Here is a 70,603-nt window from a genome sequence, read left to right on the forward strand (position 1 = left end):
TGATGCCTATTATTTCTTGGAAAGAGATGATGTTCTCAACACCTTTACATGTCCAGAGCAGGAAGTGAATATTGTCCAAAAACCTAATGGCCAGAAAATTACCAATTTATGTCTCTTTCCTTATAATTTGATTAGGCATGAACTTTTTACGTTCAACAAAATTTGAACTCGGTTATACCACTTTTACCTCAATGTTATTGGAGCTAGAACTCATGGACGATGGGATCGGGGTCTCGAGTCAATAACCATTCCGAATACGACATGTGTCCATTTCTGTTTTTCCTCGCTATAAATCATTATAAATGCCAGAATGTGAACGTGATAACTCCCATTGTTGAACATACAACTCATTTCCCATGTCGATCCACAAACCCTTTACCACATCGAAAAATGAATAAATAAAACTCTATACACTGTTTTTGCTGCATTGCGTACATTTCTCAACCACGAGACTCAATACATACATGTTGAATAAAATGGGGTTCTGGATTCTTTGAATTGCCTGAGGGACAGCCATTTAATACATGAAGGAATTTAGGGTTCCAACTACCACTTTGCCGTTTGCACGTGGTGTTTTATTTTCTCTGTGTGACTTGGTCGTCCCTGTGACTTGTGAAAGGTCATTGATTTCGGCCAAGAAAACAAAGACTAAAAACACAAGGGCAAAGAAAATAATAACAACTTAATAAATACTAAACCTATTGAGGGGTTTTGAGGACTTTCAAGTCAACAAGGTGGTCCGAAGCCCGTGTTGGGCTTTCTTTGGACATCTGGGGCTTTCTTTGGACACAAACTGTCAGATCAAACAGGGGTTAGAGCTTGACACTTCACAATCACAACTCCATTTTAACGTGTCTGGCTTTCGTTGGACCTCAAGGTTTTCTTAAATTTGGCTATGCGATCAATAATGTAATACGTGTTTTTACATTATTGGACGATGATAGAAATACAATACTGTCTTTGTTACAAGAAAGGTATTTTCGCATCTTCAGGGCATCAACTGGTCTCTATATAAAGACGCTTAAATACAAACAAAACCAAAACCTAGACTTCTATCTAGGGATGTCAGGCCAATTATTTATGACTGTAAGTTTTTTTAATTACATCCGAATTCGAATCTTCCTCTCTTTAGATCAAATAAATTAAAACTAATTTAGACTATCGTTTGTGTAAAAAAAATTAAATATACCCAATCACATTTATAATTTTAATAAGCTAAACATGTTCATTACTATTTTTTCTTTCGTTTTCTATATAATATAAAGGACTAAACCAACAGAGAGGAGGTGGCTTCTTTTTCTCTTCTTCATTCACAAAGTCACTTTTGACTCTTTTCAACTTTTTTCAATACTTTATCCTTCATTCCAAATGCTTTTTACTCGCTCACTCACTCACTCTTGGAATTTGAATGTAATATATTTCTTCTTTCTACGAAGAAAAAATTCAACAGAGTCCAAAACCTGTGTCCTTTTTTCCAAGTTATAATATATCAAAATATATATAAAAAGAAGCACAGGTTAGACACGAAAACCATATATGAGTAAATAAACCGAAGAGTTCCTCTCTTTTTTACCAAAGATGTCGTGCCCCGTCTTACCAATTCCAAGTATGACAAAGCAGAAACGGAAAATTTCATTCATAACTATAATTATTGCTTGACAATAATGCAATGCTGCCATGGATGATAAACAAAAATTGTCACCAACCAACCACCATGTATACTTGGTACCTTCAAGATCATCATATCATGATCTAGATATTTATCATTTTTGTCATCATCAACGGATATAATATGAGATTAGGGTATAATGTTCATGATGCAGCATCCCATTATCTCATCAACCCCATGCTCCTCTTTTTCCTCACTTTTTTTTTCACTCTGCAAACCAAAGTAACCATAATTATAGGATTTTATGTGGGTCTCCCTCCATAATAGACAAAACTATTCTTTCAATAAAGCTAGGTTATGCATGCATGGCTTGTTGCCCTTCTTTAACCAACAAGAGCATTGGGAATCTATAAAAAGCCGAGTCCTACAATGAAGAACGATATAGACAGTTACTCACGCGCGCATTATATCAACGGTCTAAACTTGGAACTTTTTCATAAAATGTTTAATGGCTCTTGTTTGCATAGCTCGATCACCTCATCCAACAATGTGTATCTTCTTTGACTTATAATTAGGTGATGCATAGTTGATAGAGACATTTGCTAGCTTAGAGTTAGTTTTTATCTTATCCTTTTCTTTTTCTATTATTAAATCGAGAGAAAAAAGAGGTGAGCGAGGAAGAAAGGAGAAGAGATAGAACGATTTTCAAAATAGAAATTAGAAATCAATTCCAATGATCATAATTTTTTCATCTAATTCTTGATTCCAATATAGTAAAGGGTGAATGAGTAACCATTAGGATGTGAGCCAATACTATATTGTATTATATTATAATATTCCTCCTCAACCCTCATGTAGGATCGGTCTTCAAATATATAAATTGTGCCTAATAATACTATAATATGCAGAAAGAGAGAAAGAAATGTTAGTAGGTCTTTAAAGGGCCCTTAGTGCAGGGATCTTGTGGAGGTGCATCACTACAAGTGATCACTAGTACTGCGTTATAGGGTTTTGTAATAAATAATTTATAGTTTTTTAACATTAGAAAGAACAGTACCATTAAACTATAAGTTAGTCGACGAGATTATCATAACCTTAACTTTTGATTCTAATTAAGTTTCTTAATTTATCAATATTCTTAAATATATGAGTCTAACAATTAGAACCTTTCTAAGGAAAAAGTAGCCAAAATTATGTGCTGAAATATAAAATTCTTACACAAGTGATCATATTTTCTCATTGTTTGAAACTTCAAGTACAGTGGTACACTAGTGACACCTAATTAATTTTGTTGGATTGCTTAGGCAAAGCACATGCATGGGCCTAACACATTAAACAGGAACCCCCCTTGTTCATCATTGCAGGTTGTGTAGTGATTACGAATTTATGGTTGAAAATTCGACAGGAATATCGAAAAGGAAAAGGATTTTTTTATGTCCCAGTTTTGTTTTATTTTTAAATAATTGAATGATTCTTCACCTTTTGCTTGATTATTGGTTGCAAACCCGATTAGACGACTTTACACTGTAAAACATTACTGCTATAATGATTACACAACCCAACAATGATTACGGTGTGGAAATCTTTTTCTTTGATCTACCCATGTGTCTGTGTGCTGCTTATATCCATCCACCGTCCTTCTTCATCTATTTTCTTATGTAAGTTTATTATTTAATAAAGGGTTAGGATTTACCACATTGTGATATCATTTGTCAATGTTACTAGCTTATAAGTAAAGGGATATTGCTTGACTCATTCCTTGTAAGGAGATATTCCTTCTTTCTGTGAATCACAGTTTGATACATATGCACACAAAAAAACTTATGTACACATGTAACATTGCTATTGGTAGGAATGTAGAAGCTCCTAAGTAAAGAAGAGTTAGTCAAATTTATAATGTCAAAATTTTTCCGTCTTTTAACTTAGCGTTATGATATTGAGAAGAGAAATATCACGAGACTAAAAGTTAGAGTTAGCAATTAATAGTTTATTACGAAGGTAAATGTTTATATAAATCTTAAAGAACTACTCCTCATATATAAATCTTAGGAATTGCGTTTCCTATTTTAATTTTGTGTTGTTTTGCCAGAGGAAAATTAGGTGGTTTTCATGCATCATGCATTCAAATAGAAAGTGAAAGGCATGGACAATGAAAAAAGGAAAGTGGGATGGTGACATCTTTAGTTTCTGTTTTCTTCTTTTTCCTTCCCTTTAATTCAAACTAGACAAATACTCTTCAATAACGTTAGATGTGCTCTTTCCTGTATCATATGTGTCGGAAAACACCAAGGAAATCATTCATTGCCATTCCAAGAGCTCTCATAAGATATATTTTTTTTGTAACTGAAAAAACAGATATATTTTCTATGAACGAACTCAAAGTGGTATGTAATTGGACATGATTAAGGTGAGGAGAGATAAAAAAAAATTAGTTTCATAATTGTTCCCAACCAAACACAAAACGTTGCTCGTAATTTAATCTCTTGTATATATATGTTTCATACTATTCGATTCCATTTCCTGTGATAGAGACACCACACATATGCCCCAACAATCAAATAATCCAACCAAGATCATCAAGTTGATCATCAACCATATGAGCAAAACTCAAACATCTACATCCCACAGCAAAGAAATTTGAACAGAAAAAAAAAAACATATCTACGGCTACAGATCGAGTCATGATCTGCACCCTCCACCACGTGTCAAAGACCCAAAAGCCCCTCTGGAAATCTCATGCAACCCGGGGTTGAACCCCAAGCAACCCAAGAGGCCATGCTTGTACGGCAAGAAGGTCTTCCTCCTCATCTCCTCCGTAACCGCCCGGTTGGCGGTGTAATGCAACTCGTGCGGCGAAACCGGCCCTCTCCTCCTCGAGCTCACCGACCCCACACTGTCGGTGGACCGAAAACTCGAGTTCTTCACATCCTCCGCAATACTACTGCTACTTTTCTTGGGGGACAGCATCGTGTACTTTCTCAACGGGTCTTTTCCAGTTGTGGCTCGGCCTTCTGATGCGCTTCGAAACAACAATAGATCTTTCAATTTCCACTTTCTACTTACTTTCGATGAAGAGAACGAGATCGCTGACAAAAATGAAGAATATGCTGAAGATGTGGAGGCCTTGTTGGAGTTGATTGTTGATGAAGAAACTGTCTTGTCTTCTTCGATGTCGAACATGACGTCCGACACGCGCAGGGGAGACAAAGATCTGGTTCCCTTTTTACGCACGGAAGGAGATCTTTCTCTCCCCCGCCTTTCTTCTTGATTTCCATATTCATACTCGTTCTTTCGGGTCTCATTCATAGCGGCAGCGAAAGGATCATCATGAGCCTGATGGTCCTTTCGGTGATGCCTCGGGGATAGTACTCCTTGGACCAATTTCTTTCCTTGGGAAAGTCTCGACGCTCTTGGAGACGGTGACCTCGGGGAAAAACCGGAGGGACCTGGCTCATCAGCTCCATTGCTCCCAACTTGTAAGCGAGGAGGGGGTTTCAGAGGCCTGATCTTGCCGCCGTCGAAGAGCTCGTCTGCCGGCAAGGAAGCCTTCTCCAACTGTCCACTAAAATCAAACTCAAAATCCTCCTCAAGATGATGACTATGATCACCATTAATGGTAGCTCTGGACTTGGGAATTCCGGGCTTCTCTTCCCACTTGAAAGGGATCGAAGAGGCTGAAAGTCTTGGACCGTTTTCGCCGGAGAAGTCGTTGAAGTGGCTGTAGAAGGAAGAGGCCCGAGTGGGGCTGGTGGGTGCGCTGAAGAAATAGTTGCCAAATCGAGTGGGGCTTGAAGGAGCAGTCATGTAAGGGGAGGAGCAGGCGCTGCTGTCGAAGTTGAAGTCCACAGGGGGCACTGGGTGAGCCACTTGTATCTCCATGAGTTGTTGAGCTGAAGAGCTCAAGCTCTAGTTTTGGGGGGTTTGGGATTTAAGGTTAGAGAAACAGTGAGAGAGCATTGGGATATATAGGAAGTTTTAGAGAAAGAAAGAGGAGGGAGGATGAGAGGAAAGAGAGGGGAAGAAAGGAGGATAGTGGGTGAAGATTGACTAAATGACTAGAGTTGAGTCTAGAGAGAAGATTGGTCATAGACGCCAACTTTATATATAAATCAACGGGCTCCGTAAATCAACTCACTCTTCCATCTGTAGCATTTATTATTCTATTTTCTCTGGTCCATCACCATGTGTAGGTGGGTTTTGCCTGCCTTGGTTTGTTTTCCCTCTCTCTCTCTCTCTCTCTCTCTGTTGGATTTAACTAACTTTTGTTTCCGAATTAGAAAAATGAAAGAAAAATCGATGTCAATAAATAAAAGGAAATATGTTGTTTGGAATTGAGCATCAATTTACAATACTTGGGATATTGTGGATATTTTGTCATACAAATAAAATATCAATAATGTATTAGGTTTTGCAAATTGATATTTTATGCTAAACAAATACTTTTATCAATGAAATTGTTAATATGTAGTTCACATTAAGATGGTTTAGTTTAGACCATAATAAGTGGCAGATAGCGTAACAATCAGAAAGTGTTGAGATTTAAAAAAAAATTAGGATATTTTTTTCACAATATTTAATTTATATGGTACAGATAGATCACATGAAGTGAAGTATACGTATGATTTTCAAGAAATAAATTATGTAACTAATTCGATGGTTTGTATTGACAATTCTATTAAAATGACTGGAATATGCTCATTTTATATGCCTTAAGGTGTTGCTTGTATTCTTTTTTTATGATTTTAGTATGGTCATTGTAGATATGTTTTGTTGGCGTAATTTGTGACTTACACTAAGGATTCCCATATTAATTGTAATTGATTTCCTTTTATTCCTAATTTCCTAATGTGAATAGAATTAGGAGTTATTACTTTCCTTGGCCTACAATACTTTCTTGTATTATAAATATAGCGTACTATAAGGAGAAGAATATATAGAATATTCTCACAAACAATATTCTTTCATATTTTAGTATGTTTGTCTTCTCTTTACGTATTTTTTAAGTTAGAAAGAGGTCATCTCTAAAAAATAAATCTACGTCTATGTCTTAGCAGGCCAGAGGTTGAGAACGTTAAGTTGTCAGCATGCATTATCCTACAAAGAAATGAGATTATTAATTTGATGCAAGCATAAGGGCGGCCAATTACGTGGCCTCTTGTTTTTGGTTTATTTCGTTGAAGGTCTTTAAGAAGCTTTTAAGGGCATGTTGTTGCTTATAAAATTGACAGATGACGGTGATTTTTGAGAAGGTCAGCCACATACATTGCTCTCAGCTGAGATCATAATATTAACAGAGATGAGAGATGGCGTAGTAAAGTGTTGGATTTAGTGCCAAATATCTGCGGCAGTAATTTGCTTGTTTTGGCTGGAAAAAAAAAAAACTATGTAATTTTGGGGTAGTCAACTTGGTAACTTAGGCACCACAGTCATTGTCATCAGGGAAAACTCTTAAAGCTGACAAGTAAACAAGTCCTATAGCTAGTATATTTTTGATCATTTGCAAAATGTCGAAAGAACGCGTATTCACAACAAACCAACCATCTTGCCAGTTGGGTGAGCTCTTTCATCTCCACCTATGTGAGCAAAGGTTAGAAACCTCCAGACATCCCCTCTCTCAATCGCTCATCTTGTCAAATTCTATTATAAAATAGAAATCATATTTTCAAATTAAAGGGATATTAATAATGTTACTCTCTATTGAGCAAGTAAATTGTCAATACAGTTTTTTAAAGAATAAAATGTAATATTTCTATCAAATTTTGGTACCATTATGTTTTATTTCCAATTTATGATTTTTCACGTAGCCTTTTACGTTTGTAGATTTTGGGTAAAATAGAGGAGAGGTACTTTTTGCGAACAAGATTTCCCCACTAGTGGTAAAGATGTTGACTTTTGCGACCTCCTTCTCCAGTGCATGGATTATTCACTTAGATTTTCGACCATTTTGCTTCAAATCAACAAAACATGTCGGTGCCCACATTTATATGATGAAATGTGTTCGTTTTTATATTTTTATTTCTTTATACATTTTTTTATATAAAAAAACTCGAAACTCATATTAATAAGTGAATTTCTTTCGCACGCAGATTGCCCTACCCCTATGATCCCTATCCCAAAATAAAAATATATATAATATGAGTTTAATAGATTTAGCACAATAATTACTTGTGAAATATTTATCCAGTGAAATAATATTTTCACTTCCAACTAATTGCCAATTGGTAATCAGTGATGGGATGCGATGCTGTCACAATCACATTAACATGATAGGATTTTATCCGTTTTGACATGCGTATAGGTGGGATTATTTATTCACGCCAACCGTCCAAATAAAATATACAAACCTCAACGCCTTGTTAAGGGAAAAAAAACATTCTTTACTGTTAGATTATCTTGAAATAGTTGATAAACATGAATAATTTTTTAAACTCTAATTATACGTATAATAAGACAAAGGGTTAATCATTTTATTAGTCTTTAAACTTAAACCCGATCTGCATTTGAGTCCCACAATTTCCGAAATCATTCCCATGATACTTCAACTTCAATTTCGTTAGGACAAATGGTTCTGCCGTCAATTTTGTTAACTTTTCTATTAAATGCATAAGCAAAATGGCATTTTTGTATTAAATTGATCAAAATATGAATAAAAAATTAAAACAATTAAAACAATTAAAATTAAACTCTCTCTCTCTCCCCCTCTATCCCGATTTCTACTCCCCCTATACTTTATTTATTTTTTGATTTGATTTTATTGTTATTTTAAAGATATGATTATTTATTTATTTATTTGGTTTTAATATAAAAATACTATTTTGCCCTTGTATTTAACAGAAAAAGTTAACAAAATTGACGGCATGACCATTTGTCCTAACGAAAGTGAAATTAAAGGACCACGGGAATGATTTGAAAATTAAGGGACTCAAATGCAAATCGGGTCTAAATTCAAGGACTAGTAAAACGATTAAGACAAATGAGGTGTATAGGTTATTGTCAGCCGTGAATATAAGTAGATTTTAGAATACATCAACGATCGCATGTGAGCCGCTATAGTATAACTCTATATAATAATCATACAATTTTCACTTGTTGCACACATGTTTTAACAACCTCATCATCTAGAACATAAGAAAACATCAAATAAGATGGCTACAATTACATCACTGCTTGTATTGTAAGCATAAAATCCACACTAGTTGCTTGCTTGCAGAAGTAGTTGAAGATTTTGCAATATCAATTATTATGTCATAGTCAATAGGCTCATCATCACGGACAAGGATTACAAGCACCCATTGGGAAGAGTGTTAAAAAAAACATTCTAACGTTCACAATGCCACTGCCTCTTCTTTATTTTGATATTTGAAAATCGCTCTCAATGACATGTGGGTTGTGCCCAAAGTCTTAAACACTCTTTTGTCCTATTAAGGATTAGCCCATCCAGTCCACTAGGGGCTAAAAGAAATATGACATTATCGTTAATTATCTCTTGTACTTGTTTGCATTTGCATGTTGAGATCGGGTTGTCTACATTTTGAACTAGTTTACAATATAATACCACATAAAAGTTTGTAATCTAACAAAAGTCATCCAATTCGTACATATATATATATATATATATACAGTTATTTTCTTATTCGGATATCTGCACGTGATGTTATTGTAAACAACCAAAAAAAAATTGTTTTTTGGAATTGAGCACCAATTTACATAACTTGGAATTGTGGATATTTTGTCAATGTGCCCAAGAGGTTCATGATTGGTTAAGGTCTGAACTAGCCAACCTATCTCAAGGATTTTCCAGGCCTATTCTATGGTATGCTTTTACACCTTTGTATTCTTCGTCCCGATTGAGTTTTAAGTTCTTGTAACCAAAATTGTTACATTACAGTAGTAGTACAGATATAATACTATTCATAGTTGTGTAAAACCATTTTTTGCTTGATGAGAAAAATCTGGTTGTGTAAAAAATACATGTATCTTTGTTTTGGGTAAAATAGATAATTGTGTTGTAAAATTAATTTACTTTTTTTTTTTTTGCTCTATTTAGTTTTGGGTCATTCATTTCCATGGTGTTGAAAATGGATCTCATGGTGATGGCCCAATTGCTCACCTTTGTGGGTGATAGTTTTGGCCCATATTATCCCAACATGAACGTTCTGCTCGGATCTTCGACCATGAACAATGAACAAAACTCAAGCGCAAAAGCATAATTTCGTGGGCTATTGATCGACTCGCCGCCGTTAACTCGCTTCACCGCGCCGTTCTCTACCCGCCGCCCAACTCGCTTCTCGTCACTCACTCCGCAACTTTTCTCGCCCAGGGCTTCTCGCAGCTTCTCTCCGACAAGTAAAGCCTTCTCAATTTCACTTTCATTTCCTCTTTCTTTAGAATTGCAATTTGTTTTTTTTTTCCTTGATGGGGTGTTCTGGTGCTCATTTTGTGACCAATGAGGTTTCTATTCGTTTTCGTTGAGGCACTGAAGAAAAATGTATATAATGCATATGAGGGATCTGGTGTTTTACTGTCTGCTACTTGCTCTAGTTCCTTATTCTTTCGAGCTAGAAGAAAGTTTGTGAGGAGTGGTTTTCTCGTATATGTGAGCCAATGATGAATGCTGGATTAGCTCTACAATGCCATGATGCTACAATTCAGTATTGTGCTCTGCGTTTACAGGAGCTCAGGAATCTTGTTGTGGCTTCAGCTTTGAATGAAAAGTATTGTATGTCAGGCAGAAGGTAAATTGGAAAAGGCTGCTGCGCACTTTATTCACTTGCTACAGACTGAGGAGTCGTTGAGTTCCTTGGGTTCTGATGGTTTACAGTGTCATTGCACACATCATTGAGTGTTATACTTCTGTTTGTGATTGGTAGAATCCTGGTTATCAGAGTTGCAAACCCTTCGTGCTAAGTATGCTGGGAAGAGTTATTGCGGTGTTCTCACAACAATGGGCAATGAAATTAATGCAATTCATTCCTTGGCATGGTATGATGAGGGTGAATTTCAGGCAGCATGGGCATGACTTGGTTTGACATCTAAAAGTAGCAGTGAGCTCACACTTGATCCGAAATTGGCCTTTCAAAGAAGTGAGCAGATGCTTTTACAGGCAATGCTTCTTCAGAATGAGGGAAAGGAAAATAAGATGCAACATGAATTACAGAAGGCCAGGTCAATGCTGGAGGAAACATTGTCTATTTCGCCGCTTGATATGTTAGAAGAAGCTGCAGCATGTGCTACCCAGTTGCACTGCATCATTGCATTTGAAGAATTTTACAAGATTAAAGGCAACCAAGATAAACCCAGGCAACTTCAGTCAATATTAAGTTCATATGTCCGACTTATGCATCCACAACATTGAGATGCTCTGGGGAAAGCCACCATGACTTTCTCAGCTCAAATTGCAGTATGAGGGCATCCTGCTAATGCATGCTGAAAACAAGTTTGAAGATGCTTTGACGAACCTTTGGTCTTTTGTGTGTCCTTGCAGGTTTTCTTCACCATCTGTAGTTTCTGATGCTGAAAGTAGTATTCTGAAGGCCAAGGCATGCTTGAAACTCTCAAATTGGCTTAACAGAACTATTCAGATTTGAGGCTAGATGACATTGTTCTTAATATGCGGTCAGACTTTGAGATGGCTGATTCCTCTTCTCCTAGAAGAGGTAGGCCCTCATTTGGTGATGAGAGCTTAATCTCTAAACCACCTTTGGGACCTATCATTGAGGAAATTGTGGGCACAGCTACAAAATTGTCTACTCATCAATGCTCAATTTTGGGAAAATCCTGGATTTCTTATTCCTCTTGGTGTTTTAGTATGGCCCGGGACTCTCTCTTAACCCCAAATGAAAATACCCTGCACTCATGCTCCTTTTTACCCATCCTTGTTCATGAAGTTCTGCCTGAGAGATTCAAGCTAACTGAAGATGAGATCATAAAAGTGGAATCTTTGATTTTACAGCTTGTCCAGAATAAGGATGACGAGGGTTGCAGAGCTGAACAGGGAGAGTCGAACTACTCTCTTGATTCTGCTGAACTGAGAAATGCAACCCTGTGATGGCTTTGGTGCAGCAAGTAGTGAATATTATTGAAGCTGTTTCTGGGGCACCTGGTGCAGAAGATTGCAGTGACAATTGCCTTTCTGCTACTCTAGCTTCTCAGTTGAAGATCTGCTTTCTTTGTGCAAATTTTGGCCTAAATGAAACTGACGTAATTTCTGTAGTTGATCATTTGGTTGTTGTTTGGTGGTCTTTGAGGAGGAGAAGAGTGTCACACTTTGGGCATGCAACTCATGGCTTTATAAAGTATATTTCATATTCATCTGCAAAAATTTGCAATCATGGCTTGGCTGACTCTGATTTTGAGCCTCTGAAGCAAAAAGCTGGCAGCTATACTCTGAGGGCTACATTGAATGTCCTACATATTCTTCTCATATACGGAGCGGAGTTGAAATATATACTTGAACCTGCTCTTTCAACAGTTCCTTTGTCACTAACCATGGCAGGTAAGGGGCTCTTCCTTGGTTTGTTTCCTACATGTTATTTTTATTATAATTATTTATTGTTTAGTGTGGATGACTTGATTGCATTCTGATTACAATGTTCACTTCTAGGAAGTAACTCCCAAATTGTTTGCTCGGTTAAGTTCTCATCCTGAGCAAGTGGTTCGGAAGCAGTTGGAGGGCTCACTAATGATGCTGGCCAAGCAATCTCCTTGGTCTATTGTCTACCCAGCACTAGTTGATGTGGATGCTCATGAAGAGAAGCCTTCAGAGGAGCTTCAGCACATACATGGTTGTTTGGTAAGGAAATTTCTTTCATTATTTTTATTATTAATTTTTTTTTCAGGATGTTGTGCATTTAGTGCAATACAATTAGACTCAAACAGAATTGATGGAAAGGACAAGTGGTGTAACGCGAGATCTACTTGGTGGGAGGATGTAGCTATTTTTGGAGATTAGGGATGAATCTGTAAAATTCAGGGACCTTTGCTACATTTTAGTCATATATTTATGACTGGGATCACATATGATGTAGTATGACAAGGATTGTTTTTAGTCTATGATGATGTTGAATTCTATGATTTTCTACTTGTTTCTTTTGTTGTACTTGGCTCTGTAAGTGCTTTCATGTCTTGAACAAATTATTTCCATACATCCGTTTTCAACATTGAACGATTTATAGTGTGAAGTTGCATTTTCTATGGACAACCATTTTATAACAGTAGCGTATTTTGCTTCTACATTTCGTCTGAATTATTTTGTTTTAAGTTCCAGAGATGATACCCAAGGCTGGGTTTGAGGTTCCTATTAGATATATTTAGCCTTTTCTTCTTTTACATTACGTTTGGTAATGGAAGATAATAGATTCGAGAGAAAAGAGGAGATATTTACTTTCCCTTATGTTTGATGTTTGAATAGGTAGAAGAGAATCAGAGAGAAATTTTAAATAGACATTTTTGAAAAACCAAGCAACACACAAATCTCATATTCTTTCCAAAGCTCTCTCTCTCTCTCTCAATGATCAGCCTAGTTGATTCAGTTGTCTGATGCTTTTTATTTTTATCCACTTTAGAATGTTTTTCTTGCACCTTGTTTATGTTGAAAGCTTCATTTGGAGTTTTCTTACATGTCTTCGGCATATTTCTGTTTTTGCTGTGACATTCCCCACATATAGATGGATGCTTTATACCAGCAGACCAACTTTATGCAGTTTCTCTAGGAACGCACTTTCACTAACCAAAATCATTTTTTCTTGTTTCTTCTCCCCTTCTGTTTTGGCTTAGGATCTAGAAAGTAGTTTCAGTTTTCTCTGTTTTCTTTAATGTCCATGATAATTGAGGGAATTTCAAGTAGGCAGACTCTTGGATTGTTGAGGCCCCAAAGTACCAGGTGAAGTACTTGGTGACCAAAACATGAATGGCAAATAGGCTGACACCTGTTTTGAAGGGTTGCTTTCTGTCCATCCATCTCTACAATGCAGGAAAGAAGCAGCAACACAAAGATGAGAGGAAACATTCATTTAATGCTGTCGTCCGATGCATAAAGTTGGCTCTAGCTCCACACCACTGCGGCCGAGGAAACTCGCATATTGATTCATACTGACAGATTAACCGTACATACAAACAAAATTAACTGTCTAATGACAAGTTAATGCTTTTCAAATTATCCTTTATCTTGAAAGTATCTAACATATACAGAATGAGTGAATAATAAGAAGGCACAAAGTGAGACCAACCCTTGTTTCTTCTTTTGGTGCAACCATGGCATGAGTTTTTACCACCAAAGGGCGAACCTTCGAAAGATGTTCCAAGCCTTAAAACCTTTTGGGACCTCGACCCTGATTATAAACTGATAATGTATTGAACAAGGGACTTTCCACAAATTCTTAACAATTTTTTTTTTTTTGCGTAACATATAACTGGCCTATGTTGTAAGATTTGGGATAAGATGGCTTACGGGTGAGAGAGTCGATAGTCTTTTGTCAACAGTATGAGCTTAAACACTCCAAGTATTATTCCATTAAACATTGAAGCAGAATTTTCAATTCATAATGTTTAACTTCCATCTTTAAGATCGTACACTTCAAGTACATCGTCTCTGTAAAAAATAAATCACCTACAACCAACACCGATATTGTCTTCAACTTAACCACCTACAAAGGCAAAATCCTGATAATATTAGTAATGAAATCATTCATTATATGTTGTATTTTTATTTGTCAAGTTTTCAATGTGGAATTTTAAATTCTTCAACATCTATAACCTGACTAAAACATTAAATAAAATCTTCTGTTCCCTAAGATGGAAATGCCTCAAATAGGTGTAATCAGATTTATGGTTAGGGCCAAAAGAAACTCAATAATTATTGTTCACAATCTTCTGTTCTGAGTTTACTTCCCAAACATATGTATATTTTCGGGAGACAAAAAATTCCTGTCTGTTCTAAGATTGTCAGGCAGACCCAAAAAAACTCTAGATAAAGTACTAGACACTTCCTCCGAATCCACCTAAAACGTTGCTTGAGAATATACTAATAATATGATTTTCTGACAAAATTTAAAGTTTTAAATACCTTCAGTGCGTCACTATTTTAATTATTCCTATTTATTTTTCAGTACATTAAGTCATCATCAAAGCACTTGATATCTAACGTCTGTAAAACCTTTATCATTTAAATGAAAAGGTCAAACAAGCTTTTCTGTAGACAACAAAGTCAAATTAATTAATTGGCCACACGATTAGATATTTAAAAGTTACTTTTTCTTTTCTCCGTAACTAGAAGTCACTTTATAAAGAGACATCACTCATGTCAAGTGAGGATGAGCAAATGTGTATTCTAAGCAAAAACAAAGTCGGCCAAAACAAAAAAAAAAAAGCAAAAACAGAGATTTAAAGAAACAAAAAGTGATGTTAGTGAAAGAAAGGCATTGACTTATAGATTAGAGATATCAAATTCGAACTTTTATATCATCATAGTTGTGGAGTCATTATTTAGGTGATATCCTATCTCTTAGCCGTTGGATTAAACTAACTAATTTGATCCAGCGGTTAAAAAATATGACATTATCTAAAGACCATATAGAAGATCCTCATTATAAAATTCTTGCATAATTTTGTCTGTGCGAGAAATCCCCATAATTATCGTTTGTATTGAAATTTAAAAAATACGTGAAGCCCATTGACAAATAGGTGCATGTGTGGGCTTTAAATAAACCAAACTCTTTTTAAAATTTTTGTTTTTAATTTTAATAAATCAAACTTTTAAAAAATTATTCCTAATATCTCACTCCAATAATAAAAGGCATTTTCCGGTCGGGAAACAGCACCAACTACTTGGGAAATCGTCAAACTATAATGTCGTTCCTTCCTTAATTAATGGGTGTGGAAGATTTCGTCCGAAAAAAAAAGAGAGTGTTGAAGATCACTCAAACGACGCCGTCACAGGAAAATATTCTAACAAGTCGAGAGAATACGGAAAATCTCTGCGAAAATTCGAAAGGAGAAAAACACACACACACACACACAAAAAGCAAGAGGGAAAAGAGCGTGCAACGGGGGCTCAGAGACGCATCTAAATCCTACTGTTCTTCTTCACGAGAAAAAGCTCAAAACCCATCAAATATATATTAAACTATCTCTACTTCTCTCTCTTGCTTTTCCATTTTTTCATTTGTTTTTGGGTTTTCGAAATTAATGGCTATTATGAGGCATAAAGCTCGACAAAGCTAAAAGCACAAGGAGGAAGAGGAAGAGGAGGAGGAACATTTTGTTGAGTTGCCCAATGCTTTCTTTTTGAGCTTTCATACAATGGCTGATGATCTCTGTTCTTTCAAGGTTTGCTGTTTCCTGCTTTTCCTTTTAGCTCTTCACTCACCATTTTTTTTTCCCCATTTAAGACTGTTTTCTGTCTTTTCCTCTTTCTAGTTTTGGTATTTCTAAAATTATATTTGGGTATCAGATTCTGACTTTTTTTTTAATTTGTGGATTATTTTTATGGGTTGCATGTGAAATGCCCGATCTGGGTGTTGAAATATTTTACATTTTGATTCCCTGAATTCTCGGATGCTTTTTGTCTATGTATTCAAGCTGAAGCAAACCCAGATTTCCTTTTCATTAGGTTTTGATAGAGAGGGGTCTTAATCATACAGTTGTCATATTACTTAATAACTAGATGTGTTAATAGCTTAATCAAATGAATATATGAACCCTGGTCGTTTGTTTTTATAATTGCAATGAAACCCACGTCATTTATTCTTCAATTCGACTTGAAAGTTTATGAACTTTTGGATAGCTGATCAGTTTGTCTTATAAAGTTTGGACCTTTGTTAGGACTAATTACCACCCATGTCATTCTTATTATGTGTTATTCACCCTTCATTTTGCATTGCCTAATTCATGGTTTACAGGATATATTTCTTATAAAGGCGCCCAAGAAATCTCCGTTGGTGCTGAGGATGATTGTCTTGTTGTTTGCAATGGTCTGTGGTGTCTATATTTGCTCAATTTGTTTAAAGCAAGTCAGCACCCGCACCAACGTTGCCGGGTTTTTAAATGTCCAGGTGATTCAAAAGCCATGCCCACGACCTGATGTTGAGCCGGAGGAAGTTCCTTATGTGCACTACCCAAAGCCCATAACGTATAGCCGGTATGCTACTAATTTACTTGTAGTTTCAAGTTTGGTTTTGTTTGAAAAATGAAATGATATATTTTTCTGTGCATAAATAGGGCTGAATGTGCATGCAATCCTGTGCGATATTTCGCAATTTTGTCGATGCAGAGGTCTGGTAGTGGGTGGTTTGAGACGCTATTGAATAATCATACTAACATAAGCTCAAATGGGGAGATTTTCTCTGTTAAAGTTAGGAGAAGTAATGCCTCAACAATCGTTGAGACTTTGGACAGACTTTATAATCTAGATTGGTTCAGTAGTGCCTCAAAGAATGAGTGCACAGCTGCAGTTGGCTTAAAGTGGATGCTTAATCAGGTGAGTGCTTTTTCATGCATTTTTTATTTTATTTTTAAATTTCTGTTATTTAGCTATCCGCTGGTTTTATGGTGTGAGAGACAATGACATTGCATTTCAGTACATTTCTTATTTTTCAGCAGATTGTCATATCATATTAAGACAGGAATCTTCTTCTTAGCTTGTTTCTTTTAGATAGCCAGTTATTATTTGTAACAATTACATCATTGGCTCATTTTTCCCGTTGTCTACTGATTTATGAATTACTGAGATTATATATACTGTATAGTTTCAAGTCCTGTCAAAAAGCTTGTCTTATAGTTTCTGAGATAAATGCTTACCCTTGGAGAGTGATGGAGGATGTGTAGGATTGGATCGGGTAATTCCTTTATGATCTTGTAGGGTGGTGGGACTGGTTCAGAGATGTCTGGAAATAGGCAGTGTTGTAATACAATTGTTCTGGGCAACAGCTAGCCTGAAGTTTATATGTTAAACTGTATACCCCATCAGAGATCAGATGCTTCCACAAAAATTTAAACCTTGAAAAAAGAATTAGTAATAATAATAATATTCAATGTCTTGTTTAGCATTACATATAGATGTATGGCTGCTTCATTTTGGGCAGCTAGTTATTATCATGATTTGCTTGTCCTCGATGAAACAGAATAACCTATTCTGTCTAGGAAGCCTTCCTTCAAGTAAAGTAATTTGGGGATCCAAGAGCTAAAACAACTTAATTTAGCAAAAATCATATAGATTCCATCACAACTGATGGAATCTATTCATCAAATTGTTCTATCTGAATGAGAGTTGCACGCTCTCTAAGTTATGACAACCTTATGCTTCGAAGTATAGGACCATCTCACTGCAACTAATGAGTTATTAACAAAGGGATCGAGTTGACTGAACTTTCAAACTCACTTGGTGTGACCCTTACGTGGATGTCTTGGCCAGAAAGGAATTCATTGCAAACTCGAATTTGGGTTAAATTAGAATGTCCATCCAGTACCTTAATTGGGTCCGTCCATCTAAATTTTCACCCAGATTTATTTCTCAAGACAATTGGTCTTAGATTCATTTGCTATCTTTGCTTTCCTGTTGGATTCCTTGTTCTTGGTGGCATTTGGCCAGGTAGGCAATAGTTTGATAACCTTAGGAGGATTTTCTGTTGTGCATTTTGGCATTTGGTCTTAAATTCTTAAATGTTATTCTGGTGTGCATTTTTTTTGTTTCATGCATGGAACAGCCACTGAACCATTTTTTGCAACAATTTGTGCAGGGCTTGATGCAGCACCATGAAGAAATAGTGGATTACTTCAAAACTCGAGGTGTTGCTGCTATCTTTCTCTTTCGAAGAAATCTGTTGCGCAGGATGATATCTGTGCTTGCAAATTCTTATGATCGAGATGCTAAGCCGCTGAACGGGACCCATAAGTCTCACGTGCATTCTCCTCATGAGGTCTCTCCCTCTCTCATATGCAAGATATTTACATGGAAGTCGATTGGTTGTTTACCTTAAAACACTAAAAACTAGTAATTGTTTGATTTGCAAACTTATTAAATGTCATGGTTGCAGGCAGAGATACTTGCAAAATACAAGCCTACAATCAATGCAACTTTACTGATACCTAACCTGAAGCAAGTAGAGGATACAACTATGAAAGCTTTGGAGTATTTCAAAAGCACCCGGCATATTATCCTATACTATGAGGATATTGTTAAAAACCGAACTGTAAGAGAAACTATATGAGCACTGAACTGATCAGTATATTTGTTTTAAAAAAAAAAATAGCACCAACCTCTGAAATTTTCAATTTTGTGTGTTTGCAGAAATTGCTAGATGTTCAAGATTTTCTTAAGGTTCCACAAAGGGATTTAAAGAGTCGTCAGGTGAAGATACACAAAGGCACCTTGTCTAATCAGATTGAGAATTGGGGTGATGTTGAAAAGACACTTACAGGAACACAGTATGAAAACTTCCTCCATGCAGATTATCAACGAAGGTAAACAGCACCGGGGCGATGTATATACCATGCTTTGTCCTTTTAACATTTTTTTTTCTTCTCTTCTCCTTAACCTCAGAAGCCAACAGGAGGTTACAGGTCACCTCCCTGTTGAAATTTTGGCTGCAGCTTCTGAATTTCAATTATAGCTTCCTTCTTGTTACTCAATTTTTGTTTCTTGGCCACTCTCAATTAATATTCAATTGATTCTTTCATCTCTCTTGCTCTACAAGAAACTTTTGTTGTGGTATTCAAACTAAATCAATAGAGAAAGTTGAGGCTTCACCTTGCAATTCTTTAATCTTTGAAACAAATTCCAAATGCAACTTGTTATTAGCCATCAATTAGCTTCTAATCACTTACTAATTGAAGGGTTAAATTGAGTAGGGGTTTTTTTCTCTTTGATTTGAGTGTGAACATTTAAAGAGAGAGGAAATTGCGGTTTTACTTGTTTTGTCTGGTGAGCTCTCTAGTCTAGAATATACGGGATCTTTGACCCGCTTGTATAGGCTGGTCAAAGATTTACAATCCACAGCGGAACGCGTACGGCGTGCTTCCATCAATCTATATCGGCTGCGCTATTAAGGACCGTTGGATAGAACTCACGTATTTTGTGGGACCCATGATGGGTATTTTCCTACTTTGGCTAAAATAAGAAAAAAAACTCTCTTGTAATTGCTATTCCGGTCAATAACACAACGATACATAAAATCCGTTGAATGAGAGTTTCCTAAAATAGAGACAAAATTCAGAATCCCTCTCCATTCTCCAAAATCTCACTTTTTAACTCCCAAAAACTTGAATCTCTACATCGCATGTTATATAAGGAAAATGGTCCACTCCATTTTTGTTTTTGGGTACAAGATCCAACCTTCCTTTTAAGTGATGGCAATGAATTTTTATAATTATTATGGCCAGATATTTATTTTTATGTATTTATTTAACCAAAAAAAGAAAAGAGAATTCCTTTCTGTTGCCAAAAGTAGAATTTGGATTATCATAAATAACCTAAAATTAATTAAATTCTGTAAAAACATTGAATATTAAAAACAAAATCACAAGTCCAGGTCAATTAATTAGCATCATGCCAACCCATTGACTTACTGGAGTTACCTTAATTAGCTTTGGTTAATAAATAAAAAAATAAACAATAATTGCAACCAAGAAAAAAAGAAAAAAAGAAAAGAAAAAGAAAGCAGCAATACAATAATTTAGAGGAAAAATTTGTTAACATGCAATCCAGCTCACGGAAGCACCAGTCAGGCTGCATCCAGTCCATGTACATCGGACGAGGCTTAAACCAAAACACTGCTGTGGGTCCTACACGTCACGGACGGCAAACGTGAGTTAACGGACGTAGCAAACGAGGTCTCATCGCATCTCATTTATTAAAAAAAATTAAAAATTAAAAAGAAAAAAAAGAAAAATCTATCGCAACACAGCTTCCTTTAAAACCCCATTTCGTCACTTCAAACCCTCCCTCTTTGCTCTGCGCAGCCCCCGTTGCTCTCTCTCTCTCTCTCTCTCTCTAACCTTCAGACCACTCTCTCTGCTCTCTCTCTCTTGAAATCCCAGAAGAGAAGTACAAAGAAGACGAAGTAGAGAGAGGTGCAGAGAGAAGAAGAGAGTAAAAAGCTCAGACCCCACCACAAGTCCAATATGGCCCAGCAATCCAACGGCGGCGATCTGGGCACTCAGCAACAGCAGCAGCAGCAGCAACAACAGCAGCAGCAGCAACAGCAGCAGTGGATGCATCAGCATCAGCATCAGCATCAGCAGCAATGGATGGCCATGCAGTACCCAGCAGCGGCGATGGCGATGATGCAGCAGCAGATGATGGTGTACCCGCAGCATTACATGCCTTACGCTGCTGCAGCTGCCCATCCTCATCATCCTCATCACAATCCCTACCAGCAGCAGCCTCAGGGCGTGCCTTATCAGCAGCAGCAGCAGCAGCCGCCGAAGCAGCTGCAGCAGTCTCCCTCTCAGAAACAGGGGCCCACCGATGAGATCAGGACCATCTGGGTGGGCGACCTTCACCACTGGATGGACGAGACTTACCTTCATGGATGCTTTGCTCACACTGGGCAGGTCAGCTCTTTAATGAAAATGGACTTGTATTTGAACCCGTTTCGGTTTCGGTTTGTTTAGAGCTTTGAAGTTTTTATGAATATGGATTTAAAATGTGAGTTGATGTTGTGGGTTTTAGTTTATTTGACATGATAACAGCCCTATGATTGATTTAAGGTTAACAGTACGGGATTTACTCTATAGTTGTATGTTGGGTGAAGTCATAAGCATTCTAGCTTACCTTGGCAGTTTTTTCCTTTATTCAGAAGTAAAGTACTGATTGAAAGAGTAAGGTAAATGCCAACTACCGACTTCTAAAATTGTTCTTGGTATATCAAGATGCCTTACCTGGATAAGGGAAATGATTCAGGTTTTGGTTAGTTGATTGAACTTGTTCAGTGAACAAATTTGCCTCTTTAGTGGCTAAGTTAGGTCAACTCTGTTGATTGTAGATTGGCGGCTGGTTTCCAACCTCTAGCTAGGAACTCATTCTTTCCCTACAGCAGCGTGTCTTCTATGCATATCGTTGACAATTTGTGATTTTCAGCAAGTTTCTTGCTGCATATGATGACCTTTAACTTAGAAAATTAAATGCATCCTCTTGTGGATGGCCACCATCTTGTTGAGGGTTTGAGTTATTACTGTGTTTTTCCGATAGAGAGTAATAGCAGTTGATCAACTTCCCAATCTGTAGTAGTGTCATCGCAATGGCCATTCAATGCAAACCATTCATGTGATGTTAAAATCCTCTTCCATGTTTTGAGAATTTGTCTTTACTTTAGATGGTTTATAGGTGAGGTCAATTATTGCATGGCCTAATCCTTTTGTTGATAACTATTTTGGATATACAATTATCTGGTAGTTGTAATTGATTTACAGAAGGGTGAATTGTCTATTGCCAGCCTGTTGTCCTTTCCTGCTAAATGATACTGAATATTTAGCACTAGTATGTTACCAAGTTGTGTAGTTAAAAGTAGTTATCTCTTGTTTAATTTGCAGATCCTCTTGTTTAGTGTTGCCAATATGTGATGAAATGCTATTGCAATATATTTTCCTCACTTTTTTTTTTCTAGTTAGGTTACTTCTTTTTTGGGTTGTTCGACGATATGGAGCCTAATGATTTCCATGTCTTAAAAATAATAAGAGCATCAATAGTGATTTAGAAAGGCAGTAGTTGAGGAACTATTTGCATGGGTCTGTTCTTCCGTATTTGCTTTTAGCAACTATGAGGAGGGTCAACAAAAGTTATAAAGTGCAACTTAACACTGGACACCAATGTACCCCTTATGTGCATGACCACACATCTCAACCAAATTGGGCCTTACATGTGTAGAACAAAAAAGGCGATACCACAACTTGAACTGGGTTCACAGTCAACATAAACATGTTACCATATTTATTTCGCCAATGTGATGGACTCAACAATGTAAATCAAGCACAATTTAAGAAGACCCCCTATCTTATTAAAAAAATTGTCTCTTGTATGTATTTTATTTGATATAAACTTTAAATTGCGCCTAACTATGTGCTTTTGGTGTCACAAACATTGCAGGTTTCCTCAGTAAAGGTTATACGCAATAAGCAAACTGCTCAGTCTGAGGGATATGGATTTGTTGAGTTCTTTTCACGTGAAGCAGCTGAAGAAGTTCTGCAGAGCTATAATGGTGCTGCAATGCCGAATACAGAGCAGCCTTTTCGTTTGAACTGGGCAACCTTCAGTGCTGGGGATAGACGAGCAGACACCAGTTCTGATCTATCTATCTTTGTAGGAGATTTGGCTACAGATGTGACTGATACTATGTTGCAGGAGACCTTTGGCAGTAGATATTCATCTGTCAAGGGAGCGAAAGTTGTTCTAGATGCAAATACTGGTCGTTCAAAAGGTTATGGTTTTGTTAGGTTTGGTGATGAAAATGAGAGGTCAAGGGCCATCACTGAAATGAATGGTGCGTATTGTTCAAGCAGGCCCATGCGCATAGGTGTTGCAACACCCAAAAAATCACCTGCTTATCAGCAACAGTATTCTTCACAAGGTATGATATCATGCTCCTGGTTTTTTGTATGATTACTCACGTCCATCATAAGTCCACTCATTTTTGTTCAACAAGCAAAATTGTCTATGCACATTTGATAATTAAAGGTTCTTTTCTTATGTTATGTACTTGTCATTTACACAATTGTGATTTCTCCATTCCCTTCTTAAAAATATGAGCGTACAACAAACCAAGTCTTACTTTTTGGTCAACTCAATTGTATCTTCGACTACTGTGCCTGCTCCTCATTTCCTAAATTTTTTTTTTTCTGTTTATATTTTTCTCTATAATTCATTTAGTTATATATCTACCTCCTCCAGTTACATGTTTTCCTTTTCTTACATTGTATTTTTATTTCACATCAAGAAAAATTTAGGCTAGTTAGTAATGCTTGCTTCTTGTCTTGCGATGTAAGGTGTGAGTATTAGGTGGTTTTTGATGTTGTTTCTATTATTTTTCTCCTGGAAACTTTCATTTTCAAACAGCACAGGAATCTCATCAGATTATGTTCGTCCATTAATATTTATCCCTCTTCAACATCGCTCTTAACTGCTTTGGTGAAAGCAATAAATGATGCAATTGCTGAGCCAGTAATGTGTAGTATATTTAGAATGGAGCAACTTCCCCATTGTGATCTTGAAAAGTTTTTAGTGTTGGTTTTATATATTTGGTAGTTTTTCAAATATTGGGAAATTATCTTCACTAAGTTGTGGTACAGAAATTTCTAAAATTTTAAAATTTAAAATTAGTTGTCAAACTTATAAAATTGAGTGGTTCGATTCAAAGTGAGAAGTAAAGCTAATGCCATCTCACGTGAGTTAGTTTTTCCTTTTTGTTTGAAAGAGTAGGTCTTCACCTAGCCAGTTGAATTTTGACTCAAGTTGTCATTTGGATTCTAACTTCAGTTGTAATTGATGATCATGGAATGGATTTCGGTTCTCGGACACATTTGGCCATGCAGGTGGCTTTCATGTAGTAAGCATATTACTAAGTGAGAGAAACATGTTGAGAAATCAGGAGCTAGAATAAGATTTAAATTAAGAAACAGAGACAAAGTTCTAAAATCTTTACTGCTATAGGACTCTTTTAGCCAAACAAATACACTGTTAAATTTATCCCTATCTGAAAGGAAAAGGAAAAATCTGCTCCTAAAACCTATTATAATAACTAACTACTAACAGTACTGTTGAAAAAGCAGTTGTCTATTTTGACATCTTCTTAATTTTGAAAACGATTTTTTAGTAAATGTATTACTTTATTCCCTTTAATTAGCGTTGGTATTAGCTGGTGGTGGACATGCATCAAATGGCGCTGTTGCTCAAGGTTCCCAGTTTGATAGCGAGACCAATAACACAACTGTAAGTTCAACTCTTTTTTCTTTTTCCTGTTTCCAGTATCTTTAACCTAGATAGCTCTTTAATCTATGGCTTATTGCAGATATTTGTTGGAGGGCTTGATTCCGATGTCAATGATGAAGACCTCAGGCAGCCTTTTTCTCAATTTGGTGAAGTTATCTCGGTGAAAATACCAGTCGGAAAAGCATGCGGTTTTGTTCAGTTTGCTAACAGGTATTCTTGTTGTTTAACATATATGGGTCCTGTCCTGTCATGTAGAAATAAAGCTGTAATGAGGAATGTTCCTGTCATTACAGCTTAGGAGTAATGGTACTCTCAGCATCAATGTTAAAATCATTTATTAGATATTAAACTGTATATAAGAAGTATAATGAAAAATTGTTGAAGACTGAAGGAGGTAGATAGTACCACTATAATCTTAATCTGTGGTGCCGCGTGATGGACTCCTTCACATTGTTTCGGTTTGTAGGAAGGATGCTGAGAATGCAATGCAGATGCTGAATGGAACGGTTATTGGAAAGCAAACAGTTCGTCTTTCTTGGGGCCGCAGTCAGGGGAACAAGCAGGTAATACTTTGTCAACTATGTCATGTTAATTGTATGCGGGTGTTGCAACATTTAGATATCTATCCCTGAATTATAGCTGTATTTTTCTTGTCATTTGTTGGTTTGATTTCTTTTATGCTGTACAACATTAAAGCGCCACAAATATCCCCCTTCCCCCTTTTCTTCTTGCAGTTCAATGTTAACAATTAGTTTTCTGATTGATGTTAGAGTTGAATGATATGTCCCTTTGTTAAATTATCCGCCATTTTAGCACGTAGAATCCCTGTACCTTGCTTGGCCCCACTGCCAACCTCTCGTAGAGTTGAATGAATTGTCCCTAGGGTAAATTATCAGCCACTTGAGCATGTAGAATCCCTGGACCTTGCTCGCCCTGCCCCAACCCCTCTCTGTCTGTCTGTCTGTCTCTCAGTTGGGTTTTTCTCATCGTTAATTACATGTGATTTTGCAGTGGAGATCTGATTCAAGTAACCAGTGGAATGGGGCACATTATGGAGGACAGGGTTATGGTGGTTACGGACATGCTGCGCCACAGAGTCAGGACCTGAGCATGCATGCTGCAGCCGCAGTTCATGGGGCTTCTTAACAGGGCTATCGGAGTTGCCAACAGCATGTAAACTGAACTTACAAGAGTGGCTTTTTAGATATAGTTTTCAGTGCCTTTAATTTAAGTAGGATTGATTTAGCTGGTTATTTAGCTGAATCTGTAATGTGCCGAATTTTGTTACCGGATTGAATTGATATCTTGAAAACAATGTGTGATTAATATTTGAAAACTTGGTTTCTTTTTTTCTTTTTTAAATTTTATTGAAAACTTGTTTTTCAACAAGCTATTTATCAAAGTAAAGCTCAAATAATGGACTATATAGTTGTGTTATTTTCTTCTGACTTTAAAATAATTTATAGGTATGATTAATTTTGTCTACATAAATGTGAAAAACAGGATCGAAGAACAGAATCTGTACACAATTGATAAACTTTAAAATTATAAACAAACTCAGATTTCAGTAAACGCCAAAGATTCAACCCAAAATGAAGAAGAAAGGAAATACAAGGGAAATGAACCTTGTTTGAGCAATAATCAACCAAGAGGAAGAGAAGATAGAGCTTCTTCAGAACTTAGATCCAGTAATTCAAAAAGGGGGAGTTGTGGTTGCTAATGAAAGTGATAATTGCAGAAGAGAGGTGTACACTGTTCCTCATGTTTTCCTTTCCAACTTAAAAGAGAGACTCTGTTTTCACGAATTCGTTCAACATGTTTTCGTTATACGGCGTACCAAACACAAATTGTTTCTTTACAGTGTAGCTTTGAAACGTAAAAAGCCTGAGTTATAACAAAAAAGAACCAAGCAGCTGGCATTTATGTTTCTCATCACCAAGTGGGTTTAGCCACCTCTTGGAATATAAGCTCAAGTCAAGCTTCTCTGAACTCGTATTTAGACTCTCAATCTCAGATTCAAGCGTAAGGTCTCAGAAATTACTCCAGCTACCAGTTTGCAGTTCAGACCCTCAACAAGATGTTCATGAAGAAATGAGTTTTGACTGCAACAAAGCTCATAATACTTGTAACACCTCTTCAAAGTCCAAAGATGGTGAAGGCTTGTGCATATACTATCATCTGTAGTTAGTTGTCAAAGCAAATGTAATTGCAATTTCCTTGAGAACACTGATATTATTAATAAGAGGCACATTTTAGCATTTTCTCTCGACTCTTATACCTAACCAATGAAACTACAACAAGAAGTTGAGGCATAAACCCAGCTAAATGCCCATGTTCGGTCATTTTGTTCAGCGGTCTCGTGCGTTTGAAATGAATACAACTCAATCTTGAAGCACCCAAACATATAAGGAAGACGGCAGGCAAAAGGGAGGCTTTGAGAGGATTTTGATGATGCCTAATGAAGTAAACATACTGTCAAGAACATCACCAAATAGCCTTCGCTGGGGTCTTGGTCTTGTAAATGAGCTCCCAGATGCAAGTCAGTACAGCAGCAATAGCCAACATCACACCAAATACATATATTAATAATAAGTACCTCAATACAAAGATCTTTAACCTTACTTTGCTAATCTTTACAACATCTTGAAATACCCAAGGACAAAAGAAACATGAAAGGAAAAACGGATAGTTTGATAGGATTATTAGCATGTCGATGGAGGTAATCATACTGAACCCCAGAGCAAATGCATTGAGCGATGGCAAGAACTAGTCCACAAATGTCAGGAAAATTACCAAAAAGCCTGTTTGATGGATATGGATGATAATACCACCATATCCTTCCCCACCTCTTGAATTCAACTCTTTCTGTGTAACCCTTGTGAATGAGCTCGCAGATGCAAATGATTATGGCCGCAATAGCCAACAACATACCATATAATGCGTAGTGGGGCTTACTCGGGGACGAAAGCTGATCAAAAGAAGCTGAAATAGTCTCTAGCCCAAGGCTAACGAGGAAAAAGATCCACTTCTCTGAATAAATAAACTGCAAAAGAAATGAAGCGGCCATACTATTCAAAGATATCTTATCTAGCAAGAAATATAGCAAATAAAAACAATAAGAAAGAGTTTTAGAGCAAAACTTCCATGCGACGGATAACGCAAGGAGGTTGCGTGTGGAGAGATAGAGAGAGCGGGGCGGGGATATGCAACCGATGTAGGTAAAGTTTTTCTATGAGTTTTGATATCACTACCTTTGTCCTGCGCTTTGGCTTGTTATGGTCGTCTACTTGTTTTTGTTTTGGATTGTAATAGTCATCTACTTGTTTTTGTAACCTAGACATGATGTCCTCGTTCACATCCATTGGCACCTACAATATGAGAAAATTGGGGGAGAAAATTAATTGTTCAGCTATTGGGTCATGTAATTCTCACATGCATGCACCCAAATAAGTAAGTGTTAGCTCAAAACCTCTGTTTTTTGTTTTTATTTTGCCAATAGCTCAAAACCTTTGTTAAGGAATGCGCAATTTCTTTGAGAAGCAAGAATAAAAAAAAGATCATGGGCGCAATTTCAAAAAAGAAAAAATTAAAAAATCAAAGTTCAATCTCATAACCTAAGGGTCCGTTTGATAACCATTTCAATTTTAGTTTTTATTTTTTATTTTTTGTGCTAAAATATAGAGGAAAATGATAGGGAGAATGGAAGTGAGGATGAGATTGAGAGAGAGGATGAGAGGGAGGAGTAACAAAAGTGAAAACGACGACTTGAAAATGAAAACTATTTCAAATAGATTTCAGTTTTTAAATTTTGTTTTCACTTTTGTAACTACTCCCTCCCATCTTCCCATCTCATCTTCCCTCTCATCCTCACTTCCATTCTCCCTCTTTTTTCTCTATATTCTAGCACAAAAAATAAAAAATAAAAACTAAAATTGAAATGGTTATCAAACGGATCCTAAATTTATTGAAAGTCACAATAAGAAAGACTTTAAATAGAAAAATTCTGAACTCCCAATCGTAAATCCTAAACTAATAAATAATCCATTAGAATCATGCTCGAGCATACTGTAGCACACTCTCATATATAGACTCTAATCATGACCGTTAAAAATTCATTGAAGGCAAACCAAGACCGTTCAAACCGTCGATAGACTAAACATTAGAACGCAACATTTTAGTTTTAGAGTGCTGCTAAACGAACCCTAAAATTAATTGAGTACACCCTATGATCTAAGTATACCATAATATTTAAATCAAAATGTAAAATTAACTAAGTACACCCTATTTAATTACCAAAAATACCCCGAATACACCCTAATCCACTCTATTACATAGCAGCAAACCCATTCGAATCTGATAACAGCATTCATCAAGGTCAAGTGGCATACTAAATTATTCGGATATCATGGCTGAGCTTTGATTCAAAGGCAGTAGAAAGCCCCTTGTTTTCTCTGTGATTTATTATTCGCCATTGCCATGTGGTTCTTTAATTGAATAAATGATGTTTACCGGATTCGAGTTTGAATTCTCTCTACATCACTTTCCCTTATTCGAGTTTGAATGAATTAGCACATGTACCTTGCTCAACCACATAATGGAATAGGGTTTCTATCTATTTTTCCCAGTTAAGCAGATTCTTCAACTCAAATCCCAAAAGTTTCAATCTTTATTTTCTTAGTTTTCACCCAAATTGAATTGGGTTTTTTCTTCAATTTTTTAGAATTTCAATACACAATTACCGAATTCCAGTTTCAATTCCAAGTAAGCATGTATGAACTCGCTTGGTATTTGGAGGTTTTTTAATCTTTTTATTGTCAATAAAAGGAAATAACATAGTTTTTGGAGTAGGGTTTTTCGTTTATGTTTGATTAGAGTTGAATATGGTGAGTAGGGTGTACTTATTAAAATTACATTTATTTCATAATTCAAAATATCCTTTTTGGTAATTTTATATTAGGATAAATTAGTAATTTAATAAATAGTTTGATAGTAGGGTGTACTCAGTTAATTTTAGGGTTCATTTAGCACCACTCTAGTTTTATCCTTATGATTCAAACGTTAGAGTGCGAAAGAAAACATAAATTAAGAAATGCAAAACAAAAAGCTGTGACAAATATGCATAGTTGACTTTGAGTAGTTTTGACCAGTACTAGGTATACCTGTGGTGGCCTTAGCTTGTGGTAGGCATTGTAGTTCACAAAAGATGGGGTAAGAAATCCGGTGTGCCTGGGCAGCTCCTCATCATGGATGCTAACCACATGCGATCCGCTGGAGCCCGATCCACTGGAACCGGGTTGACCTTGAAGCTCAAGCTCCATTGTTTGTGAAATTCTCTTTTACAAATACACAGATACAAATCAAACACAAAAAGAAAAGGCTATAGGAAAGAAGATTTGGGATACTGAAGAAGGGAGAAGAAGTAGATGAGCTTACAGAGAGATCCAGAAATGCAGAACCAAAATTCTGATTTTGTGGTGATTATACCTTTTTAATTAATCTTTATATAGAGAGAGAGAGAGAGGACGCGTCCTTACTTCTCGGATATTATTCTTTTCATAATGGGAAAAAAAAAATGATGGACGCGTCCTACTAGTTGATGTGCATGCAGTCAGCAACTTCACTGCAGTTTCTTTTGAACTTCCATTCTTCCAATAAAATTGGAACTATATCAATATCTTAAGTTTCCCATAATGCTAAATAATTTGAAGGTGACAAATAATTTTAATGCTGCCATTACTGCCGTGGTATTGTATAATCACTCCCCATAATGATGTGGTAGTTGTCACTATCATATACTAACTAGTTACTAGGTTAATATCGCGTGAACAACTCATTTGGATAAACTCCTCAATGTATTCCATGATTCGAACGGTTAGTGTCGCATTAACTCACTAACTAGTTAGCGATCCAGCTCTCATTAAAAACCTTGTAATACCTCGTCAACATGCACACGTGATGTATCAGTTACACACAAAAATAAACAAAGGTTAATTATTACAAAAATCCCAAAATATATTAATAAAACCTAAAAAACAAAAACGAAGACACCTCACACACACACACACTATTAAAACTTCTCCACATAATCATCCACCTCAATTCTCCCATGCAACAATGTTCACCTTTTAACTCCTCAGAAACATGGTGTGTATTTGAACAAATGGGAAAACTGCCACACGACTTGGGTAACCAAATGGTGTGTGGGTTGGGTCCCGACTGACTCAATCGAATATTTGAAGCTTCTTATAGTAAAAAATATATAAAACAGAAAATAACAAGAAACTGCAGGTTAGGGTTTTGAGACATATGTGACTTTGTCAAGATGTGTTTTAAAATTGAAATGGAAAAAGGTCTCTCCTATTCTTAGTTGACTCTGAGTTATACTCTATTCGTAGTTTGTCCGTGTACTGTGCGTGTGGAGCTGTGTGGTTTATAAAACAACCAAAATTTCTAGAAGTTTAAGCTGTTAATAATAATAAAAAACCGACCAACAATGTTATATTAAATTTAATAAAATTAACTATTAGAAAATGAATTAACAATATATATAAATCTTACGATTCTAAAAGACTTTTTTTTTTTTTTATGAAGAAAATGGGGGGAAACTAGACATGGCATTCGTGTCGTGTTATCAGTATTCGTGTCGTGTTCGTGTCAACCCGTTTTTTTTAACGGGTTGACACGACACGACACGATAAGAAAACGGGTGGGAAATATCAAACACGAACACGACCCGCTCTAATTCGCGAATCACACGACACGACCCGTTTCACCCGTTAAGAAAATGAACTTTTGTAATAAAAATTTAAAAAACCTATATTTTTACATGCCCAAAAAATCAAAATCATTCCAACAAAAGCTAATATTCTTGAATTTAATCCAAAATAATACATCCATGAACATGATCCATCATAACAAAAGGAAAAGGCAAAACAAATATGAAGTAATCCATGAAGATCCGCACAAAAAAAAATCCATTAAGATGATCCAAACTTCAACATTTCACCATTGCAATTTTCCTGAAAGAAAAAAAAAAGTAACTATGAGAAAACAATTATTGATAAATATTATATTGATAAAATATCAATTACTCATCAATACCTCGCATCAATCTTGAAGAGAGATAGTATTGGAGCTTTGTCCTGATCTAGTATCTTGACAAGTAAGTTTGAAGATATCTTCAGTAAGGTTTTCCACACTAGCACTCTCTTCCTCCATAGCTAAGCATTGAAAATCCGAAAGTTACAAAACATTCACATAATGAAAAAAAACAGAAAATAAAACACTAGTTTTAAGTTATATAAAATTTACCTCCTTTGCCAAAAAGCCAATCTCGAGTACACAACAAAGCTTGAACAATTTCTGGCAATAATAAAGTACGGTATTGATCTAGTACTTTACCACCAATACTAAAAGCGGATTCCGATGCAACCGTAGAAATAGGAATTGTTAACACATCACGAGCTAGATTTGAAAGTATCGGATAATGAAAATGCTCCATTTGCCACCAAGAAAGAACATCTATGTCTTGCTTTCTATCTAGTCTTTCCTCATCCAAATACTTATGCAATTCATTTTTCCTACTTGTACTTGGACCATTTTTGTAACTATTATCAAAATCCTACATCATACAAAATGAAACATGCAAATATTAGAATTATGCATCATTGTAATATATAATATGCAACAATAAATATAAAAAAGAAAATAAGTTTAGGTTACCTCAAAAATGGTGTCTCCATCTTCCGTGTGACTAGTCATCTCATTCATTCCATAATTCGAAGTAACAAGATGAGATAAATTTTCTGAGTACACATCAAAAAGGGATGTCAATGTGTCTCTAACGTACTTGAACTCTTCAGAATACTTACCATGAAGCTTGGTATAAGCCCACTCTACAAAATGCAACTTATAACGAGGATCCAAAATAATTGCAATTGCAAGAATTAAACTGTACTCTGACCAATACTTCTCAAACTTCATGTTCATATTAGTTCCCATCTTGTTCATGAAACCATCATTATCTTCCATGGCTGCCTTGATTTGGTGTTGTATTATGAACACCTTAGGGAAGAATAAATTTGATGTGGGGTACTTTGTACCAGAAAATAAGCATGTAACATCATAAAAGTACCCCAAAAACTTGGAAATCTTCTCTACTTTAATCCACTCTTGAGGAGAAGGACAACTACTAAAATTGGAATCAATCAATCCTAAATTAATAAAAGCACGACGATAGAAAAGTGCACTCTCAAGCATGGTATAAGTTGAGTTCCATCTAGTAGGGACATCTTGTCTCAATCCTCTCTTACTACCCATTATCCCTACTTGTGCAACACATTCATAGAACTTTTGTTTCCTCCCCTCAGAACCCTTTATATATTTGATGCACTCACGAATCTTTGTCACTGATGAATCAATTTCCTTAAGTCCATCTTGGACTATCAAGTTTAAAATGTGAGCACAACAACGCACATGAAAAAACTTGCCACTCATCAACAAAAGACCTCTAAAGTTTAATTGATTCGCCAAAATCTCAACAAAAGAAGTATTTGCAGAAGCATTATCTAAAGTAATAGAAAACAACTTCTTCTCAATCCCCCACTCAGTTATTAATGTATTGATTTTTTCAGATAATGCAACACCAGAATGTGGAGGAGGCATATGACAAAAATTTATAATTCTTTTGTGCAATCTCCAATCTTGGTCAACAAAGTGAGCAGTAAGAGCAAGATACCCATCAGTACATACAGAGGTCCACAAATCTGAAGTTAAACAAATTCTTCCCTGAATTGAGCTTAACAAAGTATGAAGCTTTTGTCTTTCACTTTTAAACATCCTCAACACACATGCCTTAACAGTATTTCTACATGGCAGCTTAATATCAGGAGAGACATATGCAAACAAAGCCTTAATTCCCTCATATTCAACAAAACTAAAAGGCAAATTATGCTTGATGATCGCCTCTATTAACAAGTCACGAAATTTCACATAATCAAATTGCGGGGAACGCAATCCTGAAGATGACATAAGTAATTGCTTCACATCACCATAAGGCTTCTTAACACAATTTTTAGCATGATTCAACAAATTTCCTGTCCCATACCTACTATCACACACATATACAACCCCACAATGTTTACATTTAGCACGTTTTTTGTTATCTTCATCAACGGGCAGTAAATCAAATGATTCCCAAGCAGGAGATCTTAGTCTACGCTTACCCACATTGGCTCTAACTTTTTTCTTTGTAGGGCTTAACTCTTTCTCTTCTGTATTTTCAGTATTTGCTGCATCAATACCCATTGAAATGTCAACTGACTCCTCATCATTAATATCAATAGCATTGGTAGGGCTATTTTCTGTAACATTCATCTCCTTCAAAAATAAAAACAAAGAGATATAGATATTGTTAGACAGCAGTTAGTATGAAAATTCTAAACTCACAGAAATTGTTGTGAAATGTACATAAAAATTCTTCTCTAATATTTCTCTTAATATCAATTCTATACATAAAAATAAATAATATTAATACAACCCAAAACCATACAAAGATCAAATTGTTTGAAACTGTACACTAAATTAAAATACAAGGTTGGATATAGGTGGAAAGTCGTAGTCATAAAACACATATATAATATTTATAAATTAAAAAAATTAAAAAAAAATTGAAGTTGGGCCATTCCAAGTTTCCAACGTTGAATGGAAAAGCTGAACATTTGTTAAATTGTTAATGTTTTCTTTGTCTTTCTTTCTCTCTCTCTCCCCTAATTTCCTCTTTCTTCTCCCGCGTACTGTGTGTCTCAAGCAAATCCCAAGTTCCAGACTCCCAGTACATCAATATATAATTTCCAAAGTCCACATAAATATATAATTTCCAAACTGAAAATCAAATAAATTTACTGAATAAATTAAGAAAAACATTCATACCTTCAGAGAAGATTTGACAGCATAGAAGATCTTCAAAGACAAAGAGAGGAGAGATCGCAAGAAGAAGGAGAAGATGAGGACTTGAGAGAGAAAGAAAACTGAAGAGAAAGAAAAGAAAGCGGCAGAATGAAGAGATGCTATGCTAGGGTTAAGTTAAGGTATGTTTTTTTAGAATAGAAAATTACAAAATTACCCCCGCTTAACGGGTTGGTTCGTGTATTCGCGAATGGACACCGAAACGACCCGTTAGCTTAACGGGTGGCTAACGGGTCAACACGATAACAACACGACACGATAACTCAAACCCGAATACTGAATTTTTCGTGCGAATTCGTGTCGTGTTATCGTGTCGTGTGGGATTTTGCCATGTCCCAAGAACCAACACAGCAACTAACTAGAACTAATCAGGCGGGACTTAACAGTTCCCAAAGAATCATTAAGCAATAAAGAATCAAGCCAAGCAGGGCTCTCCTCAAGATAGTAACAGCCTAGATCCAAATTGTGACTCCAAGTAGCCAACCTGTCAGCTACATCATTCATCTCTCTATAGATATGTTGAAGCTTGATCCTTCGAAACAAGTTCATAAGTCTTTTACAGCTACTAATCAGCCCTGCATTAGGATGACAAGCATTCAAAATCTTACTCTGAACAAGAAGCACCGCAGTCTCAGAATCCATCTCAATAGCAATATCCTCTACTTTTTTCTCAACAGCCAAGTTCATCCCAAAAAATAGCCCCCACAACTCAGCTTCAAGAACTTCTCCCTGGCCTGAGTTGACAGCAAATCCACCAATCCACTGACCCAAATGATCCCTCAAGACTCCTCCAGCACCAATGGCACCAGTACTGTTCATGCGAGATCCATCGACATTTAACTTGATCACACCAATTTCAGGAGGAACCCAAGCCAACAACACTTGCACCTTATTAGCTCCACTATTATTACCAGCAATGGCTTGAAACCAATCCTTTGCAGCAGTAAGGATCAAATCTTTGGGATTGAAAGGCAAGTCAGTATCATCTTTAAAAATAAAGTCATTTCTCCATTTCCAAATATACCAGCAAATGAAAATAAACATAATTCTCCATGGAATCTGAGCAAAGTGAGCCTTGGAACACAAATTGCTTAATAGCCAAGGATGAAAATCAGTTTGGAAAAAAGGTCTAGCATGCGTAGAGTTCATAAATAGATCCCATACCTTTCTTGCTCTAGAACAATCTCTTAAGATGTGCAAGGTAGATTCAATAGGCCACTTACAGTAATCGCAGGCACCGTTTCCAGTGAGATGCCTTCGAACTCGCTGCTCATTGGAGAGAATTTTCCCCTGAAAAACCAGCCACAAGAAAACTTGGAGTTTGGGAGGGATTCGAAGCTTCCATAGAACTCTCCACCAAGGGTTTAGCCAATCTGCCTCCTGAAAAAGCAAGCTGTAAGCAGACTTGACAGAGAATAACCCATTAGAAGTAGGTTTCCAGATCCGGCAATCCTCCAATAATCCCTGAAAATCAGCTGAACAACCCGTAACTTTTTCTACCCATTCCTCAGGGAGAACACTCCTCAACTTCTCCACATCCCACCAACCATTCACAAAAAAATCAGAAACAAGGGAATTCAAATTGAGATCAGGAGCAAGGTCCACTGTCTGCATCAAAGGTATATCACTGATCCATTTATCTCTCCAAAACTTAACCTTGTCGCCTTTCCCGAGTCTCCAAGATAAACCTTTGTCAAGCAGTTGGGCACCAAACATAATCCCCTTCCAAGTAGGAGAACAATTTTGTTTTGGGGCCAAATTAGGCTCACAAAAGGAATGGCTCTTAAAATACTTCTTTTCAAAAATTTGGGCCCATAACCCCTCATCCTTCCTCAATAACCTCCAGCCAACTTTAGCTAGTAGAGCTTGATTCATATCATGAGTTTTCTTCAAACCCAACCCTCCCTTACTTTTGGGTTTACAAACAAGGTCCCACTGGCACAAGTGGATCTTATGCTTCTTCGCACTGCCTCCCCAAAAAAAATTGCGATTCACTTTATCTAAATCCTCACAAGTGCTCATAGGGAGTTTAGAGGTTTGCATTGCATAAATTGGTATAGCTGAGGTGACAGCTTGAATTAGAGTAGCCCTTCCAGCTGTAGAGAGAACCTTACTTTTCCAAGAAGCCAGTCTGGCATGCATTTTGTCCACAAGATTGCTATAAGTAGCCTTAGTTACCCTAGAGTGTAACAGAGGCATCCCCAAGTAATTGCCTAGGTTCGAAGTGAGAGGAGAACCACAGATACTACTAATATTAGCAGCCATTTCTTTGCTAATATTAGGGGAGCAGTATATTGCAGACTTTTCAAAGTTGACAATCTGACCAGAAGCTTTACAGAAGAGGTCCAAGCAATGGTATTAGACAGGGCGACCCACTCTCACCTTATCTTTTTGTTCTTTGCATTGAAAAGCTCTCACACCTCATTGTGGAGGCTGTGGGAAAGAATATATGGAAACCGGTGAAAGCCTCCCAAGCTGGGCCTGCTGTATCCCACTTATTTTTTGCTGATGACCTAATTCTCTTTGCTGAAGCTAGTACTCACCAAGCAAGAATAATGATTCTAAAAGACTTTTGGTTAGTCACCACCATTCTAGTTTCGGATAAATTTCTAAAACTGTTTAAAAATAATTCTTTGGCTATTAAAATGTTTAAAATATGAGCCAGAAGAAGATATGTAATCCAAACTACCACCAATTGTCACTTCTCACCTGCACTTTCCAAACCCTCCTTAGCAAAACCACATCTCCTGCATGCAGGATAATTTTATGCATACTTCTAGAAGCTCCAGCACACCCAAGCACCCAAGGATTACTCAACACACCCATAACAGCTTTCCACAAGAGGCTGACATTAAGACTGAAGAAGGATAACAATTGTGATCTCACATTCTCTCTAAATTATAGAAATATTCACACCTGTCACCCATAACAGCTTTCCACAAGATTTCCATCATTTTAATTTCTAGCAATTGAAGATTTCAGTGTTTGGATTTATGTATGTCAAATTTTGTAAATGACAGAATTTTGTACATGACACTATGGAAATTGTGAAATGATGTATATTTTAGTAGAAATTAAACTCAGGAATTTGATGCCCCAATTTCCACGCTTTTTTCCACAAGTCATTTAATAAAGGCAAAATGTCACTTTTGATCCCTGTAGTTTGCCACTTTTACCACTTTGGTCCCTGTCGTTTCAATTTGGTCAATTTTGTCCCTGTGGTTTCAATTTGAAGCAATTCAAGGACAATCCTCAATTTTTGTCAATATTTTTTAGGAAAATGCTAGGGAGACCAACTTGGGATACCAACTTGTGTACCAACTCTCTAATAGAGCGTGAGACCCATTGTATTGGTGGGCTCCACCTCTATTAGAGAGTTGGTACACAAATTGGTATCCCAAATTGGTCTCCCTAGCATGACCTTTTTTTTTAACTTCTGTTAGTTGTGGAGGGGTAATTCGGTCCACAAATTAAACAGAGAGAGAGACTGAGACTGAGTGACAGAGACAGACAAAGACAGTTTTAAAGAATGAAAGGCTTATTATCACAAAACATCCCTGACGTTTGTGAAATTATCACATTGCATCCCTAACGTTTTTTTGTATCATTAATGGTCCCTAACGTTAATACATGTACTCTTAAATAATCCTTCTGTCAAAAAAACCGTTAAATCTAGGGGTATAATCGTCAAATCAATCCAAAATTATAATTTTTTTTTCTTCCCTTCTCTCTCTCTCTCTGTGTTTCTTTTTTTTTTTTTTTTTTTCTCCTCTCTTTCCTCCTCTTTTCTTCTTCTTTTCCTTCGCTGTTTCTTCTTTCTCTCCCTTTTTTTTTTTTTCTTCTTTCCTTCTTTGTTCCTCATTTTTCTTCTTTCCTTCTTTCTCTTTTTTTCTTTTTTCTTTTTTCTCTTTTTTCTTCCTCTTTCCTTCTCTCGGGGTGGTGATTTGGGTGGCTAGAGTGCTGGGTTGGTGGGCTGTGGAATGGGGCAGGGAGAGAGTTGCAGAGAAAGTACATAGAGGGGCAGGGGTATAAGATCCCACGGTGGTGGTTATGGAGGTCGAGGTGGTGGTTTGGGTGGCTAGAATGGATGGGTTGGTGGGCTGTGGGAGGGGGCAGGGAGAGAGTTGCAGACAGAGAGAGGGGCAGGGATATAAGATCCCACGGTGGTGGCTTTGGTGGTTTGGGTGGCTAGAGGAGACAAAGAGAGAGAGAGAGAGAGAGAGAGAAGGGAAGGAAAAAAGAAAGAAAGAAGAAGAGTGAGCGGGGCCAGGCGGAGAGAAAGAAGAAAGAAGAAAGAAAAAAAGAGAGAAGGGAAGGAAAAAAAATATTATAGTTTTGGATTGATTTGACGATTATACCCTTGAATTTAACGGTTTTTTTGACAGAGGGACTATTTAAGAGTACCTGTATTAACGTTAGGGACCATTAATGATACAAAAAAACATTAGGGATGCAATGTGATAATTTCGCAAACGTCAGGGATGTTTTGTGATAATAAGCCAAGAATGAAATGAAGTCAGCCATCATCAATGAAGGCAATATTGCATTTTCCTTTTGTTTAAAACCTCCTGTATCCTTTCAATGAACAAACACAACAATATACAGAAAATTATTCCACACTTCTCCTATTTTCTAATAGACAGAGAAAGAGAGAGGAGAGAGGGGGATTCACAGAGAGATAGAGAAAGACCTCTACCTTCAGCCCTCGCCCAGCCCCCATCTCCCTCCAAACCCGACACCCATTCCCACCCCAACAATAGATCTAGCCCCATCTCTTCGTCCGGAAAATATATAACTCGTCCCCAACCCGCGCAACGCGCCCACCTTCCAAACCCGACACCAGCCAACCTCCATTTCTCCAGATCCGATGAGCCCCACACTAGATTCATCATCTTCGTCTTCGACGCCAAGTTCTTCGCGCGCTGCAACCCACAGATCCATCCCCAGGTCTATGAGAGAGAGGAGAGAGAGAAGTCTCCGTGCCCATGAATCAATTTTAAGATTTTGCTTTTTTTATTTGTCTTTAATATTTATTTTTAAAATGAATTAAGTTTTAATAATTTATTGACCAAATTGCCCCTTCACAATTAACAGAAGTTAAAAAAAAAAAAGACAGAAATTGAGAATTGTCCTTAAATTGCTTCAAATTAAAACTACAGGGACAAAATTGACAAAATTGAAATGATAGGGACCAAAATGGTAAAAGTGACAAACTACAGGGACTAAAAATGACATTTTGCCTTTAATAAATTCCGCGCTTAAGTTGCCAAACAATGGAATTGCCAATTTCTCCTATTAAATTCCGAGTTATTTTCCCTCATCCGAACAGATAGAATTCTCAAGAACAATCTTGCCAAGTTTACAAGGATGGCAGCATAGGTAGGTACAAGCTCCATAACCATGTTCTCGCAGGCTTGGGACCCAAACATTCTTATATTCTGAAAATTTGTTCACACCCAATAACGACAATGTTTAAGATTGTAGTAAATTAAAACCAATAAGTGGTATTTCTATTTCATAATATTCTGAAAATTTCAAATTTCGAAATTTTATTGGGGTTTCAAACTTAAACTAGTTGAAAAAATAAGATCTAATGAACAAAAAGACATAAACGAGTTGTTGCACGAAGAAAAAAAATAGCGTTTGACGCTAGTATATGATAGTTTCTTGAGGCTTTAGGATATTTCTATGTTCAAAACTTTGTTTCGTAAGTCCAAATCCAAACCCCCCTTCTCAAAATTACATTTCTTCTCTCTGTCTTTGTCTCCCAAACAGCAATAACGTTAACAATGATTTTCCACCTCTTCAAAGTCTCCATTCAAAGATGGTATCGTAATGGCCGTATTTTAATTCTCAAAATAAATAGATGGTAACGTTAACAATGATCAAAAGTTACCCTTCCTGGTTCATTAATTATCATGGTGGAGTCGCTTGTGCATATTATCATCTGTAGTTCTCAAAGCAAATGTTATTGCAATTCCTTTCAGAACACTGATATTAATAAGAGGCACATTTTAGAATTTTCTCAGCAAACTCAGCATGAGTTGCTTGGGGAAATAGCTCTCTCATCCAATAAAAGATTCAGATTATGCTCAAATAATTACAATTACTAAAACCTAACCAATGAAACTACAACAAGAAGTTGAGACATGACCTAGCTAAATCCCCATGTTCATGCATTTTGTTCATCGGTCTTGTCCATTTGAACACAACTCAATCTTGAAGCACCCAAACATATAAGGAATATGGCAGGCAAAAGGGAGGCTTTGAGAGGATTTTGATGATGCCGAATGAAGTGAACGTACTGAACTGTCGAGCAAATACACTGAGAGATGGCACCAAGTAATCCAAAAATGTCAAGAACATCACCAAATAGCCTTCGCTGGGGTCTTGGATAATAAAACCACCACAACGTCCTCCACCTCCTCAATTCAACTCTTTCCTTTTTACCCTTGTAAATGAGCTCCCAGATGGAAGTCAGTACAGCAGCAATAGCCAACATCACACCAAATAGTGCATACTGGGGATTCCTTGGGGAGGAAGCCTGATCAAAAGCAAGTGACAAAATCTCTAGGCACAGGGCAATGAGTAAAAAGATCCACTTTGCTGAAGTAGCCTACAAATAAATCAGTAATACAATGAACTAAAACTTAAAGATATCAAGCAAGAACAATGCAAAAGGAAATGTAGGTTAACTATGATTATGAGTTATGACTATTCGACAACCATTAGGCTTGAAAAACTTAAGCTGTCACGGTTAACTATGTATATCAAGCTGACACCTCCCTCACGTGCAGCCCCTTCGAACTAGAGCTTTAATATTAATACCATGTTTGAAAACACATAGGCTCCAAAAGCTAAGGAATGACCAAATGATAAGATTTTAAAAAATTTACAACATAATTCCAAAAATATAAACACTTGAAAATAACCACTTGTGAATGTTCTTTCAAATACTTTGAAATTCGATGACATAAAATAAAAGAAAAAAAAACTGTGTCGTATAGTTTATAAAAAGTTGAAGACATTTTACCTTAGTGCCCAATGTCTCATTCGGTACACGCAAATTTACCATAATGTCTTCAGTTCTATTTATTCCCTAGTATGAAAAAAAAAAATTGCATTAACAGAGCAAGTTATTTGTCAAATAATAGTGAAAGTGTTTCAAATAATTCTAGAACTATTTTCCTTTAAAATTTCAAAAAGAAAATTTATTCTACATATGGTATACATATATTTACTTACTGTATTTTCCGATAGAACATGGTTAACATTCTCGTAAAACCATGACCTATTACGCCGACTTCTGAGCCCAGTTAAAGAATTTTGGCGGGGAAATATTTCTCTACCCTTTTGTTGTATCAAGTCATTCATCCAAATATGATCTTCTCTAATAATTACCAAGGCCTTTTCTATGAGTACTTGAATACCGTACTCAGGGTTCTGGTGACAACTTTCTAGCATTTTTATCACATAGTTCTTATTTTTACTGTTTAAGAAACATGCAATGTCAAGGAAAACTTCTTTAACCGGATCTTCTAGTGCATCGTAACTTATTTGGACAATGTCTTGAATATCTAAGTCAAGAACTCTTTTGTAATCATCCAATGCAGCTTTCCATTGATCTATGCTTCTTCCCCATAGGAGTGAACCTATAATTGTGAGAGCTAATGGAAGCCCTTTAGCATAGTGCACTATTGCAGTAGCGACTTTCGCATAATCATCAGGAAGTTTATTTCTTCGGAAGGCATTCCAACTGAAGAGCTCAAAAGCTTCATCAAAATATAATTCCTTCACCTTGTATATTAGGTCAACTTGATGAGCGGTTAACAAATGTTCGTCTCTTGTTGTTATGATGATTCTACTGCCCAAACCAAACCAATCAGACCCTCCAACCAATTTGTTCAATTGGTCCAATTGATTCACGTTATCAAGAATTAAGAGGACTTTCTTGTGGCTTAATCTTTTCTTTATCACATTGATTCCTTTATCAACATGGGTAAAGTCCAATTGTTTCTCTCCTAGAATCTCAGAAAGAGCAATCTTTTGTAGTTCGACTAGGCCTCCAGGTGCCACTGAATTTTCTCCTACACTTGCCAAAAAACAGCTACCTTCGAAATCATGGGCAATCGAATTATAAACAGCTTTAGCAATTGTTGTCTTACCTATTCCATTTGGCCCCCATATTCCTACCATGCGAACATCATCATTTACCCCAATTCCTAAACGCTCACTTATATCTTGTACTCGAGACTCTATTCCAACTGGATACTTTGCCACATTGAAATAGGTGCGGTTTAATACTTGGGCTGAAATTTCTTCAACAATGTTGTGAACAAATTTAGAATAGTGCCTGCCAGTTAAAAGTATATGAAACATTTAATGAAATGGAATTTTGCTAGCTAGCTATATATTTCGATCTTATAATTCTGTCTAAGAAGGCAAAAAGAATATAAACTCACAATAATTTCTCAAGAGGAAGATGCTATATATGTTTAACCAAACAAGATACTTTAGTTTTATTTTATTCATATTACTTTCCTTAAGAAAAGTAATAATCCTAGCACACCACCATAATAAGTTCACAAATTTGAGATCAATGTGGCACTATTTCGTTTATTATATATGAACTCATTACACGTTCCATTTGTTTATAATAAGTATGATATTGTCATGTCAAATGTTCCATTATTTGCCGACCAAATTTAATATATATTTTTTTTTGTGATGCTAGTATGTGTGTTGGTGCCCAGGTATGCATGTAGGCTAGATTAGGAGAAAAACTTAGTTGCAACGAGGATAACACTATTTTTCTATCTCCGACCAATAATGCTATGTCAAGTGAAAATGTTATCACATGTGTCATAATGTTATTGGTCGGAGATAACAAAATACTATCTTCGTTTCATGGAAGTATTTCTCCTTAGACTAGATGATTGTAAACCTATGCTAGGGGACACCACCACCGAAGAAAACTTGTCTAACTACTGAAATTCCAATTTTATAATCTCATATTCTCGTCCCTCCTTCCCATTTCGATTCTTTTTACTTCTGATTCATTTTTACCTTGATTTCTTGTTATGTAATAATATGTGAGCAAATTTGTTAAGCACTAAAATGCATGAATTTTTTTTAACAAAATAAAAAAATTAGAAACAAATAAATAAATCGAAACGCTAGTAAGTGGTTCTTAGAAATATACCCGTCCAAGAAATACCACCCTGGCAAATTTGTTGCTTCTCTAAGAGCTGCCTTCCATCTCAGCACCTTCTCAATGTTATCTCTGAATTCGTTTTCATGGTTAGCAAATGCCTCACCAAAACTGCCTTGTTGGTCGCGCACATCTATGAGATCCACCTTGTAATAAACTGGCCAAACAATTTGCTGCTTTGCTGCTCTACATTGAAGGATCTCAACCAGTTCATCCAAGCACCAGACTGAAGATGCAAAATTCTCGGAGAATACGATGATAGAAATCCTTGACTCTCCAATCGCTTTAAAAAGCATTGGCATTAATAGTAGTTCTTCTTCTCTTCTGATCTCATCAGCAAGGAAGGTTTTAATTCCCTTTTGAAGCAAATTTCTGCGCAAATGGTCTGTAAAATTGTTGTGGGTATCCGCGCCTCTATAATAGAGACAGACATCATATGCAATGTTTTCAAAGGCGAGGCGTATAGGTGAGGCGTTTTTAGTAGCGCTATGCAAGGCGTAAGCCTTGAAGCGTTGAGGCGTAAGCCTTTTGAACATTAATTTATTTTAATAAGAAAAATTTATGAATAATACAATACGATTAAATTGTACAACTAATTCTTATTCAACCATAACAATCTTTTAAATATAATCAAATATAAGTACTAATTGTCATTCAAAGCATAATAATCAATCCCAAAACATAAAATATTTATTCAATATCAAAACAAAAACATAATTCACTCATCCCACTCCTCAACACTAATATCATTCAACTAGCATCACTGTCATATTGATCAACTGTATCAATATGAAAATGATATTTCCCACTATCAAATATGAATAAGATAACTAGTATAAAAAAAATTGAAAAAAAATTATACATAACTTCAAATTATAGTTTATTACAGTCAAATTATACAAAAATGATGCATGTACGTAAATAAAAAATAAAAAAAAACTTACTTGCAGTCGAAAGATGAAGAAAATTTTTGAAATTGATGGAGTTATCTGGTAAGGGTCTAAATTAGGGTTTTACATGTACTATACAATATATATATATATAGTCCATGTGCAAATATATTAATTTAGAGAAAGGAAGGAAAAAAAAAAAAAAAAAAAGGTAAGTAGAAAAGCTACAGCGGGTTGCAGTAAGAAAAAAAGAAAGAAAGAAAGTTATTAATTCTTGCAATAAGTTTATTACAATAAAGGTAAGGAAAAAAAACTGAAGCAGCGTTTTTTTTTTTAAACACCAAGTGAAACGACATCGTTTCACTTTAAGATTTTTTTAAAACCACTGCAATCAAAACGACGTCGTTTCATTTTCAATAAACCTAAAAAAAAAGCAGGTCGTCTTCCTCGCAGACGATTTGCAGAGTCGAAAATTTCTTCCGATTCAGAAGTTTCCAGATATGGTGCGCCTTGCAACGCCTCGCTTCGCCTAGCCACGCCTTGCAGCGCCTTCTCACGCCTTCCCAGCGCTAAACGTGCAACTAGCGAAATAGCCGACCGCCTCGGGCGTTTTCCTCCCGCCTCGCTCCGAAGCGCGCTCCGACGCGCGCGAAGGCATGCCTTTGAAAACACTGATCATATGTCCATGAATGGTTGAAAGAGGAAGAGGATGAAGAGGCTCCTAATTGAGTGGTCACTGAATCCATTTTGTTTGATACTGATATGTCAAAGACGACTTGAAATAATTTATATAGGGTTTAGGGTGTATGCGACTTGCATTATATTATTTATTTGCAAAGCTGGTTCCTGCTAACTTCAACGTGCTGTGAAAGTCAACGTGAATGAGATCGCTTGTTATTTCCTGCGGATTTCGGTGCAACTTCGAAGGTGTTTGCTAATCCAGTCGTGTATATAATTGATGATGAAGATGACTAACCAACCGAAACAAGATTTGACCTATCATCTGTCAATTAAAAGTGCCTCATATTTCTTAACTCATAATACCATGAAGAAAATTGAGGTCCCACCCAAAATCAACTAGCAATGGAGGAAGTAGCCCAACATCTTATAAGTCCTTATTAAATTTCTCAACTTTCTAATATTGGACAATTTTTCACATTCTCACAAAAGAAGCCACACAACCAAATGCTCAAGCCATTAAGTTTAACTTTTAGCTTCATTGTGTGGGTTCGGTTCCAGTGGTGGATCTAGCCATGTATTGGGTAGGCACCGAAAAATTTCAGAAAATTAAAATATGTATGTAGCTCCCTAAACCCAAGACCCTGGAGACATGTGCATGAGAGAGAGAGAGAGAGAGAGAGAGAGTGAAGCCGACATGCAACCACTAAGGCTCAGGCTTTATCACTCAGTTTTCCAGGCTAATATTCTTTTCTTCACAGTTCTAGTATGATATTGGATTGTTGTCAAAACATCTACGGAAGAAAAAAAATTTCACTCAAACGGTCGAGTTTAGTATGTAAATTTTACCTACTCAACTTTCGAATTCTTTAGTATGTAAATTTTTCCTACCCGACTTTTGAATCCTAGAACCACCACTATTCGATTCAGTCCTAACTCAATTGAATAATATTTTAAGCTTTTTATTAAAAATAAAAAAATAGAAAAAGAAAGTGCAGGTTAGGTTCCTGATGAGACTTTGTCTAATTTGTTTCTTTAAATTGATATGGAAAAAGGTCTCCTATTCTTAGTTGACCCTTAGTTTATACTCTGTTTGTAGTTTGTCCCATTTATTGCGCATGTGAAGTTGTGTGGTTGAAGCAGCCTGACCATGAAACTTAAAGCAGACCGTGAAACTAACTTAAAGCAGTCTTACCATGAAACTTAAAGCAGTCTGACCATGAAACTAACTTAAAGCAGTCTGACCATAAAACATTGTTTTGAATACAAGTGATAGTCAGGGATTTCTCACACACACTACTACAGTGCCATAGGAGTTTGAACATGAGACCACTAGTCATTCAATTGCTTTTTCACCTCAGCCACACTTCCATAAACACAAATATGCCCCCCCAGCACAAGCTCCTAGGAACGTTCACTAGCTTTCCTGTAATTGAACGTGTATTAAAGATCAATACACAACAAAGACTCAGTCATTCCTCCAAAACCTCTTGTGTTTTAATTCCTCTTCACGCCTATTTTCCTATACAAGTTACGCAGTACAAATGTTGTGACGCCTTGGTTGGTGGTGTGCCCTATTTTTATTTTTGTTGCAGGCTTTCAATAATAGAATATGTTGGGCCGTCAAATTTAGAAAGAAGAATTTGGACCACGTCAGGAGTCTTTCGGTAAAAGAGGCCTTTCTTCGTATGGAGGCCCAAATCAGGATCCTTTTTTGGCTCGTGCTTCGTCTGGAGTTGGTCCGTTATTGGGGACATGAACTATGGAGGTCAGCTCAATCCTGTTTTCTGTCTTGCACCTTTTATTATTGGCAATTAGTTTGCGCGCACCCAAACACCCAAGAAAGATGACGGGCAGAATGTTTACTTTGAAAGGATTCTCCTTGCCTTTAAGCATGCACACAAACCGAGCTATGGTGGATAGCCACTGAGAGATTCCACAAATTAATCCAAAAATGTAAGGAAACATTTCTAAACGCGGGCTTGAGCTTTCTCCATTTTTACACTTGAGAATGAGTTCGCAGATGCAAAAGAACAGAGCCACAGAAGCCAACCACATACCAGTGAGTGCAAACTGGGGATTTCCTGGGGAGAAAAACTGATCACAAATAGCTGCAAGGATCTCCAGGAAGAAGCTAATGATTAAAAATATCCACTCTACTGTATCGGCCTGCAAAAAAGATAATTAGCCACACAATCAACAAAATCTTCTCTTTTGAAGGAAAAATAAGACAATTGAAGATTTTTTTACCTCTAATAAGAAGCTTTTAATAGTAGTACTCCAACTTGTATTTTCTACCACGCCTTCATTTGCTTTCGGTTCGGGTTCCTAGTATGAAAAGGCAATTGCATTAACAAATTATATATTAAAAAAGGCTTTGTTTGTAAATTTGAATACATATGTGTATTAACAGATTATATATAATACTTACTACAATAACATTGGTAATTTGGTTACGTAGCTTTTCCAATTTTTTATTTTCGGAGCTGGTTTCATCTCGTCCAGGATACCGTTCAGTGCCTTCAGTTGCATTTACTTCCTAGAGTGACCGAAAAAAGAGAGTACAAAAAGCAATTGCATGCATGCATAAATAAATAAGTAAATAAAAGGAATTTTCTTGACAAATTGAATAAGATAATACATATGTGTACATATATTATACTCACTGTGACAGCCTCAGTGTTAGGAATTCTTCCTTGAAGTGTTTGTAATGCTTGAGAACTGGAGAATGTCTGATCTCCTTCAACCAACTTTTCAGTGTTTTCAACTTTGTTTAGTGCCTATTTTTTGAAAAATAATAATTATATCAACAAAGTAATATAAAAAAAAAAAGTAAAATGGTTTCTCTACTCCTCAAGGACAAACTAACAAGACCAACAAGAGTTGGTCCAAGTGGAAGGGGCTTAGATCTTTTAAACAAGAGGTCCTGGGTTCGATCCCAGGCACTTGCGAATAGAGCAGACTTTGTTGGGAGAGGTCCCCGCTTTGCGCCCGACAGTACCTCGAGGGTTAGTCCCCGCAATCGCGCGGGGGATACCTTGGTTTTCACCAAAAAAAAAGGACAAACTAACAAACAAAAAATTATAAAAAGGTTTGCTATTCCAATTGTGTAAAACAATGCATATGTGCATATAAATATTTATATACATGTATTCTACTTACATCGTCAGTTCCAGGAGCTTTTCCTAGCAAGTCTTCTTCCTGAATACTGGAGAATGTCTTATCTCCTTCAACCAAGTTTACATTGTTTTCATCTTCATTTTGTTCCTATTCATGAAAAAACCATTGATTTAACAAATTGTTATATATAGAGCTTCAATTTAGGGATTCTTCAAATAAGCGTATTTGAGGGACACCCTTATAGGTCTCACAGCACATTGTTTTTCAATAATTAAGCTGTCTAATTTTTAGATATTCCCTCAAAGATCATCTCTGCAAAGAATCACTTGAATCCGAAACCAATATTTGACCACTGAATTAGATGATTGTTATTTTAGTATTTTCTTGAAGAACTGTGTTTGTATATTTTGTTGCTTGCAATTAGATGCCTTAATGATTTTCAATTCGTCAGATTTTTTGCTTGTATTATCTATAAATGAAGACATGAGAATAGACGGTTTGGATCGTTGAAAGAAAATTCATAGGGTACCCTGAAGGGTGTCCCTCAAATAATTTGAGGAACTCTTCAATCAATATATATATATATAGTCCTCTTCTATTAAGGGATCCCTCAAATAACCCTTTAGGGTCCCTTACAAATTTTTTTTCAAGGATCCAAAGTATCTATTTTTTAAGTCTATATTCATAGATCATCTTTGCAAAAAATTAGACAAATCGAAAACCGTTTCGACATCCAATTGTGTCCTACAAAATCAATGAACACGGTGCTTAAAGAAAGTACTAAAATTTCAGTAACTCAATTGAGTGGTCAAATGATATTGGATTCAAATGAATTTTTGTAGAGATGATATTTGAATGATTATCTAAAAAATAGACCGTTTGGATTAGTGAAATACAATGCGGAGTGGGTCCTACAAGAGTGTCCCTCAAATATATTTGAGGGATCGCTCAAATTGACAAGAATATATATATATATATATATATATTCTTGTCAATTCCAGTATGTATTTGACTTACTGTAACATCGTCAGTTCTATTAATATGTCCTTGAATCCTTTCTTCTTCTTGAGTACTGGAGACTGTCTCAACTCCAAGCAACTTTGCAGTGTTTTCAACTTCATTTAGTCCCTATTGTATGAAAAAACAATTGCATTAACAAACGGTCCCTATTATACTTGAAAAGGAAAAAGCTCATTTCGTCCCTATTATACTTGAAAAGGAAAAAGCTTTTGCCAGTCAAATTGAATAAGACAATAAATATATATATACGTGTGTGTGTTGTGTGTTCCACTCACTGTAACTTCGTTATAAGTTTCAGAAATTTTTCCTTGAAGTCTTTCTACTTCTGGAGTACCGGAGATTGTGTCATTTTGTTCAAGCATCAGTTCATTGCTTTGAGCTTCATTTAGTCCCTATAGTATGATAAACAATTGCATTAATAAGTTAATAGATATATATAAATGTACGTTTATATAAAAATATATATATATATATATATATATATATATACCGAGCTTTGCAAGTCATGCACCCCATGTTCTTCTTCAACATTGGTGAGGACATTTTCTTCGGGTCTTCTCACTTGACGTTCTAGTTCCTTTTTTGTTATTTTGAGGATTTCACGAATATTTGAGGCAGGAGCTCTTTTGTAACTTTCTAATATGGATTGCCATTCATCTATATTTTTCCCATACAAAAGTGAACCCATAGATGTGAGGGCTAATGGATTCCCTTGAGCATAGCCTACGAAACCATTTGCGAGTTCTTGATAATCATCCGGAAGTCTACTTGTTGGGAAGGCATTAGAACTGAAGAGCTCCAAAGCTTCATCAGATTCTAACTCCTTCACTTGGTATGTGAAGTCAACTCTATGAACAAGCAGCAAATGCTCAACCCTTGTTGTTATGATAATTCTACTGCCCAAACCAAACCAATCAGAGCTTCCAGCTAAATATTTTAACTGGTCCAAATGATCCACATCATCAAGAATTAGGAGAACCCTTTTGTAGCGCAACCTACCCTTGATGATATTCAGTCCTGAATCATAATTTGTTACATTCGACATTTTCAGGCCTAAAATGTTACGAAGAAGAATCTTTTGTAGTTGAACTAAGCCTCCTGGTGCCTTTGAATGTTCTCTAACATTTTCCAAAAAGCAGGATCCTTCAAACTTATGAGCAACTGAATTATAAACAGCTTTAGCAAGTGTTGTCTTACCCATTCCACCAATCCCCCATATACCTATTGTGCGAACATCAGCTACTCCAACACTTAAAAGATCATTTATTTCTCGTATGCGAGAGTCTATCTCAACTGGATAGTTCGTCTCATATGTCAAATAGGCACGGTTTAATTTTTGTGAAATCATTTCAGTGATTTCATGAATAAATTTGGATTCACGCCTGCAGTTTAAAAACATGTTAATCGATACATGAAATAGAATTGTACTATATATAAAAATGTTACACCAAACCAAAGTGCTGCAATGGCTAATTATCAACCTTTTTTTTGTTACATTTTTTTTTTCAGACTCGGGAAATATTATTATTTAAATTCCATTGTTAAACAATACGGTGTCAACTCTAGATAACCCCCAAACTTTAGGGGTATTTTTCAAATTCATACAGGAACATGTAATTATTTATAAGAATTATTTACATTAACATTTTCTGGGGTTTTCGTTGTTTTCACAAAACTTCTAAACTTTTGAAAATTACACGAACACTGCATGAGGTTTTAAATTGTTTTCACAAAACTCATTTTCATTGATTTTTCATCCAAATATTAATGATTTTATATAAATAGTTTCTCCAAATGACAAAGTTAGTCTTCAAGATCAGATTGCACGTTCTAACAAAAAAAACTTAAATTGCACATGCATTCATTGAGGCTAACTTTGTCATTTGCATTAGTTTTTTTTTAGTGAATTCATCAATTTTTTGACGAACAAACAAAGAAAAGTGGATGAAAAGAAAAAAGAAAAATAAAATGAAAAGGGGATTTGTGGAAACAATTTAAAACATCATGGGGGTGTTGTAATTTCCAGAACCTCAGGGGGTTTTGTGAAGAAAAAAAACTAAAAAGCTTAGGGGATTTTAGTGTAAATAAATCCTATTTATAAACGTTTAAACAAACTTAGTGTCGGCCCTGGACATGAGCGAGAAGGGCAACTGCCCACTCTCCAGGGGGGCCATCTTTTGAAAAAAAAACTATTTAGGGTATACTAGTGATTTGCCCCTTGAACTTGTATCTAACTTTCGATTTACCCTTATCCTTTTTTTTTTAGAAAATTATGGATATGAACTTTTTTTTTCCTCCAATTTCCCCCCTACCGTTTAAATCCGCAACATTTCAGCCAATCTACCGTTAAATATGAGGGTAAAATGGTCATTTTGTAAATTAAAAATAAATAAAATAAGGAAAACCCAAGAAAATGATTAACCTCACATTATCCAAGATCAATAAAAAGCTTGAGCAGGACCCCTTTGTAGCTTTTAGTTTAGGAAATTGAAATTTGAAGCCCATCTCTCTCTCTCTCTCTATGTGTGTGTGTGAGAATCACGGGCATTGATGGAAAAAGAGGTTTTCTTGTTGTAAGACTTTGAAACTTCAATTTCTGTTTAATGGGTTTGGGGTTTGGAGGACTAGTTCATGTAGTAGTGGAAATTTAGCTAGAAAGCTTTCACCTTGGGTTAGAAACGGAAGGGGCATGAGCCAGGTTCGTTGGATGGGAATGCAAGGATTATGCATCGGGTTGTGGGGCATAAAGGTGGGCTCTTGATGGATCAGGATACTGTGTATGGTGTGAGTGGTGCAGGAATTGCAGCAGGTGCATGCAGTTTTTGGTTTTGCAGCAGGTGCAGGAATTGAGAGCTGAAGTTGGGCAGTTGGAAGAGAAAATTGTGAAATTGCCGCAAGAGCTTTTCGGTTCAGTGTCTCGAGATTTGTTTGATCTAGTGAATAGAGTTAGACAAATAGGAGAGGAGAGTTCGAAGCCAATGGATTTGCTACCGGACAAGACGCTAGCAGATGATATTTTGGTCAGGGATAATGATTTGGCACATTGGAGTGATCACCATCACGAACATTTATATGGCGGAAAAAGGAGGAGGAAGGGGAGGGGAGGGAGGAGACGGAAGGGGAAGGAGGAGATAGATCAGAGGGGGAGGGTGGGGGAGGAGGAAGGGGAAGGAGGACTGGGTTCTTCAGGTTGGGGGAGGGGGGGTTTGGCTCTAGATTGACTCTTTTTCTTCAATTTTTTCCAAAAAAATAATTTAACCAAAAATTGGATGAAATGTTGAGAATTTACACGGTAAGGGGGAAATTGGAGAAAAAAGAGAGCTAATATCCTTAATTTTCTAAAAAAATAGGATAGGGGGCAAATCGAAAGTTAGGTACAAATTCAGGGGTAAATCACCAATATACCCTTATGTTATATGCAATATACTTATTATATTATTTTATCTAATATTTGGGCTGGTTCACTTCTTATATAGTGGGCCCCATTTTTTGAAAAAAACTGTTAGAGCATCCACAATGGGCTCCCTAAATCACCTCCTTAGATAAATTTTAGGGAGGATTTGGAAAAATACAACTCCAACCATGCTCCTTATCCACCTCCTAAAATAGATAGACCACTAGGAGCTCCTAAATCTGAGAAGAGAGAAAGGACTCTTAGTGGCTCCCTATAATTTAATGCTACTTTATTTAATGAGTATTTCAAACCTTTAATTAATGTTAATTATTTTTTAATAAAGATGGACCAATTAAAAAAGAGTTATAGCATTAATGACTCCTTAAACTAGAGAGCATGATTGAAGTTTAAATTTTATAGAGAGCTCATAAAATAACTTTTATATGTTTTTAGCTAAAATTTAACTAAAAAATAGAGAGCATGATTGTGGATGCTCTTATAGTATATGTATTATATATGTATTATATTATTTATCTAATATTTGCGCTTGGCGACTTCGTATTTTCTAGAGGGTATTTCAGTTTCCTAAACATTGAGTTTGTTTACAAGATATTGGAAATTGTGAAACCCTTTCAATCCTCTATGTTTAACGTAAGATTTTCCCTGCTATAAATCTTTCTTATTCTTATTTTCTAAGCCTCTTCATCTAGTTCCAAACTTGGTTCCTCTAATTTCTAAACCTCTCCCTCTAGTTCGAAACTCGGTTCTTTTAATTTCTAAACGCTCTTACACTCGTTGAATACTCATCCTCATTTTCTTATGTGGCAAATAATGAATTTTTTTAAGCTTATAAAATATCTTGAAACAATAATAAAATTATATAACAATACAGAAAAAAAAAATTAACAGTAAAGAAAACAAAAAAAAGTCAAACTAGTCCTCATATGAACTTACTAACATGTAGGCATTTAACAAACTTACTAACATGAACTGAGTACGTTGCAGGGTTTATAAAACTTAGGGTATTCTTTCATTATAAAAAATTGATAGTTTGTGTATGAATCTGAAAATAAACCTATAGTTCGAGGATTATTTGTAATTGACCCTAAAAAAAATCTAACATGTAACTAATGCTCATTTGGTCTAGTACATAACATTTAGTCACATGATTCTCTAGTATCAACATTGTTAAATTTATTAATTTACTACTATGTTAAAGAACATTAAAAAAAAAAGGAAAATCCTCAAATATATATAGTCAATACGTGGTCAGAGAATTACCCATCACGGTTCAAAAGCATCCCAGCCAAACTTCCTGCTTCCGTAAGAGCCGCCCTCCATCTCTGTACCTTCTCTAAATTATCGTTGAATCTGTATTCATACCCAGCAAATGCTTCACCAAACGGGCCCCTTTGCGTTCTTACATCTGCGGGGTCCACTTTGTAATAAACCGGGATAACAATTTGGTCCTGTGAATTCTTATATTCAATGATCGTAGCAAGCTCTTCCAAGCACCAAGTTGACGAGGCATAGTTTTCAGATAATATGATGATAGAAATCCTTGACTCTTTAATTACTTGACAAATCTCTTTTGATATATCTTGTCCTCGTTCGAGTTGATCATCATCCATGAAGGTGTTAATTCCCCTGCGTAGCAAACTGCTGTACAGATGGTCTGTAAAGCTGACGCGTGTATCCTCACCTCTAAAACTAAGAAATACATCATATTTCCAAGGATAGGTGGAAGGAGAAGACGAAGAGGCTACTGGTTCAGTGGCCATATTGTTTAGTGCCTATTTTATGAAAACAATAATTATATTAACCAAGTAAAATATAAAAAGGTAAAATGGTTTTGATTGTGTAAGACAATGCATAGGTACGTATAAAATATCTATATACATGTATTATACTTACATATGCGTCGTCAGTTCCAGGAGTTTTTCCTTGAAGCAAGTCTTCTTCTTGAGTACTAGAGAATGTCTTATCTCCTTTGTTTACACCATAATTAACCGAGCATGTCCAGCCTTAAAACAACTAGCACCAAGGCAGACTTGCCTTCTCCCCTGCCGAAGGAAGACACTCTTCCAAGATGCCAGACACCTGCCAAGGCTCCCGACTGCTGAAGGTCCCAATTGCTGAACCTAATCTCAAGGACACGTGTCGCCACCACAGCGCTTGGACATAGTCCCACATCGGAAATCTACACAAACCTCTCATTTTCACTTCCTTATAAGTAGGGAACAATACCCTGGTAACTGGGGGGACTAAATTCTGACTCTTACTGTTACTCTGTCAAAATTACCACTTACAGCTGACTTAAGCATCGGAGAGCCTTCGGCCGGCACCACACCGGTGTCCGAAGCTTAACGACTGTTTCTTCCTCTTTGTCTTTTGCAGGGTATCTAGATACTGAAGGTCCTAGCCACCTAAACTGCTGAAGACCCAAGTCTTTACCTAAGTTGACCCTCTCCCAAAAAGAGCATCAACAGTTTGGCGCCGTCTCATATACTACCATCCTACTCTCTATAGCGCCGTCTACAACACCCTCTGTCTGGGAGCTCTCACGTTCTGAACAAACATAAAGGCTTGGCTCTGACTGGGAACTCTCACTTTCGGTATCTTCCCCGCCCAAGGCAAAGGGGTCATGACTTTCTCTATCAGAACTCTCAGACATCTACAATTCGCAGAAACAATAAAAGGAACTAATGCACATGCAAAAATGATCGAAGCATACATTCAACAAGTTCATGTCAATGTTCAGGATGATTCATCAAGTTCATACTCATACTCAAGGTGTTTATCCTAGTCTTCAACATGTTCGTACAAAAAGGACGATTCAATTTGAAAGTTCAAGGCAAAGGAGGTCTAACCTTGTTTGCACCACCACGGAAAGCCAGTCGGAAATCTTTCTGATCAATGCTCTACCACCAAGTCTCTAGCCGGAAATCACCTTTTCTCCTCCCCACTTTCTCAAAATTTTCCTCAAGTATGAGACATTCTCCACTCCAAGCTCCTATTTATAGATCCTCAACGGTACCAACGCCTTGGGTCACGGAAAAACCCTAGCACCCTTTCATCTTCCCTCCCAAATCTCTTGTACCTACACATTTTGAAATTCAAATTCGAATTCATCAAAAAAAAAAAAAAAAAAAAAAAAAAAAAAAAATTTGCACCTGCCGAACGGTAGGCAACGTGCAGAAGCAATTTGGGAAGTGAGGGAGCACTTGCAGAACCAATTTGGAAGTGCTCACTTGCCTAGCACTTGGCTGACCTAGCCCTCAAAAAAAAAAAAAAAAAAAAAAAAAAAAAAAAAAAAAATTTTGCACCTGCCGAACGGTAGGCAACGTGCAGAACCAATTTGGGAAGTGAGGGAGCACTTGGCTGACCCAGCCATCAAAAAAAAAAAAAAAAAAAAAAAAAAAAATTTGAACCTGCCGAACGGTAGGTGACATGCAGAACCAATTTGGAAGTGCTCACTTGCCTAGCACTTGGCTGACCTAGCCCTCAAAAAAAAAAAAAAAAAAAAAAAAATTTTTTGCACCTGCCGAACGGTAGGCAACGTGCAGAAGCAATTTGGGAAGTGAGGGAGCACTTGGCTGACCCAGCCATCAAAAAAAAAAAAAAAAAAAAAAAAAAAAAAATTTTGAACCTGCCGAACGGTAGGTGACATGCAGAACCAATTTTGAAGTGCTCACTTGCCTAGCACTTGGCTGACCTAACCCCCAAAAAAAAAAAAAAAAAAAAAAAAAAAAAAAAAAAAAAGAGTTTTTGAACCTGCCGAAGGTGTCACGCAGAATCGACTTGAGGAGGACTTGGCTCCTTGGCTCCAGCCAAAAAAAAAAAAAAAAAAAAAAAAAACGGAACTAACCTTGTTTAAACCACCACGGAGTAAACCACCTTTTCTCCTCTTCACTTCCTTTTCCTCAAAGCTCAAGTGTGAGTCCTTCTCCAGTCCAAACTCTTATTTATAGATCCTCAAAAGGTACCAGTCTTGGGCCATGAGAGTACCCTAGCACCTTTTTCATTTTCCCTCCCAAATCTCCTACACAGTTTGAACTTCCAAAGAAAAAAAAAAAAAAAAAAAAAAAAAAAAAAAAAAAAAAAAAAAAAAAGCCTGCCGAACGGTAGGTAGCATGCAGAAGCAATTTGAGGGGTGATTGTTGGCTGACCTAGTCACAAAAAAAAAAAAAAAAAAAAAAAAAAAAAAAAAAACCTGCCGAACGGTAGGTAGCATGCAGAAGCAATTTGAGGGGTGATTGTTGGCTGACCTAGCCACAAAAAAAAAAAAAACAAAAAAAAAAAAAAAAAAAAATAGAGAAAACAAAAAAAAAAACAAAATAAAAAGAATAAGCCAAAACATCTAGGCCATACTTTTGAAGCTTGACGCAACTTCTGTGTTGCCAACTTGGGGGACTAGGGAATGCCCTACGACTCATACTAACCTAGGAATGCTCGGTCATAATTATGCAAAAACTTACAAGTTCCCAACCCAGAAGCTACTTCTTGACCGCGAACTTGGGGGACTACTGTTTACACCATAATTAACCGAGCATGTCCAGCCTTAAAACAACTAGCACCAAGGCAGACTTGCCTTCTCCCCTGCCGAAGGAAGACACTCTTCCAAGATGCCAGACACCTGCCAAGGCTCCCGACTGCTGAAGGTCCCAATTGCTGAACCTAATCTCAAGGACACGTGTCGCCACCACAGCGCTTGGACATAGTCCCACATCGGAAATCTACACAAACCTCTCATTTTCACTTCCTTATAAGTAGGGAACAATACCCTGGTAACTGGGGGGACTAAATTCTGACTCTTACTGTTACTCTGTCAAAATTACCACTTACAGCTGACTTAAGCATCGGAGAGCCTTCGGCCGGCACCACACCGGTGTCCGAAGCTTAACGACTGTTTCTTCCTCTTTGTCTTTTGCAGGGTATCTAGATACTGAAGGTCCTAGCCACCTAAACTGCTGAAGACCCAAGTCTTTACCTAAGTTGACCCTCTCCCAAAAAGAGCATCAACATCCTTCAACCAAGTTTTCAGTGTTTTCATCTTCATTTTGTCCCTATTTATGAAAAAACCATGGCTTTAACAAATTATTATATAAAAAATTAAAGCTCTACGTATATATGTTTGTATATGCGTTCCACTCACTGTAACTTCGTAGTAAGTCTCAGAAAATTTGCCTTGATGAAGTCTTTCTACTTCTGGAGTACCAGAGATTGTGTCATTTTGTTCAAGCTTCAGTTCATTGCTTTCAGCTTTATTTACTCCCTATAGTATGACAAACAATTGCATTCACAAGTTAATAGAAAAATTAATAGATACATATATGTACATTTATATAGATTTGTATGAGCATATATGCGTACCGTGCTTTGCAAGTCATGCACCCCAGCATGTTCTTCTTGAACATTGGTGAGGACATTTTCTTCGGGTCTTTTCACTGGATGTTCTAGCTCCTTTTTAGTTATTTTGAGGATTTCATGAATATTTGAGGCAGGAGCTCCTTTGTAACTTTCTAATATAGATAGCCATTCATCTATATTTTTCCCATACAAAAGTGCACCCATAGCTGTGAGGGCTAATGGATTCCCTCGAGCATAGCGTAAGAAACTACTTGCGAGTTCTTCATAATCAGCAGGAAGTCTACTTGTTGGGAAGGCATTAGAACTGAAGAGCTCCAAAGCTTCATCAGATTCTAACTCCTTCACTTGGTATGTGAAGTCGACTCCATGAGCAAGCAGCAAATGCTCAACCCTTGTTGTTATGATAATTCTACTGCCCACACCAAACCAATCAGAGCTTCCAGCTAAGCATTTTAACTGGTCCAATTGATCCGCATCATCAAGAATTAGGAGAACCCTTTTGTAGCACAACCTACCCTTAATGATATTGAGTTCTGAATCAACATTTGTTACCCTTGACATTTTCAGCCCTAGAATGTTATGAAGAAGAATCTTTTGTAGTTGGACTAAGCCTCCTGGTGCCTTTGATTTTTCTCTAACATTTTCCAAAAAGCAGGAACCTTCAAATTTATGGGCAACTGAATTATAAACAGCTTTAGCAAGTGTTGTCTTACCCATTCCTCCAGTCCCACATATACCTACCATGCGAACATCAGCTACTCCTACACCTAAAAGATCATTGATTTCTTGTATTCGAGAATCAATTTCAAGTGGATAGTTCGTCTCATATGTCAAATAGGCACGGTTTAATTTTTGTAAAATCATTTCAGTGATTTTATGAATAAATTCGGATTCACGCCTGCAGTTTAAAAACATGTTAATCGATACATGAAATGGAATTTTGCTATATATATAAATGTTTAAATAAGGCAAAGAATATATAAACCCACAAAAAGTGGAGGATTTTCTAGATTTAAAAGACGACCTACCTATTTCTCTTTTTTTTTTTGTTGGAAACGACCTACCTATATCTCTTTTTTTTTTTTGGTTGGAAACGACTTACCTATATCTAGAAGGTTGCATTTTTCTCTAAAAAGAGAAAAATAATGAATTGTACAAATTGCATACATAAACTCACATAAATCCTACAAATTGCTGGTAAATGCTTATGTGGCAAATATTGAATATTTTTTAAGCTTATATAGGCTCCACGTCCACTAAAAGAAATAAAGGTTAATTACAGTTTAGTACCATGTAGTTACACCCTTAAAGGCATATTAGTCCCTATCTTTTCAATTTTAACAATCACATACCCCGGTCTTCTAAATTTGTTACAATGTGGTTCCGCCGTTAGGGTTTCCGTCAGATCTTTCTGTTAGTTGCCTACATGGCACTGTGGGTCCCACATTTTTTAATATATTTTTAAATTTTAAATTAATTAAAATATTAATAAAATATTAAAACAAAAAAAAATAAAAATAAAAATTTCTCTCTCTCGATCAAGCCTCTCTCTTCCCCAGCAAACCTCCATCACAACTACAAACTGCAATCCCCTACACCCCGATCCCCAGCCACCACCTTCATCACAACCTCCCTCACCCTCATCCCCAGCAAACCTCTCTCTCGTCTCTGCCATATATTTGGATGGGCCTTCGATTGGACTCTCTCTCTCTCTCTCTCTCTCTATATCTCTCTCCCGATTTCTTCTCCCCCCCTCCATGATCACCACCCGTAAGCTGTCCAAACTCATCCCGCAACCATGCTCCTCCCTAGCCCGCAACCACAACCCCACGAACCCAGAACCACAGCCCGCAACCACTCAGACCCCCTCCCCCTTCTTCCTTCCAATTTCTTCCCCCTCCTCATTCCTCCCGATTTCTTCCCCCTTCCAGATACCAACAAAGATCTGATCAAACAACCAGTGTTGAAATCACAGTAGTCGATTTCTTCCCCAGTAAAGTGATTTTTTCCTCTATTTTGATTTTGGCTTGGATGTTGATTTTTTGATGGGGAAGAAGAAATCTGGGTGGGAGAAGAAATTCGGGGGGAGGAACAAATCTGGGGGAGGGAAAGAAATCGGGGTAGGGGAAGAATTCGCGAGCCCCAAACCCCAAACTCGACGCTGTGAAAAACTCTGAATTCTCTATCTCTGAGATCTGCCATGGGTTTCGCAACAGGGTGTGAAAACTTCATCTACCTTGCCAAGTTCTTTAAGCAGGCAGAGCGATATGATGGTTACGATGGGGTAGGGGAAAGAAGAAAATCGCAAGGGGTATGGGTTCTGTGGCTTTTGTGTTCGTCGGGGCTGGGGTTCTAGGTTCTGGGTTCGTGGGGTTGGAGAGTGGTCATGGGGGAATGCACAGAGAGAGAGAGAGAGAGAGAGAGATAGAGATATTTATTTTTTTAAAACTGTTTTTAATATTTAATTTTAATCAATTTAAAATTAACAAAAATTGAAAAATGTGGGACCCACAATGCCACGTAGGCAACTAACGAAGAGATCTGACGGAAACCTAACGGCGGAACCACATTATAACAAATTTAAAAGACCAGAGTATGTGATTGTTAAAATTGAAAAGATAGGGACTAACATGCCTTAAGAGTGTAACTACAGGGTACTAAACTGTAATTAACCCAAGAAATAACTTCTTAAAATATCTTCAAAATAATAATGAAATATAATAATACAGAGAAAAATAAATTAACATTATATAAAAAATGTCAAACTACTTTTCCCCCTCCACCCCTACCACGCCACCACCGTCATCTCTTCTTCCCTTTCCCCATCCCCACCCGATCCTCCCCACTAGAAAATCTCCCACCCCTACCACATCCCACCACCTTGGAAAATCAACCCACCCCACCGAGAAATAACCCACTTCCACCATAACCCACCACCCAAAACAGATCGTGGGCATTCAAACATCCCATATGTAATACATCGACACTTTGTGCGGTTGGTTTGTCACGTCCTGTTTAAAACTTCAATATTGAAATATCAATGATCGATTTTTAATTGTTTCATTGCAAATTAAGGTTTATTATCTTGTGGACGAAAGTCAGGAGGCAAATTTGAAGTTTTGTTTTATTAGCCCTTGGCACACGCTCACGCGTGTCCCAATTGGGGTTATATTTATTTATTTTTAAATATTAATAATTCAATTTAAATTTAAACATAAGCATAAATGCGAGACATAATTTTCCACATAGGCATTTAATAAACAGTCTGAACGGAGAGATTAATTTGCAGGGTTTATAAGATTGAATTCGGGTATCCGTTCATAAACATTGATAGTTTGTATATGAATCTCAACAGGGATGGACCTACATCCAAGTAATAACATGGGCTATAGCCCGGGCGACTTGATATTTTATAGTTCAATATTAATACTCAGCCCACCAAAGCACACCTCCATACACCCCATCTCACCCACAGAAATTTTTTATTTTTTATTTGTTTAGTTAATTAATATTTATTACTCACCCTTTTTCATAAAACACACATTCTAGAGAACATCCTTTACTTTTTTTTTCGTCCCAAAGAAAAAAAAAACCTTTACCTTTTCTAGTGAAAATAAAACGTCAATTCATTTTTTTTTAATTATAAATTTTGGCTACTTTTTCTCATTTTTATTTTCCAAGTTGGCTTAGATGGATTAAAATGGTTCATGTTCTTCTTCTTTTGTAATGGATAATAAATGCTTTCAATTCTTTTCCTTTCATGGAGAAGTTTATCATGTAATTGCTAATTGACTTCATACTTCAACGAAATTCACTTGTACCGTCAAGTTTTCTAAGTTTGTATGTAAGATAAATTTAGCCCACCTTATTTTCAAATCCTAGGTCCGTCTCTAAATCTCAAAATATCCTATAGTTTGAGGGTTATTTCTAGGGAGATTCACTATTATACCCAATATAGGGGCCCAAATTAAAAAAATAAAAATAAAAATCCCAAATGAAATGGACTTTAGAAACACACCTAAAGTCCATTTACAACATAACAAAAAGGCTTTGAACTTCCTATAAATTACAAAACTGTCATCGATTTCTTAAAGCAATCACAACCCCAAAACCTCATTAAAAAAAAACCCAAAACAATCAATAGGGTATCAAAGTAATTAATAATCAAAATTAAATTCAATATTGCTATCTGTCATTTTTTGGGTTTTTTTTTTGTTTGTTTATAAAAATTAAATGATGTAGTGTTTACCACTAGTGCTAAGAATTGGTATAAGACTAAATATCTCTTATTTCTAGTTGACCTAAAAAAATATCTAGCATGTGACTAATTGTCATTTGGTTGGTCTAGTACGTAACATTTAGTAACTACATTATTAAAGGAGGGAAGGAGGGATGGATTCTAGTTTTGTCATTTAAATTTAAAGAAGAGCATACAAAGAAGAAAATCCTCAAATATATATAGCCAATACATAAGTGGTTAGAAATATACGTACCCATAATTGTTAACATAGATCCCAGACAAATTTGCTGCATACGTAAGAGCCGCCCTCCATTGCTCTATCAAATTCTCCGCGAACATGCTTTCATGGTGAGCAGCAAATGCTTCAGCAAACCTGCCCCGTTGTCTTTTTACATCCGAGGGTTGCACTCGGTAGAAAATGGGGATAACAATTTGTTTCTGTGATTCTCTACATTCAAGGATCTTAACAAGCTCTTGCAAGCACCAATCTGAGGAGGCATAGTTTTCAGAGATTATGATGATAGAAATCCTTGACTGTTTAATTGCTTGATAAATCACTCTTGATATATCTTGTCCTCTTTCGAGTTCATCATCATCCATGAAGAAGTTAATTCCCCTGCGTAGCAAACTGCTGTGCAGATGGTCTGTAAAGCTGTTGGCTGTATCCGGACCACTAAAACTAAGAAAGACATCATATTTCCAAGAATTGGTGGAAGGAGAAGACGAAGAGGCTACTAGTTCAGTGGTAATATTGGAATCCATATTGTTCGATAATTGCATGAGCTGAAATAGTTGGGAATGGTGTATATATATACACACACCTGCAGGCCTCTTGCTCAACGCGGCATGAATGTGAAATCAACGGGCACAGCCTGGGAAGAGTTTGTCCTAGATGCATTTGTAATTCATTTTTCGGTCTTTGGCCCCATTAGCATAAAAAAATAATACTCAACAACCATTTTTCCAATTTGATTTGGTAAAGGGTCTCCTATTCTTAGTTGACTCCTTTATGAAGAAAGAGACATAAAGGAGTTGTTGCATGAATAAAAAAATTAGCACTTGAGCACTAATATAAAGGAGTTGTTGCATGAAGAAAGAGACATAACGGAGTTATTTCTAATAATTTTCCACCTTCGATGTCGGAAAGGTAGACTGGTCGTCTTTTCTTTGTCCCTTTCTTTGTGGCTTTTGATTTGTTAATTACTACCCCAAGGACTGGGGGAGTGGGTTTTTTTCTTTCTATTTATTTAATTTGGGGGGTTTGGTAAAAGGAAAAAATAGAGATGTGTTCTTTGTTTCTTCTTTTACTTTATTACTTTTTCTGGATGAGCATGAGCCTTGTGGAAATTCGTTGATGGAGGGAGGGAGAGGGTCTGAAATTTCCAAGATATTTACATAAATACCCTTGTCTTCTTTATTTATTTACCAAGTCTACTCTACATTACATAAAGAAAGACCCAGACCAAGTGGGGAGAGGATCCAATGTTTCTAGCCTTCCATTCACTCCATCCTTGTGTTCTGGTCACATTTGCTTCATATTTCTTATATTCAATGAACATTTTGACATCATTCTTTCTAACCACAACCAACCAAAAAAAGGCAAAAATGCAATGCATGCATTCTTTTAACCATTATGTCATACTGCTGACCCCAACCCAAAAAAAAAAACTATTATTCCCATCCATAAATCAAATTTAGTTTCAAAATGAAAAACCCAACTAAGAAAAAGGCCAAATTTTGTATCATCTCTTCTCTTTCTCTCTCTAAGGGCACAAGCCACAGCGTCTCACCATTGAACTGGTTTCTAATTTTCAAACATAATAATTTGAAATCATTAGTGAAATATGAATTTTTCAATAGGTGGGCTAGTTAAAGTTGATATTTTTTTTTTGTACTTATCGTTTCTATATAGTCTTTCTAGAAATAAAAGTAAACATTAAATCATATCAAACATGTTAGTTCATAACTTCATTCACTAATTTCTAATAAGCAGTATCATAAAACAAATACATATTAAATGCAACTGAAGAACACATATCATCGAAATGAAAATATGGTCAACAAAATTGAAAGTGTACATCATTTCATAAAGAATTGAACTTTTTTTTAGCTTTAATAAGTTAATATATACTGGGTTAATATTTAAAACAAGTTAAATATATATAGGTTCGTTGTCGTAGCAGGCAAAACCTTTTTGTTAAACAAAATGTGGCTGATGATGCAGTATGACTAAATTTCAACAGCATGCAAAACCTTTTTGTTCAGTTAATGATTCTTATTGTACCCATCGGAAAGTGAGGGGACCAGAATATAATTTGGTAGGCTCTCATATCATGTTAAACAATCATTATCCCTAAAAATTACTAATGATCTTAAATAAAATATGAACAACAATGTCTGTCAAAATTCACAAAATTATTAGGAAATAAGTTAACAATGTATATCAACCTTATTATTTTTATTAGACGTCACATAATTCTATTTCAGATAAATTTGTTTAACAGATATTTGGGGCCCGTTTGATAATTATTCCAATTTTAGTTTTTAGTTTTCATTTTTTGTGATAGAGTATATAGGAAAAAGAGAGAGAATGAAATGAGAATGAGAGTGAAAATGGGATTGAGAGGAAAGATGAGAGAGAAAGACGGGAGGGTGGAGTATCAAAAGTGAAAACCAAAAATGAAAAAGCTGAAATCTATTTGAAATTGTTTTCACTTTTGTTACTCATCCCTCCTATTCTCCCCTCTCATCCTTGTAAACTATAATTGCTGCACATGATAGAACACACATCTTTGGTCTTCCATTAGAATTGTCGAATATCAAGAATATACAAGAGCACATCTCCTCAACCCAATTAAATTAATTGAAAACGAAAAAACCAACAAATACATTTTTGCCAAAAAAATAAAAAGATACTTGAAAGGCATGAATTAAGCATGGGTTACTAATGTTAAAACTTTATAAAAAAAATATGTTTTATAGGCGCGGATAGATTAGAAATAATATAATAAAACATCAAATAAATAAAAATATATGAAAACAATATAATGTATTTCTATTTTTAAAGGGAATGATTATAAGCATTAGTACCTAGGTTAGTATATTAGGCACGGATGTACTAGAATATGTACACGTATTAGGAATGTAGGACCCGTTGCAAAAAGAAAAAGAAAAAAAGTCATGGAGATTTACAATCAGTGTGATATTAAACAACAGAAGATTCATTTAAAAGACACTGATATGGAACAATCCATAATACAACAATAGACACAGTTTTAAGTACCTAAAGGAAGCAATTGTTTTTTCAGTAGTGACTTTTAACTCACATTTAAGGGGTCAAAAGAATTAGTGGTACACTGTGCTCCAAAATCTCTTTGTTCATCTAATATGATTGTATTGTATGTATTGCATTGTGTAAAAATGGAACAAAAAATTGAGCGTCCCTTGCTGTATAATGGGGGAATAGGGTTAAAGAAAAGCCTACATCTGTAGCATTTTAAGGGAGGGCTTAGAGGGCTTTCTTTACTTCAAAGACGTTGTTTTGCCCCTTTATTTGTGCTGCTTCAACGTCATATATATGGAGATGCCACTGCAACCACAACCCCTTTGTTTTTGACCGCATCAATTGCCTCTGCAAATTCCTTGAAGTCCTTCACGCTGCGGGACAAAAGGATAACGAGTAAAAATACTGAACTAGGTAAAATATTTACGTATAATAAAAGTAGCATCACGTAGGATTTAAGTTATGGGTATGCTCTGACGGTGACGCTAGTGGTGAGAGTAGCCAATCTTCCCTTACATTTTTTTCTCATAAAATAAAACATAGCATCACGTGAGCTGTCTATTGCCAAAAAAAAAAAAAAAATGGAACACCTATGAGGATAATAATACCCCACATGCGAACATTTAACAACGCAAACTTTTACCTGAGTGACTATCACAGTCACAAAAGCCTCCATATGCCCCACCATTAACTCTAACATGATCCCCCAACCATGTATTTCTAATGTATTTGGAGATAAAATACGCACTCGCATTAAGCTGAGAACCAGTGTTGTAACTGTTAGCAGCTTTTCCAACATAATTAACCTGCAGAAGGTAAGAGCTTAGAATTATTCCTCCACAAAATATGCAAAAAAAGGAACCAGGCCAAAAAAGAATATTATTCTAACCTGAGTAGGTCTTTTTTTTTTTTGGATCACACCTGAGTAGGTCCTGCTACTTGCTCTCTCGCGGTGAGGCAAACACTTCGTGAAGAGTCGGTCTCTTCATGACTGCTCGTTATGAGCCCAAATGTTCCCCAAGGCCTAACAAGCCTTTTATCTTCCAACTCTCTTTTACCTTCTCAATGGCCCACTCCCTTTTAGGCCCATTGCTTTCAGCTTTCCAACGAAACCGACCACAGGCTCTGCATTGCTGCCAAGAAATGGTTGATTTCATAACTAATGAACATTAATCACCACATTATATTGGGGTTTTTGCTAAAATAGCACTTTTCAGAATTTTTATTCTATAATAGCTACTGCTTCATACAATGTCTTTTTGTTGTCCCTATAATACCTTTTTAATGTAAGGGGGCTATTTTAGAATGGCAAAAAGTCATTTTTGGTCATTGTAGTTTGCCACTTTTACCACTTTGGTCACCGTCATTTCAATTTGATCAATTTTGTCCCTATAGTTTCAATTCCGAGCAATTCAAGGACAATCCCCAATTTTTTGTCAAATTACTTTAATATGGAGGGGCATTTCGGTCCAATCTTGGATCCCCTCCACAACTACTCCCTAGCCACCCAAGCAATCCCTAATGTAGTTTTTCTTATGCTTTCAAGTCTCAAGCCCCTACTTTATCTTGAGTTCATGATGAGAGGTTTTAGGCAATGCATGTAATTAGTTTTGGAGTTTGATGAGAGAGAGAGAGAGAGATAGTGAAGGGAAAATGTGGTTGTGGAGGGACGGGATAAGGTGATTGTCAAGGTGGTTGGGTAGTGGCTATAGGAGAGGGAGTGGGTTGAATTAGGAGAAGGAGGAGGTTGCGTGGGGAGGGGGAGGAGGGATGAGAGAAGGTGGTTGGGTAGGGGCTGCTAGGTTTTTGTGGGGTGGTTGTGGAAGGGCTGTAAGTTGGACCAAAATGCCCCTCCATATTAGAGTAATTTAACAAAAAAAAATTGGGGATTGTCCTTGAATTACTCAGAATTGAAACTACAGGGACAAAATTGATCAAATTGAAACTATAAGGACCAAAGCAATAAAAGTGGTACACTATAGGGATCAAAAATGACTTTTTGCCTTTTAGAATAGAAATGGTGAAAAATGGCTATTTTAGCCAATTTCACTATTATATTTATATGCAACAATTTCATTTTATTATGTTACCCAACTTGAAACGAAGCATTCAATTCACACTCTCTTTCATAAAACCCAAAACCAAAAAAAGAACAAGGCCTTCAGTATCAAACACACACAGCAATTCTCAGTATCAAACACACATAGCAATTCTCATGTCTCATCTCCAAAGTAAGCATATATATTCCAAATATTTAAGTTACTTGAAAACTAAGTTTTCAAATCTCTATTATTAGCCTCTCCACGAGCTCTCCCACGCCACCATGTGAGGGCTCTCCAAAAAAGATTTTTTTAATTTTGTGCTAAAAGAGTTTTTTTTTCTCAATCACTCATCATTAAATATTTGTTTTGTTTTATTTTGTTTTTGTTTAAGTACTAGCAAAGGATCTACTAATGTAGTTGTTTGGAGTATTTACTCCCTCAAACAAGGTTCTGGGTTCGAGTGCTAGCATCCTTGATGACACGTGATTCAAATAAATTTAAAAAACTTATGACACGTGATTAAAAAAAAAAAAAACTTATGACACCTAATTAAGAAAATAAATCTCTCATGCGCATGTGGAGAGGCTAGTCTAATATAAATAGGAGCGCATGTGGAGAGACTAGTCTTATATAAATAAAAGCGCACGTGGACAAGCTAGTCTAATATAAATAGGAGTGCATGATGTAGGGCAAACATGTATCACAATCTTTTCTCACAGTTAAGCTACTCTCAACCAAGAACCCAAGATGGCCAATCCAGGCTTGCCGCCTAACATGCCACAAGCTATGAATATGAGAACCTTGGCGAGTATACGTAACATGCCTCAAGCTATGAAGACTTCCATTAGCAATATGGGAGTTAACAGAGTAATGTGTATTGCCAGAATTACGTTTAGTTTATGCGATGTAACGAGCCCTAAGCTACTAATAGGGCTACCCCACGAGCGCAACGTTCTCACTGAAGCCGAGCACAAATTTTTGAATGATGAAAACGAGCACATATTGTTGAATGAAAATTATGAGCCAAATAGTAAAATTAGAGTTAAGTTGCTAGAAGAGCCGAACCGTACGACTGAGTTGAGTTTAGTTAAGTTTGGAATTCAAGTTCGGTGCTGCTGATGGCCCTGATAGTGCTGATCTATGGTGCTTCAGAGCTCAGGGATTTATTTGGTTTGCTATTCATCGTTAATTAGTTAGAGTATAATATGAGGTTTCTAATGGGATATTACTTATAAGCATAGTATTGACTTACATATGCATACATGTGTGTGTTTATATATATAATTAAGGCATAATACGTATTAGCTTTGCTTCTAATAACTATGAATAAACTACACATACATGCGTATACACGTGCGAAGGGTTTTTCATGTGGTTGTTGCAAAACAGATTAGGGTTAACAATTTTAGAATGATTCCAACCCAACCAGAAATGAATGGATTACTTGACTCAAACTTAACTGAAAGTTTAACTAGTATTACGCGAAGATAATGATTTTCTTTCAATTTTTAAATGTGTATTACATAATATTTTTATTATTGTGTTAGTATCATGAGTAAGTTAATATTTATTTTACAAGTAATATAATGTTTGATTTTAAAAATAATAATAATAATCATTAATTACCCAAAAGACATATGTGCCCATTACATCAACTCTATTTTTGTATCATCATTAAAAAAAAACCATATCTTTTATTACAAATAAAATGAATTAAACGATGGGTGTTTCTATCTGGACCCAACACTTTTCCTCTCCCCACCACCCAACGAGTTTTAAAATCCCTATTTTACCCCTAAAATAAAAAGTCTCAAGCTCAACCCCCGTTAGATTGGTGGACGTGTTTGAGACGACAGAAGATAATCATTGCTTTCAGCAGTTCAACAACCCCAAATACCGACATAAGCCTCTGCTTTAGCTGCCAAGAAATGGTTGGTTAATTTCATAAAATATCAAAGGATATAATCCGCAATAATTCTCTTTTATAAAATGAAGGACTTTTTCAGGGACAGGGCTTGGGCTTACTATGAAGCATTGAAAAAGAGTGGGTGGGGTGGGGTGGTTGAGATTGTGGAGAATGAAGGGGAGGACCATGTGTTCCATTTGTTCAACCCAAGTTGTGACAAAGCTGTGGAGATGGTTAAAAAGGTGGTTTCTTTCATAAATCAGGACTAGGACTAGGTTGGGCTTGGCCTTCGGCTTGGGTGTGTTTTGAAATTTCAATGTCATCTTAAGATTTGTCATTGTAATAGAATATGAGCATATTTGCAATGCTGAATTAGTAGCGCCTTGATTTTTATTTGCTGGGAAAACATCAATTTCACAAATTTGAGTCGTCCATATTTTAATTTTTGGCTAAACTACATGCACGTCAAAATTTTGCTGGGCATGACAAACAGAGTCTTTTAAGCTGCAAAGTTACAAAGACATTACAAGTTCGTAGTCCAGATCAAGGGTCAACAGCGATGGCTTCCAATTCCATCTCACTGGTTGTACTGCCCCTTGCATTCCGAATTAATTTTGAAACAACCAAACACACAAGAAAGAGGACAGGCAAAATGTTTACTTTGAAAGGATTGTCCTTATGCCGAAGCACGCACACAAGCTGAACCATGGAGGAAGCCCACTGAGTGATTGCATAAATTAATCCACAAATCTCAGGGAAAGTACCAAAAAGGGTGACTGAACATGGACAATAAAACCACCACAGCAATTTTCCGCACTTGCCAAATTCAACTTTTCCTCTTCTGCCTTTGTGAATGAATTCCGAGATGCAAGTGGCTAGAGCCATAATAGCCAGCCCCATACCAAAGAGTGCATAGAGGGGCTTTCTTGGGGAGGAAAGCTGATCACATATAGCTG

General features: G+C 36.4%; 7 protein-coding genes, 1 long non-coding RNA gene and 1 pseudogene across 11 annotated transcripts in view; 3 read left to right on the plus strand and 6 right to left on the minus strand.

Moving 5' to 3' along the window:
* Positions 1-4,073: 4,073 nt before the first annotated feature.
* Positions 4,074-5,670, minus strand: LOC110767913 (calmodulin-binding protein (DUF1645)). Its single transcript, XM_021971578.2, has one exon. It carries the CDS (start codon positions 5,486-5,488, stop codon positions 4,289-4,291), a length of 1,200 nt encoding a protein of 399 aa, XP_021827270.1. The 5' UTR covers positions 5,489-5,670; the 3' UTR covers positions 4,074-4,288.
* A 4,041-nt stretch (positions 5,671-9,711) lies between these two features.
* LOC110767907 (uncharacterized) lies at positions 9,712-12,691 on the plus strand. The gene is made up of 2 exons (XR_002528381.2): positions 9,712-12,104; positions 12,213-12,691. It is a non-coding gene; the product is annotated as an uncharacterized LOC110767907 (long non-coding RNA).
* Positions 12,692-15,490: 2,799 nt separating this feature from the next.
* LOC110767909 (P-loop containing nucleoside triphosphate hydrolases superfamily protein) lies at positions 15,491-19,283 on the plus strand. 2 transcript variants are annotated; one of them, XM_088245569.1, is made up of 7 exons: positions 15,491-15,934; positions 16,507-16,578; positions 16,660-16,745; positions 16,826-17,084; positions 18,343-18,522; positions 18,640-18,795; positions 18,894-19,283. In XM_088245569.1, exons 1-7 carry the CDS (start codon positions 15,908-15,910, stop codon positions 19,068-19,070), a joined length of 957 nt encoding a protein of 318 aa, XP_088101695.1. In that variant the 5' UTR covers positions 15,491-15,907; the 3' UTR covers positions 19,071-19,283. The 2 variants fall into 2 exon arrangements, with proteins under 2 accessions (XP_088101695.1, XP_088101694.1); XM_088245568.1 differs by having other exon boundaries at positions 15,493-15,934; positions 16,507-16,745.
* A 1,252-nt stretch (positions 19,284-20,535) lies between these two features.
* LOC110767908 (polyadenylate-binding protein RBP47) lies at positions 20,536-25,863 on the plus strand. Of its 2 annotated transcripts, none has more exons than XM_021971573.2 (6): positions 20,536-21,157; positions 22,689-23,169; positions 24,454-24,527; positions 24,607-24,737; positions 24,994-25,090; positions 25,539-25,863. In XM_021971573.2, exons 1-6 carry the CDS (start codon positions 20,726-20,728, stop codon positions 25,671-25,673), a joined length of 1,350 nt encoding a protein of 449 aa, XP_021827265.2. In that variant the 5' UTR covers positions 20,536-20,725; the 3' UTR covers positions 25,674-25,863. The 2 variants fall into 2 exon arrangements, with proteins under 2 accessions (XP_021827265.2, XP_021827263.2); XM_021971571.2 differs by having other exon boundaries at positions 20,537-21,157; positions 24,442-24,527.
* A 903-nt stretch (positions 25,864-26,766) lies between these two features.
* On the minus strand, positions 26,767-29,973 carry LOC148292519 (uncharacterized). Its single transcript, XM_088245570.1, has 3 exons — positions 29,687-29,973; positions 27,779-27,895; positions 26,767-27,570 (listed from the first exon to the last, which is right to left on the minus strand). Exons 1-3 carry the CDS (start codon positions 29,843-29,845, stop codon positions 27,154-27,156), a joined length of 693 nt encoding a protein of 230 aa, XP_088101696.1. The 5' UTR covers positions 29,846-29,973; the 3' UTR covers positions 26,767-27,153.
* Positions 29,974-40,651: 10,678 nt separating this feature from the next.
* On the minus strand, positions 40,652-42,710 carry LOC110767893 (TMV resistance protein N-like). The gene is made up of 3 exons (XM_021971560.2): positions 41,739-42,710; positions 41,527-41,592; positions 40,652-41,109 (listed from the first exon to the last, which is right to left on the minus strand). Exons 1-3 carry the CDS (start codon positions 42,687-42,689, stop codon positions 40,666-40,668), a joined length of 1,461 nt encoding a protein of 486 aa, XP_021827252.2. The 5' UTR covers positions 42,690-42,710; the 3' UTR covers positions 40,652-40,665.
* A 3,816-nt stretch (positions 42,711-46,526) lies between these two features.
* On the minus strand, positions 46,527-59,085 carry LOC110767894 (disease resistance protein RPP2A-like). 2 transcript variants are annotated; one of them, XM_088245567.1, is made up of 14 exons: positions 58,180-59,085; positions 57,962-58,081; positions 57,830-57,872; positions 54,721-54,791; positions 54,088-54,599; positions 49,903-50,794; positions 49,688-49,804; positions 49,410-49,520; positions 48,435-48,539; positions 47,939-48,052; positions 47,704-47,811; positions 47,523-47,600; positions 47,333-47,441; positions 47,028-47,198 (listed from the first exon to the last, which is right to left on the minus strand). In XM_088245567.1, the coding sequence occupies exons 1-14, from the start codon at positions 59,038-59,040 to the stop codon at positions 47,161-47,163; spliced, it is 3,279 nt and encodes a 1,092-aa protein (XP_088101693.1). In that variant the 5' UTR covers positions 59,041-59,085; the 3' UTR covers positions 47,028-47,160. The 2 variants fall into 2 exon arrangements, with proteins under 2 accessions (XP_088101692.1, XP_088101693.1); XM_088245566.1 differs by having other exon boundaries at positions 46,527-47,441.
* Positions 59,086-62,143: 3,058 nt separating this feature from the next.
* On the minus strand, positions 62,144-63,310 carry LOC148292520 (toll/interleukin-1 receptor-like protein pseudogene; annotated as a pseudogene).
* Positions 63,311-70,118: 6,808 nt separating this feature from the next.
* LOC110767888 (uncharacterized) overlaps positions 70,119-70,603 on the minus strand; it is a 2,813-nt gene continuing 2,328 nt past the window's right edge. Inside the window, exon 6 of the mRNA XM_021971555.2 lies at positions 70,119-70,603. This exon is cut by the window's right edge and continues 55 nt beyond it. Coding sequence (XP_021827247.2) covers positions 70,191-70,603 — 413 coding nt within the window. The 3' untranslated portion in view covers positions 70,119-70,190.

The sequence above is a fragment of the Prunus avium genome, chromosome 8 (assembly GCF_965620075.1).
Source record: "Prunus avium chromosome 8, drPruAviu1.hap1.1, whole genome shotgun sequence".
Taxonomy (NCBI): Eukaryota; Viridiplantae; Streptophyta; class Magnoliopsida; order Rosales; family Rosaceae; genus Prunus; species Prunus avium.

Bases quoted from the DNA above. Each gene is read 5' to 3' on its own strand.
- LOC110767913 (XM_021971578.2), bottom strand. From the start codon at position 5,488: ATGGAGATACAAGTGGCTCACCCAGTGCCCCCTGTGGACTTCAACTTC.
- LOC110767894 (XM_088245566.1), bottom strand. From the start codon at position 59,040: ATGATTTTACAAAAATTAAACCGTGCCTATTTGACATATGAGACGAAC. The intron at 58,082-58,179 runs GTACGCATATAT...GTCATACTATAG, and splicing joins TGCATGACTTGCAAAGCACG to GGAGTAAATAAAGCTGAAAG. The intron at 47,442-47,522 runs GTAAAAAAATCT...TCTTTTTTGCAG, and splicing joins TTAAAAGCTTCTTATTAGAG to GCCGATACAGTAGAGTGGAT.
- LOC148292519 (XM_088245570.1), bottom strand. From the start codon at position 29,845: ATGGAGCTTGAGCTTCAAGGTCAACCCGGTTCCAGTGGATCGGGCTCC. The intron at 27,896-29,686 runs GTATACCTAGTA...CTCATATTGTAG, and splicing joins ACAAGCTAAGGCCACCACAG to GTGCCAATGGATGTGAACGA. The intron at 27,571-27,778 runs GTAGTGATATCA...TTTCTTTTGCAG, and splicing joins AGCCAAAGCGCAGGACAAAG to TTTATTTATTCAGAGAAGTG.
- LOC110767908 (XM_021971571.2), top strand. From the start codon at position 20,726: ATGGCCCAGCAATCCAACGGCGGCGATCTGGGCACTCAGCAACAGCAG. The intron at 24,528-24,606 runs GTAAGTTCAACT...GGCTTATTGCAG, and splicing joins GCGAGACCAATAACACAACT to ATATTTGTTGGAGGGCTTGA. The intron at 25,091-25,538 runs GTAATACTTTGT...GTGATTTTGCAG, and splicing joins GCAGTCAGGGGAACAAGCAG to TGGAGATCTGATTCAAGTAA.
- LOC110767909 (XM_088245568.1), top strand. From the start codon at position 15,908: ATGGCTGATGATCTCTGTTCTTTCAAG. The intron at 16,746-16,825 runs GTATGCTACTAA...GTGCATAAATAG, and splicing joins AAGCCCATAACGTATAGCCG to GGCTGAATGTGCATGCAATC. The intron at 18,523-18,639 runs GTCTCTCCCTCT...TCATGGTTGCAG, and splicing joins ACGTGCATTCTCCTCATGAG to GCAGAGATACTTGCAAAATA.
- LOC110767893 (XM_021971560.2), bottom strand. From the start codon at position 42,689: ATGGTAGGAATATGGGGGCCAAATGGAATAGGTAAGACAACAATTGCT. The intron at 41,593-41,738 runs GTAAGTAAATAT...TTTTCATACTAG, and splicing joins ATGTTCTATCGGAAAATACA to GGAATAAATAGAACTGAAGA. The intron at 41,110-41,526 runs GTAAAATGTCTT...ATTTATTTGTAG, and splicing joins ATGAGACATTGGGCACTAAG to GCTACTTCAGCAAAGTGGAT.